The 72,089-nt window shown below is 35.0% G+C and overlaps 1 long non-coding RNA gene and 1 pseudogene across 1 annotated transcript; both read right to left on the reverse strand.

Annotated features, from left to right (window-relative positions):
* Positions 1 to 25,197: 25,197 nt before the first annotated feature.
* Positions 25,198 to 51,187, reverse strand: LOC141520031 (uncharacterized). Its single transcript, XR_012477515.1, has 3 exons — positions 50,982 to 51,187; positions 48,378 to 48,506; positions 25,198 to 27,437 (listed from the first exon to the last, which is right to left on the reverse strand). It is a non-coding gene; the product is annotated as an uncharacterized LOC141520031 (long non-coding RNA).
* A 1,143-nt stretch (positions 51,188 to 52,330) lies between these two features.
* On the reverse strand, positions 52,331 to 52,783 carry LOC141522724 (DNA polymerase epsilon subunit 3 pseudogene; annotated as a pseudogene).
* Between the last annotated feature and the right edge of the window lie 19,306 nt (positions 52,784 to 72,089).

Genomic DNA, 72,089 nt, shown 5'->3' on the forward strand with positions numbered 1-72,089 from the left:
TTCCTCCTTAAGTCTATCATGTCTAGGTTTTCTAAAAAATCTATTTACCTCCTTAACTTCCTTCGTGTTTATTTTATAGTTAGATTTATCTAATTCTGAGAGTGGGAGGTTGAGGTCTCCTATTAGTAGAAGTTTGCTGTCTATGTCTTCCTGTAACTCTTTCAATTTCTCCTCTAAGAATTCGGATGTTATACCTTTCAGTGCATGTATATTTAGTATTGAAATTACTTTATTGTCTATGGTACCTTTTAGGAGGAGATACTTTCTATCCTTATCTGTTTTAACGCTATTTTTGCAGCTGCTTTGTCTGAGATAAGAATTGCTCACCCCCCTGTTTTTTTTTCAGTCAATTGAAGCAAAATATATTTTGCTCCAACCCTTTTACCTTTACTCTGTATCTCTCTGCTCCAAATGAGTTTCTTGTAAGCAGCATGTTGTAGGATTCTGGGTTTTAATCCACTTTCCTATTTGCTTACGTTTTAAGGAAGAGTTCATGCCATTCACATTCAAAGCTATATTTACTAACTCCTTATTGTCCTCCATGTTATCTTCCCTCTGTTTGTATTTTTTCCCTTTTTCCCCTTTATTCATATTCCTTGGTATTTTGTTTCTGAATACTACCACCTTCAGTGTGTTTGTCCTCCTATATCCCACCCTCTTCCCCTTTTTTCCCCTTTCCCTCTTCTTCCTTTCCTTCCTTCTCTTGTTTTCCCCTTTCCTTCCCTTCCCCTTTTCCCCCCATTAACACTTTAAAAGTAAGAGAGGTTTCTTAACTTAATTGAGTGTATGCATGTTAATTTTAAGCCAATCTGATGAGAGTAAAATTCAGGTGGTTCTCACCTCCTCCCTTCTTCCCCTCTATTGTAATAAGTCCTTTGTACCTCTTTTTAAATTTTTTTAATGTTTTTTTTTTTTTTTTTTGCTAGGCAATGGGGTTAAGTGGCTTGCCCAAGACCACACAGCTAGGTAATTATTAAGTTTTTGAGCTCAGATTTGAACTCAGGTACTCTTGACTTCAGGGCCAGTGCTCTATCCACTGCACCACCTAGCTGCCCCTGTACCTCTTAATGTACCCATTCCGCCTCCTCCATCCTCCCATCTCTTTCCTCTCCCCCTTTTTAAGGAAGTATTGTTTTTAAATCATTCTATCTGAATCACAGAAAGGACATGAGTACTGATCATCTCTGGTTAAGTATATTCTCTCTAATAGAATTAAAATTATTGAGAGTTATTACAGTCTTTCTCCCAGGTAAGGATATATATACAGTTTCCTCTTATTGGATAGCAGTTTCTTGAATAAGTCATGAATGGCCATCACTTCTGACTAAATCAATTCTCTCTGATTGAATTAGAATTCTTGAGAGTTATTAGAGTCTTTCTCCCATGTAGGGATATATCCAGTTTCATCTTATGGGTAGTAGTTTCTTGAAAAAGTCATGAGTGTCCATCTCTTCTTTCTAATTAAATTCTCTCTAATGGAGTTACAATTCTCTAGAGTTATTAAAGTCTTTGTCCCAGGTAGGGATATAGCCAGTTTCATCTTATTTGATATTTTTTTCTCCCCCCCCCTTTTATTTTACTTTTTCATGTATCTCTTGAGTTTCCTATTTGAAGTCCAGATTTTCCATTAAACTCCGAACTTTTCATCAGGAAAAGTTGGATGTTTCCTATTTCATTAAATGTTTACCTTTTGCCTTGACAAAGAAGGTTCAGTTTTGCCGGCAATGGACTCTTGGCTGCATTCCAAGCTCCCTTGCTTTTCAGAATATTGCATTCCAGGTCCTTCACTCCCTTAATGTTGATGCTAGCAGGTCCTTTGTAATCCTTACTATGGCTCCTTGGTATCTAAATTGTTCTTTCCTGGCTGCTTGCAGGATTTTCTCTTTTATCTGATAATTTTGTATTTGGGGTACAATATTCCATGAAGTTTTCATTTTGGCATCCCTTTCTGATAGGGATCTATGTATTCTTTTTTTTTTAATTTAATATTAATTCTCATTTTGTACAATTAATGTTATTTTTACATTAGTAAAATATTCTTATTTAAGAGTAAATGAGATACCCCCCCATAAATATAGACTTGCTTCAGCGATAAAGTAAAGGGTAGAGAAAAAATTAAAATAAAAAATAGTAATATAGGTATGGCCAGGTGGCACAATGAACGGAGTACCAGCCTGGGAACCATGAGCACCCAAGCCCACATTCGGCCCCATACCCCCAACATCACCCAGCTGTGTGACATGTAAGCCACCCGATCCCCACTGCCCTGCAGAAACAAAAAAGAAAAAGAAAAAAAGACCCAAAATAAAATAAAATAGTAATAATAGTAGGGGTGGCTGGGTGGTGGACAGAGCATTGGCCCTTGAGCCAGGAGCACCTGGGTCCAAATCCAGCCTCAGACACCCAAGGATCACCCTGCTATGCGGCCCCAGGCAGGCCACCCAATCCCATTTGCCCTGCAACCCCCTGAAAAAATAATAATAATATTAAAAAATGTGCTTCAGTCTTTGTTTTAACAACAATAAGTCTGTTGTGCGTGGATCACATTCTTTATGATTAGTCCATGGCAAAAGTTACTTCCATATTTTTCCAACATTGCCATTGCTGATCGCAACTCCCTCCTTTGATATTTCTCCACTACCATGTACTATATTTTCTCTCTCATTTCACTCTGACTCTGCTGTAGGGTAGCTGAGTGGCGCAGCAGACAGATTCCTGGCCCTGGGGCCAAGAAGCCCTGAGTCCCCATACCATCCCTTAGGCCCAGAATCCACCTGGCCCTGTGGTCCTGGACAGGCCTTCCAATCCCAGCCCCTTGCAATAAGTAAAAAAGAAAATGTGTTATATCTGAACACTCTCCCCCCATGGTCCATCCTCTCCTCCATCACTCACATCCCCCCCTTCCCCCATCACCCCCTCTCCTTACTCTGAATGCCTATACCCTACTAAGTATATATGCTGTTTCCTCTCCTAGCCACCTCTGATGAGAGCGAAGTTTCCCTCATTCCCCCTTGCCTTCCCCCCTTCCATATCCTTGCAATAGCTCATTATAATAAAGAAAAGTCTTATTATATGAAATATCTTGGACTATTCCCCCCTCTCTTTTTTCTTTCTCCCATTACATTTCCCTTTTTTTCTATTAACTCCATTTTTATACCATATTTTATCTTCGAATTCAGCTTTCTCCTGTGCTTCAACTATAAAAGCTCCTTTTACCTGCTCTATTAGCTGAGAAAGTTCATATGAGTATTATCAGTGTCATTTTTCTATGCAGGAATACTTGCAGTTCATCATCATTAAATCGCTCATATTTTCCCCCTCTCCTCCAATCTCGTTGCTTCACCTGAGTCCTGTATCTGAAGATCAAACCTTCTGTTCAGCTCTGGCCATTCCAAAAGGAACCTTTGAAATTCCCCTGGTTCATTGAAAGTCCCTCTTTTTCCCTGGAAGAGGACATTCAGCCTTGTTGGGTAGTTCATTCTCAGCTGCATTCCAAGCTCTTTTGCCTTCCGGTATATTCTATTCCAAGCCCTACGAGCTTCCAATGTAGTTGCTGCTAAGTCCTGTTTGATCCTGACTGCTGCTCCACGGTATTTGAATTGTGTCCTTCTGGCTGCTTGTAATATTTTCTCCTTGATTTGGGAGTTCTGGAACTTGGCTATGATATTCCTAGGGGTTGGTTTTTTGGGATCTTTTTCTCAGAGGGATCGGTGGATTCTCTCCATTTCTATTTTGCCCTCTGCTTCTAGGATATCAGGGCAATTTTCCTGTAGTAATTCTTTGAAAATGATATCAAGGCTCTTCTCCTGATCATGACTTTCAGATATTCCAATAATTTTTAAATTATCTTTCCTAAGTCTGTTTTCCATATCAGTTGTTTTTTTCAATGAGTTATTTCATATTTTCTTCTAATTTTTCATTTTTTTGGTTTTGAAGTATTGATTCCTGATTTCTGGCAAATTCATCAATCTCCCTGAATTCTATTCATTGTCTGAAGGATTTGTTCTCCTCAGAGTTTTCTTATCTCTTTTTCCATCTGGCCCATTCTGCTTTTTAAAGCATTCTTCTCCTCAATAACTTTTTGAACTGTTTTATCCATTTGCCCTAAGCTGGTTTTTAGCATGCTATTTTCTTCAGCATTTTTTTGGATTTCTTTGACTAAGCTGCTGACTTCATTTTCATGTTTTTCCTGCATCTCTCTCCTTTCTTTTCCCAGTTTTTCTTCTAACTACCTCATTTGATTTTCAAAGTCTTTTTTGAACTCTGTCATAGCCTGAGCCCAATTTCTGTTTTTCTTGGAGTCTTTAGATGTAGGAGCTTGTGCTTCCTCATCTTCAGACTGAGTGTTTTGATCCTTCTTGGGCTCATTTGCAAAATATTTCTCAATTGTGTTCCTCTTTTTTCTCTGCTTGCTTATTTTTCCCAGCCTGCACCTGATCTTTTGGGAAACTCCCACAAGGGTCTCAGTGTGTGAAGCTCTGTCCTCCCTCCTGTTCTGTGAATGACCATGTGCGCCCCCCTCTGTCACGGGGCTGGGGTGGGGGTGGCCCTACTGATCTTCCAGGAGGGCCTAGACTGCTATCAGGATCTGAATGGTCAGAGCCCCTGAGTCCTGTTCCTGGGGCTGAGGACAAAGCCTGGCAGTCTCTCTCTTTTCACTCCCCTCCCTAGGTTCAATGGGCTCATGCCCTGGGGGCTCCTGCTTACCAGCTCTGCCTGCTTCTGTTCCTGGATCAGGGCTGCAGAAAGACTCTGTTGCTTGCTGTGTGCCCTGAAGGCTGGGCTCCACGTGCTTGCTCTGGCAGAGGTCCCCTGCTGTTCCCCACTTTGTGCCTGGTGCTCTCCGGGGTTCAGCTCAGGAGACTCCCCCACTGTTGTGAGCCATGGCTCCCAGTGCCCTGGGGCTGCCTCTGGGAGGCTGAGGTTCTTTCGCTCCGGTGGGTCACCCCTCTGGCGGGCCACCCCTCCGACCCTGGGAAGCAGAGCCTTTCTGCTCTTTTCCAGGTTACCTTGAGTAGGAGAACTGCCTCGCTGGGTCCCTCTGTGGGTTCTGTCTCTGGAAAGTTTAGTTAGAGTCCTTAGCTTATGAGTTTTATCAGAGAGCACCTAAGACTCAATCCTTTATTGTCACCATCTTGGCTCTGCCCCCCCCCCCCATCAATGTATTCTTTCAAAAACTATTTTGTCCTCTGATTCTATGATACCAGGGCAGTTTTCCATCACTAAATACTGTAATATTGAATACAAGGTTTTTTTTTAATTCAATGTTTTCAGGAAGATTCATAATTTTTAGGTTATTTCTCCTTGATCTCTTCTAGAGGTCAGTTGTTTTGCTGATGTGGTATTTTACATTTTCTTCCATTTTTTCCCAATTTTATGCTTCTGTTTAACAAATTCTTGTTGTCTCATGAAGTTATTGGTTTCCAGAGACTCCATTCATTTTTTTTTTCAGGAGAAATTTTCTCCATTTACCTTTTGCAACTCCTTTTCCAGTTGGTCAATTCTATTTTTGTAAGAGTTTTCCATTTGACCAATTGAGGTTTTGAGAGAATTATTTTCTTTTTTCATTTGTCTAATTGTATTTTCCAAGGATTTGTTTTCTTGTTGCAAGGTGTTAACCTTCTCTTACTTTTCTTTTCCCAAATTTTCCAAATATTTCAATTGATTTTTAAACTCCTTCCTGATTTCTTTAAGGAAGTCTTTCTGTGCTGGAGACCAAATCATCTTCTCCTCAGAGGTTCTACATCTCTCTGAGTTAGGGTTTTTCCTACTAGGAATTTTTCTATGGACCCCCCCCCCCCCACCTTCAGCTGTCCTTTCTTCTTTTTTTCTAAGATCTCATGTTGGGGGAGGGGGCTGGTTCACAGAAATTTGGTGTTGGGATCTCTAGAGGCTTTACTCACTGGATTTAGTTTAGTAAGTGTATGTGGGCTGGCCAGTAGGGGTTGCTAGAGGCTTTGCTCAGTGTAATATCTCCAGCTTACCAGCAGGGAGTGCTAGAGGCTGTGCTCCCTGAGTTTTATATCTCCTCCTAGTCAGCAGGGCATGCAAGAGGCTGGAACTTACCCTCCAGCCCTTCGGGTAAGTCCCAGATTGCCATGCCTCCACTCTCTGGTTGTTTCTGGGAGTGAACACCTCCACGGATCATTTTAGGCTAGTCTAGCTCTCATCCCACCCTCACTGGCTGTTGCTGCTCTGTCTCATACCCACAATCCCTGAAGACAGACCTTGAGGTAGGTGTTGTTCTCCTAGCTTCTCTTTCTGGGTTTTGTGGACAGGACTTCCATTAAGAATTTTGTTTCTTATTATATATGAGGGAAGATCAGGAGACCTTAGCACAGGACCTGGCTTCTTGCCACCATCTTGGCCAGAAGTTGAGCAGCTGGACTTTAGAAAAGCCTGGTATGATTTACATGAATTGATGCTGAGTAAAGTAAGGAGAATCAAAAGAGTATTCTTTACATTAATAACATCGTGTGATGCTCATCAATAATGGGCTTGCTCTTCTCAGCAGTACAACAATCAAAGGCAATTCTAAAGGCCTTGTGATGGAAAATGCAATCTGCATCAAGAGAATGAATTATGGAGTCTGAATACAAACTCAAGCATGCTATTTTCAATTTTAAAAGTTTGTTTTATGTTTTTTCCTTCTTGTGATTTTTCTCCCCTTTGTTCTCATTATTCTTTCTCAACATAGTTAATATGGAAATATATTTAAAATAGTTATAAGTGAATACTCTAGATTGGATTTCTTTCTATCAAGTGGAGGGAGAATTATGTAGAACTCAAAAACCTTGCAAAAATCCAGTGGCCAATTCTATTTTTTAGATATGTTAATTATTAATGAAGAAACATGACATAGTAGATAGAATGTCTTTGGAATATGAGAATCTTGATTCAAACCAGGCTTGGGAAATTTTTTATGTGACTTTAGGCAAATGATTTCACTTTTACAGCAATGAGTTTCTCATTTGTAGAATGAGGGGGCTGGCCTAGATAACTTCTGAGGACTATTCTAAATCTATAATTTAGAAAGTTTCTCTTTATAATGAAAATCTCTGTAATTCTCTTCTTTCCCTATCCAAACAAGAATTATAATCCTAAATATAGGAATGGATGTTTGTTCTTAATTTTTAAAAAGGACAGTGATGTAATGAGTTGATATCTGTACTTGTATACAAACTGCATCCAAGTGTGGCAGAGTTTCACAAAGTTATAACCTCACTCTCTCCTCCAGAGCCACAAAAATCCAGGGGAAAGACAAAATTCAGGATAATTGTCAATGGTCCAGGATAGAGTAAGTGACCTTGGCAACCTTGATATCTGACCAAGCTCCAAGTGCTCCACAGTGCCTGCTTCATCTGCCTTCAAGGCATTGGAACAAATTGTTCTCATCCACTTATTCTACCAGGGGAAGTCACATGATTGCAAGTTTGGAGTAGAAAACTCACTAATGCACTGATGGGTTTAAGTCCTGTTGGTTGCTCTCAACCTGCTTTAAAAAATCAATTGCTGAGATAGTTTACTGGAGGACTGGCCTCTGCCCATGCTACAATTTCTTAGAGCCATAGATGAGAGTTGAGTGCCATCAAAGATAGATGAGCAGCCCTGAAAAAAACACAGTAAACCCTCACACCAGAGGAGCTAGTTCTACTTGAATATTCCATAGACCCCAGGAATACCAATAATTCAAATGCATTTATCAAGTAGGTATAATTATTAATGATAGTTGATAATAAAAGTAAGCATATATATTACTTTAAAGTTTGCAAAAACTTTACAAATATTATCTCAGTTGATCTTTAAGACTCTTCTGGGAGGAAGTTATCATTATTATTCCCATTTTACAGATGAGGAAATTGAGGCAGATGGAGATTAAATGACTTCCCAGTGTGACACACAATTAGTAAGTATTTATGGACATATTTGAATCCATGTCTTTCTGTCTCCAGGTCTAATACTCTTATCTACTGATACTCCTATCTGAAAAAGGAATAAATATTCCTATTAGTTAGCTATATCTTGTCAGCACTATTTTCTGGGCATCTATAAATCCTTTCCCTTCTCTTCACTAACAAAAGCAACATTTCATTTAGACCCTGGTCATCCCTCCCCTGTACTTTTTGGCCTATTTGATTATAATCTTTTCCCTCTCCAACCTTCCTCTAGCTAGTTGCCCAGATTTATTCCTAAGGAACTGGACTGACCATAGAATTCCTGTGCTTGAAAACAATGCCTCCTATTGCCCCTAAGATAAAATAAATGCTCCAGATTCACATTTATTAGTAAGTGGAATGTGAGAGAACATCACCAACTAATGCCATAAGGGAAGTCTTCTTGAAGGAGATGGCATTTTAGTTGAATTTTAAAGGATGAATGAAAATTCACTAGGCAAAGAAGGGAAGAAATTACAGGTACAGAAATCATAGGAACAATCATATGGAGATAAGAAATTTTTTTTAGAAATCAGAGAATATTTCTGCTTGGCTGACACATTAAAAACACGTGTGGGGAGCCGGCTGTGTGAACTGAAGCTGGAAAATTTGATGGACAACATAGTATGAATTTTATTTAATAGGAAAAGGAAGCAACTAAATCTTTTTGAGTAAAATCTGAATATATTCAAATGCAAACTTACTTTATAAAATGATACAAAAGAATGGAATATAGTGGGCAAAGATCAGAGGGAAGATCTATTAGGATGCTACTGCAATATTTTACTATTTGTTACTGGGTTACTAGGGTAAGAACTAGGCTGGGGAGAAGAGAAGAGGGATAAGTGTTAAGTACAGGTTGTGCCTGCCACATTGTAGATGCTTTACAAATATTTGGCTTATTGATTGGAATATAGACTTTTTTTCTTTTTTTATTGAGTTTTTTTCCCAAATGCATGTTATGGAAGTTTTTCAATAATCACCCATATGCCTATATATATATGTTTAAGTTACAAAATTTCCTTCCACCATCCCTTTCCACCTCCATCCCCTCAGTGGTGAACAGTCAGGTTAATATTGTACATAGACATTTGTACTAAACATGTTTACAGATTAGTCATTTTTGGTATGAGGAATTAGAATTAAGAGAAAGAAATACATAAGAGATTTAAAAAGTGGATGTAGTGTTCCTCAGATTCTGAAGGATTTTTTGTTTTGTTTTGTTTTTCTTCCTCTGGATGAGGATAGCATTGTCCATAGTGAGCTAGGACAACCCTAAACTGAAGAGAGCAGCTACAGTCATCACTTTGTTGTTGTTAATGTGTACATTGTTCTCTTGGTTTTGCTCCCTTCACTCAGCATCTGATCCATAAGTCATTCCATGCTTCTCTAGAGTCTGATCATTTGTGGTTTCCTATAGAACAATAGTATTCCATAATATTCATGTATCATATCTTGTTCAACCATGTCCAATTGATGGGCATCCCCTCAATTTCCAATTTTTTTCCACTACAAAAAGTGCTAATATTTTGGAACATGTGGGACTTTTCCCATTTTTTTATGATTTCTTCTAGATATAGGCATATAATTGGAATTGCTGGATTAGAATATAGACTTTAAGTAGTAAGGGAAATAAGACTCAAAGACAACACTAAAAACTAAAGTATGGCAGACTGGATGAACCATAGAATCATTGTAGAAACATTTAAGTCAGAAAGTTTAGGAGGTGGATCAAAAAGTGAAAGTAACAGGGATAGCACCTAGAGATATAAGGACAGAATGTAGTAATTCAATCGAACTAAGAATGCCTCTTGAGTGGGTTGTCTACTCATATTTAAGTAGAGTATCAACTTTTCAGAAATGTTGAGAGGACATTAGGTGGGTTTATAACTGGGTGACTCTTAAGGTCCCTTGCACTTCTAAGATTCTATGATTATTTCATGAATCAAAATAAACTTTCCCACCACTGTTCTTGCTATTATTACCAACACCTTATCCCACTGATCACCTTTATTGGTTGTGGCTTGCTCCTTGAAACTTACAACTATTTGATCTGTTTTGGGGGGTGGAGAATGTATATGGAGATTAATAGAGCAAAAGGTGGTAGACAGAATAAGGGAACACTGGGTTGTGGAGACTTCAAACTGAGTAAAAGAAAGGAGGGGTGGTGACTTGAGATGAAGAAGATAAGTGAATATCTGGGGAAGAAGAAAAATTGATATTTCTATTCCTGTTTATAGGATTTACACTGAATGAAAATTCATTATCTAAATTATTACACTCACTCTTGTTACTAAATACTGAGTTCTGAATTCACTCAAGATTAGGCAAGTCAATTCTCTTCAAGATGTAAGTCGATTATTATTCCCTTTCTACTTTGAGTTAATTACCCTTCCTGTTTTACATTCTAGTTTCTCAGTCAGCTGGCACCAAACTCTTTACTACCTTTGATAGGCATGGTGGTATGTGCATTCCTCACATATGGTTGTACTAGTTAAGGGGACGATAATGAAACAAACCATTGCTAATCACCTTTATGTAGCACCCCCCCCAAGCCCTCAAAAACCCTTACACAAAAATTCAAAACAAGAACACAATAAAATTCAGTTATTGGATTCCATTATTTTCCTTCTTTTTAATAAGAGCTTGGAAATGTCAGCGTCAGTGATTATGTCAGCTGGTGCCCAGACTTCAAAGTGGGCACCTGTCACCAGAAAGATAATTGACTTTATTCAACCAATTGTTTCCCTGTTGTAATCAAGCCATTTCACTCAAATAGATTTTTCAAACTGTTCTCCTAAGTGGGAGGTGGAGGGGGGGAAGGGGAAGTCTAGCCGAGGGGAGAGCATTGGTAATGGCATTGAAATTACCTTTGAGAATGAGAGTGGGAAGATTGAGCTGGGAAACACAGGTAGTGAGAGAGGAGCTGTCACTTAGTTTGAAGCCAGTCTCTAGCTCAGCAAAGGATTTGTAGGTGGAATAACCAAACAGTGATTAGGAAGAGGGGGAGAAAAAAAATCTACACTTTCTTTTCTGATTCAAGTGCATGTTTATTTATTTTGCCTTTTGGCTATAAACATACACTCTTCAGCCTACACAATGTTTTCTAAAGCAATAGGCCTGAAGGGACAGAGGCTGAGTGAATCTATTAGTACATAAAACATTCATTTTCCACCTGTGTAGACTAAAGTTTAAAGCAAACTTGGAAGGGGTATCAGGGATGTGAATGGCTGAGGGGTGGAGGGTCCTAACCTTTCAAAAGGGGGAAATTTCTTATTAACAAAAAAGGTCTCTCTTGAAATTGGCAGTCACATGTTTGAACTATTTGGGAGGCCTAAGCAGTGATGAAACTGTGAGGAGAGTTTCAAGTCAACACAGTGTAAAGTGAATGCAGACCTGCTTTATAAATGAATGAAAGTCCTACCAACTAGTAGTCCTTTGGAATGAAATGATTTCTAATAGGCTATTTGAGAAGAGCAATTGTTGAGTTCATCCCTGAATCCCCAGTGCAGGGAAACAGTTTTGTGTGTTTGTGTTTATATGTATGCATTTTTTCAATATTTGGGTTGATGTAGTTTTATGGGTTGAAGGATTAAGTACCAAACAAATCTTGATTTTAAAAAGTTTTGATCTCAGGATTACTCAAATGAAAATAGATTAGGAAGAATGAGTTTTGGCTGTCTCATGTATCATCCATTTTATGTTAGGCAAGTCTCTTTTTTTTCTATCAGTTTTCTAATCTAGAAAAAGAAGGGACTGGATTAGTTAATCTCAAAGATCCCTTTCAGCTCTGTTATGCTGTAATTTTTATGAAGAACAATTTCCAAAATAAAAAATTCAGAAATCTACTAATACTTTTTTACTTTCTTCCTCAAAAGAGTAAAGTCATAATGAATTTAATGTAGCTGTCAATCTGTGACAGTATTAACTATGTGTGAGCTGCAACAATTCAAGATCTGTGAAATTCAAGTTTGCTTGTGGAAAAACAAAGATGTTACCTTTATTAAAAAGAGTTAAAGACTGGTGAAGAAAGATCTTAGAGAAAATAAATGTAATTAGTATCTTTAATAGAAAAATTGGTTTATAAATGACATTTCCAAACTCCAAGAAAAGCTAGAGAGTTCTAAGATGATCTGTCTAGAAATGTGTTTATTACACAATGTGGGACACTATATGTAGTCTGAAAAGACATTAAAAAGCTATTCAAATATGTTTGATTCTGGAAACAGATTCAGCAGCACTTTAGAATGGGGGCAGGGAATACCAAGGGATGCAAAAGGCTTAGATTGGTTATAAGCTCTATGCATACAGTGCTAGCTGACCATGAAGTAAGGAACATAGAAAGTTAAATATACATAATTATCCAATCCACAGAGTTGCCCATAAAGTTTTATATACCAGATTATTGGTCCACTCTAAAGTATGAAGTGTAGAAGCTTATAAATGAAATGGAAAAAACCCCAGTGTATAGAATCTTTCTTCTTGATTGTATGACAACTGAAGAATTTGTCCTCTTCAGAAGATCTGGAATGACAGATATACTAGTGGCAGTTTTATTGTGTGAAGTATGGGGTGGGTCACCTAAGAAAGATGAGCAAGAGACAAACTGACTGGCTCAAAGATGAAATCTCACAGGACCTCAAATGACTGTCTCATTATCCTATCAGGTTCTTGGCCTTCCTGTATCTATTTTCTCAGACAGAAATATAAATACTGAGCATTTAATATTAATTACTGCATTTAGTAACTCTGGACTTCCATTGTGATAAAAATGGCAGATACTAATGAATGAATAAATAAATCAAAATGCCCCAGAAGGATTCTTATTAGTAGATCTAATGATTATTCTTTTTCTACTGAAGCGATCAGCATCAAATGCGATTATTTATAGCATATTTAATGTTTCAGCTTATTTCAGCAGTAAATTGTATTGTGAGTAAATAGTACAAGAAATTGGAAAATGCTCAATGTAAATGTTTGTCAGGTTGCAAGTTTATTGAGGGCAGGGACCATCTGACACATACTAGTTGTTTAATAAATATGTATAAAGTTATTTATTGCAAATAACAGTATGCGTCCACCAGAAGGGTTGATGAGTCTTCCATTTTGTGCTTTGAGCTCAGAAGATTCTGACTTTTGAGGTGTTGTCACTGTTTTTCTTGTGTTTTTTGTCTTTCCATGTATCCATAGCAATTGGTACAATGACCATCATAAATTAGATCCTAATAAATGATTGTTACCCTGATTTGACTTGGTACTTTTCATTTTATCCACTTGAGTGCAATGTGACTAAGATTCCTTTCCTGAAAGTGGATGTGTCAGAGCTCTACTGGGACCAGGTGGCTAGAAGACAGTTAAGCCCTGGGAGACCCAGGTCAAATGAAACCAATTAAAGTAGACTATTTGGACAACTAAGCAACATAAGTGAATAGAGTGCTGGGCCTGGAGTCAAGAAGATCTGAGTTCAAATTTGGCCTCAAACACTGACTAGCTGTGTATCCCTGAGAAAGTCATTTAACCCTGTTTGCCTCAGTTTCCTCATCTGTGAAATGAGTTGGAGAAACAACTATCAAATCACTTCAATATCTTTGCTAAAAATACCTAAATGGAGTCCCGAAGAGTCCAACATGACTGAAAAAATGACTGAACAACAGACAAGTTACAGATGTGGTAGAGTACTGGATTAGTGCTGGACATGTGAAGGAGTTACTTATCTGTTGGTAGTAAAAGAGATTAGATTAATTACAGGTTACACAATGAAACTGAGTGCCAAAGCAAGGAATATAAGAAAGTCTAGAATCAAAGATATCTTAATGAAATATTAATCAAACTGAAAGACAGAGGGGGAAAATGTAAAACCCATTGAAGTTAGGCTTATAGTGGAGCTAGATGGTGGTTTTGATGTTGGTCATTTTAAAAGTACTTTACTTATTGATGACTAGCATAGGTTCCTTGCCTCCTTTTGGCGAAGTATGGTGGCATGATTTTCATATCTCTTCCCAAGTCCTAAAGGATTCAAAGACTAGTTGCCTGGAGTTATGACAGAATGGGTGAGGAAAAGATAGGAATATTGTATTTTGCTTTCCTTTGTATATAAAATATAAAGTGGTACAATGATGTGAAATCGGAGACCAGGTTGAATCTGGATTTTGCCACATGCCATCTATACAATATGGGGCAGGTCATTTCAACTTTCTGGGTTTTAATTCATCTTTATGAATTTTTCCAACTTCACATTTTTGATATTTTAAATCAAAACAACAAATTTTATATTACTCTTTCCCTAAAGACTTGAAGTTATTTCCTTTTGTTTTAAGTATTTAGCATAGTGCTTTGCTTATAGGATGTTATCAAATGCTTATGAAAGGAAGGAAGGGAGGGATCAAGAGTTTGAAGAAGAAAGGAGCAGAAGAGAAAATGTAGAAAGCAGAGAAGGAAGGAGGTGGGAAGGAGGGAAAAAAGAAGAATGGAAAGTAGAAGCAAAGTAAAGGGACAAAGAAGGAAAGAAGGAAAGTAGAAAGGAAAAGAATAAGTATTTTTATAGGTCTTAGGATAAGAAGGAAGAAAAGGAGGGAGTGAATGAATCAAGAAAGACACAGACAAGTAAGATAATAGGCATGAAAAAAATTATTTTTAAAATACCTAGTCATAAAATAGCCCACAGATGTTTTTAGTGCCTGAAGAGATCAGATGTGGGTGAGACAATCCAACCTCAGACAGTTACTAATTGTGTGACCTGGGCAAGTTACTTAACTCTATCTGCTTCAGTTTCCTTAGCTGTCAAATAAGCTGGAGAAGAAAATGCCAAACCCAGATTGGGTCAGGAAGAGTCAGAAACAACTGAAAATGAAAAAGAAATCCCCTCATTTTATAGATGAGTAAATTGAAGCCTAAAAAGTGAAGGAATTTATTCAAGATTACTCAGTTAATTAATGACATAGTAAAAAATGTTAATGGTCTAAATGAAGTGGTATAACGGGAAAGATGGATTTGGGAATCTTGGGCTGAAATTTTGTTTGCTATTTGCTATTTCTACAACCTTGGTAAATCAGTTTCACTTAGTTGGTCCTTATTTTTATCATTTACAGAAGGAAGACATTGGACTTAATGGTTTCTAAGTTTGATCCTATTCTAAGACTTCAGAAATCCCAGACTTGGGGTGGCTAGCTGGTGCAGTGGATAGAGCACCAGCCCTGGAGTCAGGAGGGCCTGAGTTCAAATCTGGTCTCAGACACTTAATAATTACCAAGCTGTGTGGCCTTGGGCAAGCCACTTAACCCCATTGCCTTGTAAAAAAAAAACATAAAAAAAGAAAAAAAAGAAATCCCAGACTGGTGTCTTTTAGGATGCTCCCGGGTTGCAAAGTATGTTTGATCTTCCATTACATTTCTTATTTTTTTGGAATTTTCATTTGACATCTCTGTCTCATTTCTATTTTTAAAATGTGGATATTCCCATTTCCCTCCATATTCCACAGTTCACGTGAATAGACAGCTTTGACAGTCAAGTATATTTATTAGTCCCCAGTAACCTACTTCCATAGTTGCAGAGAGATAAGATTGGCCATGTTTGTCATAAACTGAGATCAAATGAATTATCCAGTGTCAAATAATCAGTTTATACCTGTTATTGGTTTTCAGTTATGTCCAATTCCTCAGGATCCCAATTTTTTTGGGGGGGAGGGGTGGTAAGAATACTGGAGTGGATTGCCATTTCCTTCTTCAGTTTATTTTACAAATGAAGAAATTGAGGCAAACAGGATTAAGGGATTTTCCCAGGATCACACAACTAGTAACTGTCTGAGGTCAGATTTGAACTCAAGAAACTGAATCTTCCTATCTCCCAGGCACAGTGTTTTATGCACTGTACCACATAGCTGTCTTAAGATGTTACAGACGTCTAGAATTGTAACAAAGACCTTGGGAGTCACCTAACCCAATATTTTCTCTTATGCTTTAGTCCTTTCTATAGCATTCAACTTCTATAATATTTGAATGATTATCAGGGAATACATTATGACACCATGTAATATATTCCATTTACAGACAATTTTCTCTGATTTCTTTTATAATGAAGGTTTCATTCTCTTCTCCCTTTCACCTACTTCATTAAATACCAATGATCTGAGAGAGTAGTATGTCATAGTGGATAGAAACCTGGTCTCAAAATTTAAGAAGACCTGAATTCAAGTATTACCCCTCCCCCCCAAAATTGACTGTAAGATATTGGATTAAGTCTTTGGCACATATGTTAGACAATAAATTACCAGCAAAAGAGCTTCTCTATATTGATAGAGGGATTTCTTCATCAAGCATTTCTTATGCCAATAAAATTACAGATTTAGCTTAAGAAGAGACACTAAGTGGCAGCTAAGTGGTGCAGTGGATAGAGCACCAGCCCTGGAGTCAGGAGTCCCTGAATTCAAATCTGGCCTCAAACACTTAATAGTTACCTAGCTGTGTGGCCTTGGGCAAGCCTCGTTTGCCTTGCAAAAACCTAAAAAAAACAAACAAAAAAGAAGAGACACTATTCTGAATACAATTCTAAGCACTAATGAAGATTACAAATTTTAATTTTTAAGTACCTGCTAAGAGATTCTAGTTTAATAGTTTAATAATTTAAGTCATAATATAAAATGAATTATAATAAATGAGAGAACAATTAAGGTGGATTAGGAGCCCATATAACTTTGGTCAACAATAGAGCATTCTCTGAACTTCCATGAATGACAACTGAAGTTCTACCAAACATAGGGAAGGCTTCCAGATTAAGACCTAAGAGGAAAAAGTTGGATCTCGATGCAACATCAGGAGCCTTAGTTAATAGACTGCAGCTCCCATTAAGAGAAAATAAACCCCAAAGACCTTAACATCTAGAAAACATTTTATGCTTCTAGAGACATCTCATTTGGGATCAAAGGTAAACAGTAGATTTGCTGGAATTGTCAAAGAAATAGCTTTTCCCAACTCCGTTATAACTTTCTGTATATAAATTGTTCCCTTTGGGGAGAAAATAGAATTAATCAAAATGAAGTAGTATTTATTTCAATGTCTCTAGCTAGTGCCTTTTGTCATGAGCAGGGAAATAAATTAAGGGTCAATAAAGAATCAGTGTTCTGCCCAGGCAAGACAATGAAATAAACATTTTACTTGTCAACCAACAGTTATTGCAAAATACAGCATTAGGAAAAAGGGCCAAAGATTTGAAGCAACAACTCTACCATTGTTCATGAGTGAGGCCAAAAAAGGGGTTATATGGATGAAAGATCAGATAATTTAATTCATTTTGTAACCATTATTTAGGAATTTGTTTTGAAATAACAGAGATTTCCCTCCACAATGTCTCCTTCTCCAAATGCCTAAATACCTCATAGGTTTAAGAACAGTTTCTGATAAGTATTCGAAGAAATAGCTTCTCGAATTCATTCAAAGGTTAATCAAACATCTGGTGCCAAAATAGGTAGATGGGGAAGTCCCTCTAATTCATATATTAAGTAAACTGTAGAAATTAAATTTAACGAATAAAAAATTCTTCCACTTAAGTGTCAGTGCTTCAGATAAATTCCCAGCCCACAAAAAAAGTTTTATTAGCTATTTGTCAAAAGAACTTTCATTGTAGCCAAAATTGGACCAGTCTCTAATCTGTGATTGGCTAGAGATGAATATAGCAGGTCAGAGGCAGGTATGTCAGGAAGGAAATAGCAGTTTGGAAAATTGCAAAAGAAGTGTTCCTGGGAAGTGCTCATCTTGCTGGGACAAAGGCAGAGTTTAAATACATAAAAATCACAGGGGAAGGAAGGGGGAAGTGGATCACAACACAATCATTTCTAGGTTTGCTAAGAGTTTTTCATGAGAAATATGTTTAGAACATATGTTCTAAAGTCCTGTGAGAACAGATCTTAAACTGATTATCTCAAATCTTGGGGATTTTGTTTACTCAACAGAGTACAGAACCAGAGTTCTATGATGGTAACATGTTTTGCAGACTTTGATATGGTTTACTTAGCTTTCACAAACATAGGAATGCAAGAATTGTAAATGTGTCAAGAATTGATTGATTGATTACTTTAACTTGCGGTGTGTCTATGACTCCTAAACCAGAATCTACTAGAAAAACAGGAGTTCTAAAATATTTAATTGGTTATAATATAATCAATGTTCATATCATATTGATTAATATGAGAATCATAAGTCCCTTGATACTATTATAAGATACAAATTATAAGTAAGGTTCCCAAAACTCATCACTTTATAGAATCATAGATAGCTGATGAAAGCAAACCATGCTGGTCAGTTCTGTGACAGTGTCTCCCATGCTGTATAATCAATTCTAAACTTCTTCAAAGAGACCTTCAAGGTGTCTCAATATCCCTTCTGACCCTCTTTTGTGAGGGCTTGCCCTGTGTGAATATTCCATAAAAAATTTTTTTGGGGCAAGCATCTGTCTGGCATTCTAACAACATGTCCAGCCCATCATGGTTGCACTCTTTGTAGTAAGGTTGGAATGCTAGGCAGTTTAACTTGAGAAAGGACCTCAGTATCTGGTATTTCTCCTGCCAGGTGATCTTCAGAATCTTCCTAAGACAACTTAAATGGAAGTGATTCAATTTCCAGACATGAACCTGGTATACTGTTTTGGTTTCACAGGCATATAGTAATGAGATTAGAACTGGTAATCAATCTAATACCTCTTCTCTCCCATACTTTTTTTCAGGTACTAAACTACCTCTGGCAATGCAAGTGTCAACCATGTTGTCAATATATAGCTCCTTAGAAAGAACACTGCTAAGGTAATTGATTTAGTCCACAGTATTCAAAACTTCTCCATTTGTTGTAATCAATGGTACTACATTTGGATGGTGTGGTTCTGGCTAATCAAGCACCTGTGTTTTCTTGGTGTTAATTGTCAAACTAAAATTAGCACAAGCAGCAGAGAATTGATCCATACTTTGTTACATCTCAGCTTCAAAAGCTGAATGCACAATCATCTGCAAACAAAAGATCATGTACCAAAACTCATTCAATTTTGGTATTAGCTTTTCAAGTTGAAGAATTTACTATCAGTGTCTTAGCTGACCTTGAGGCCATGTTCATCTTCAGTTCATCTGATAACATGGCTCAAAACATCATGCTAAAAAGTATGGAAGCAAGGATACTTCCTAGTTTTACTCCATTGGTGATTAGGAAATCTCTAGAGTATAATCCACTATCCAGATCCTGGGCAAATATGCCATCATGAAATTGATGTACAATACTGATGAACTTCTCTGGGCAACCAAATTTTGACATAATTTTCCATAAACCCTCATGACTGATGGTATCAAAGTTTTTGGTCAGATCTATAAATCTTGGATACAGACCTCTGTTCTGTTCCTGGCATTTTTCTTGGAATTGTTGGGCAGCAACCACCATATCAACTGTTCCTCAACCCTTCCTGAAGCCACACTGGCTCTCAGGGGGATGACCAACTTCCAGGAGTAGGATCAGTCTTTTGAGTAGGATTCTAGCAAGAATCTTACCAGCAATGACTAAAAGAGAAATACTCCTGTGATTGTCATGGGACAATCTATTCCTTTTATCTTTACAGAGATGGACAATGGAAGCATTCTTGAATTCTTTGGGGATGACTGCTTCATGCCATGTAATTTGGAAATTTTCAGTTAGTTTTTGAATGAGCAATGTCCCCCCACCTTGTAGATCTCAGCTGGAATAGAATCAGCACTAGGTGCTTTGCCACTTGAAAGGAGCCTAATGGCATTCCAAACCTCTTCTTCAGTTGGAACTTCAGTTAGGGACAGATTGACTTCAACTTGAGGTAAATGGCAAATGGTTTCTGCATTGATTGATGATGTTCTGTTAAGAACACTATGGAAGTGTTCAGTTCATCTCTCTAGGAACATGTTCCTATCATTCATCAATGTGGATCCATCTGCACTGAGTAGGTGAAATACACCATAGGTCCCTTCACGACATCATAAAAGCATGTTGGTTTATTACTATTTCATAAAATTGAATTTCATTTGCCTTCTGACTAAACCAAGAGTCCTGCATCTCTCTAAACTTCAGTTGGACTTTATTTTTGATGGAATTAAATACTGCCTTCTAAGAAATGAATGAACTATCCTGTTGGTAAGCCCTATGTAGTTCTCTTTTTTCATCCAGTAGCTTCTGTATTTCCCCATAATTTTCATCAGACCAGTCTTGGTATTTGTCAGTGTTCTGACCTAGATGAGCAAATGCAGTTCTGTACACCAGATCTCTGAAAGCATGCTATTCCCTCTCAGAGAGACACTGTACTCTCTTGATGTTAATTCTTCTAGTATCCATTTTGCCTTGAGACCACCTCTTTGGTTGTATATGAATATTTAGCTTAGAGAAGATGAGTCCGTGATCAGTCTAGCACTTGTACCACACATTACCTTTGTCATTCTCACATTCTGTCTGTCTCTACAATAACAGTCTAATAAATGCCAGTATTTACTATGAGGGTACATCCAGGAAATTTTATTGTCTTTAGGTAAATGGACAGTGTTTATGATGAGAAGTCATGAGATGCATAAGTCTTGAGTAGAAGAACAGCTGTTGCTGTTTCCAAATCGATTCCTCCAAAGGACCCCTGTCATGTCTGATAATCTGAGCCTACTCTAGCATTAAAATCACCCAGAATTATAAGCTTGTCCTCTTTTGGTACATTGATGATAAGGGTCTCCAGGTTTTCATAAATGTTTTCTTTAACTTATTCAATGTTCATCATGATGGGAACATAGGCACCAGTGATGGTGGCATGGCATTTTCCTGAAAGTGGCAATCTCATTGTCATGAGCCTGTCATTCACTCCTTTTGGTTGGCATTCAAGAATGTTGACTAGATTAGTTTTGATTACAAAATCTATCCAGCATCACAGCATTCTCTTTCAGTGTAACTACTCCAGAAAAACATAAGCTGACCTTAATTTGTCAGCCTTGTTTCATTCAGGGCTACTATTTGGGTACCATGCCTGCTAATTCTTTCTCAACAAGAGCTGTTCAGGTTTATTGGATCTTGTGTTACCTATGAGTGTGCACACATTCCGCGCCCAATGGTGAGTAGAATCTTCTTTGAAGAAATTTTGGTAGATTTTTTTTTTTGGTGTCTCAACAGCACTGTGGGATTCCCCACCTGCCATGGTAATCAGACCAGGGTTGGGTAATCAGACAATTTTTAGGGTACCTTTTCTAACTCCCTTCCAGGAATCAGGATGTGATCAATGAGATACTTAAAAGAACTGCTTTGTCACCCAGGTGGCTGATAAATCCCACTGCTGCTTTCAGTGGAGAAACAAACCTTTGGCCTGGGTCACCTGTGTTTTGAGTTGAGACTATAGCTCCCAGTGTATCTGCACCTGCTGCTTCATCACTCTCTTGACACCACAGGACTTTGAGGAATGGTTATGAGTGATGTCTTTTCTTGCATGTGTAAATTGGATTTAACTGAAGTAGAGCTGCATGAAATCATCCACCTCACTCTCTCTTCCAAAATCGTTATCATCCAGCATAGCAAGTCAGAGTCAAGAAAACTGAGATTGGCTCTGGATGCAGTGGATGATCTTGGCATCTTAGATGCCTAACCAGACTCGAAGCTCTCCACAGAACCTGCTTCAGTTGCCTTCATGGCCATTGGAACAATTCTTTCTCCTATGCCCATTCCACATATGGAAATCTTCACATGCTTGGGGTAGAAACCCCCCAACTACTCAATGATGAGTTTGAGGTTCCCTCAGTAACCCTCAAACTGCTTTATCCCACCTGCCAAAACAGTTTACTGGGTTGTCCTCTGTGTATACTACAACTTCTTGGAGCCACTGGTGAGAGTTAGGGGGCTCAGGTGGACATCAAATGTGGGAGACAGTCCTGAAGAGGGCTCAGCAGCCCTCACACCAAGGTCTTCCTTGAACACACCCTACACCCTGAATTGACACAAAGTTTTGAATTTATGGATAGTATAATTATAAATGTAGAGTCTACATCAGATGATTTTCTGTCAGGACAATGGGTGAGGGAAAGAAGGGAGAAAGAAAAAATGTAAAACTCAGAGCCTTGCAAAATGATTGGATAAAACTACTATGGCAAAACTATTATTGCAAAAACTACTATTGAAAAGCAAATAAAACCTTTAAAATGAAAAAAAAATGAATACATAAAAATAAATGTAATTGTGATATTTATGTAATATTCTTTTAAAAATAAAAAGTCATGTGTGAATAACATAAAGAAAACCACATGGTTGGGTGGAGCCATGAGGTGAAAGAATGGAGTCAGTTTGTGAAAGACTTTAAAAGCTAGATAGAGAATTTTATATTTGCTCCTGATGGTAAACAGTAACTTCTAGAATTTGTTAAGTAGGGAGTTAACATAATTAGATCTGCAGTTTAGGAAATTCACTTTGGCAGTTGAATTGAGAATGGATTGGAGTAGAGAAAGAATGGAGGCAGAGAAAGCAATTAGGAGGCTATTGCCATGAATTAGGTAAAAAGTGAAGGCTTATACTGAGGTGTTGATGAGAAAACTAAGGTTTAGAAAAGTTGAGTGACTTGTCCAAGATCACAGAGAGTAAATGAGGAGCAAGGCTCGAATCTAGCTCTTCTGACTTCTCACCCAGTGTCTTTTCCACTCCTCATCCATGTTTTGTTTTTGTATTTCTAATGATTGACATGATGTAGGTTAAAGGGGACGAACCCACAGGCCATGTGGCATACTGTTGTAAAAAAAGATGTGGCCTCAGCCCAATTAAAATATAATTGGGAAATGTTTTTTTTTAAATAAATGAAAATACAATTTAACAGGTAATGCTAATTTATAGATTTCTGAGTCAATATGCTGCCTGCAGGGATTATTTTATTTGACTTTGAACACATTGATACAGAACCTTAATAAATGCTTTGTTGGATTGAATTAAAATGCCAGTCAGATATTCATTTGGATATATCTACATAGTAGCCGGGAATGTGGGTCTAGAATTTACAGAAGAAGAAGCTAGGGATGTGAGTTGAAATTTAAGGGAGGCAGGGGATAATTTGTATTTAGGGATTACTTTGGTGCCTTTTAGGAGAACTAATCCATGTTATGAGGCAGCTAGGTATCTCATTGGTGAGAGTCCTGGGTCTGGAGTCAGCAAGATCTGATTCTAAATCTAGCCTTAACACGTACTAATCATGAGACTCTGGGCAAGTCACTTAGCCTCTATTTATCTTAATTCTCTGGAAAAGGAGATGGAGAACCATTACAATCTCTTTGCCAGGAAGACTTAGACATTATGTTTTATAGGGTCATGAAGAGTCAAATACAACTGAACAACACCAACAATGCATTCTATGGGGAGAACCCTGGTCCTATCTATCACATAATGATAGTGAATGAGATTACAAAAGGAGAGTCTGTAGAAAGCAAATAGACCTGAGGATAGAATAGTTCAATATTGAACAACTTCATAAAGGGAATATTCAGAAAACTATAGAAAAAACTGAAAAATCCAGGAGAGATGATTTAAAAAAAATAGACGATAAAGTATAAAATAACTCCAGAAATGTCAAGAAGAATTAGAAAATCTTTGGTAATCTCAATGGGAAGTTAGACTCAAACCCTTTTCAAATGGCTAGCAAATAAATGGATGGTAAGGAAAGGGTGAATATAGGTTACTTTTAGAAGCATTGCATCACTGGAAAGAATAATGAGATGGAAGAGTATATTTAATAGGAAACAGAGTTGGAAGATTTTCCTTTTTTAGGATAATGGAGATGAGTAAGTTGGCTGTTTTCTGAGAAAGTATCCAGTTTCACATATTTCCTATGCCATCTTGGAAAACAAGAATTATTGTGTAGGCAATCTTTTGGAAGAAACTATTCGGAATAGAACTAAGGGATCTAGCTAAGGAAATGGATAGGGCACTGCTCAGAGTTAGAAAGACCTGACTTAAAATTCTACCTTAGACTCCAATGACCTCTGTGACTCTTAGTAAGTCACTTAACTTCTATAGGCCTCAATTTTCACTTCTGAAAAATGATGGAGTTTGTAATTGATGACCCTTTTGCTCTGAATTTATAATCCTATGAACTAAGGCACTAAATTTTTAATTTTATTTTTTGCTTACTCCATTAGTGAAATTATTTTTCAAATACGGTCAGAAAGAAACTACCATTCGTGGAAGAAAGGTGTTCTATAAATACAGGTTGCTGAAATTATTGAAATTGTATTTTTTGATCAGTCTATACACATTCATTTTAGCCAGGAATGAAAAAATGGCAGATGTGCTTTCTCTCTGCTATTCAGTTCCAATAAGGATTACATGAATTGAACTTTTTAGGAAACATTCATCAATAGTTCTTAGTAAGAATTCTAGTTCTTTGGTAATTAAATTCTCATTTCCCCACTAATTAGTATGTATCTATATAATTTCCCTTCCTTCCAACTGAAAAAATCACTCCCTATTGACAGTACTCAAACCCCTGATACCAGTGCTCTGAAATAAATATGGAACAAAGTAGAAATTGGCATGGGAATTTTTGATGAAAGGAAGTTTTTCCTCTTGATTTTCACATCTTGGCAAATGTTGGGATTATTGTAATTATCAGTTGTATTTGAAAAGGAATGTAGCAGGTTGCACAAGCACACACACATACACACATATATGTATACCATCACATATGTATGTAGATGCCTTGGGAACATATTAAAGGTCATTAAACATGTGGAGCATATCTTCCTTATCACAAAAGTTAGTCAAGGGAATTCAACTCAAATTAAAGTAAATCTGTGAAATCTATAGTAATGGAATGCACAATCAATAACCTATTTATCCTCAGACTTCAGATCCTCTCTGAAAAGATTAAATAAATTTGGGACACTAAGCAATGATTATGAATGGTAGAGCTGATAATGATCATTATGATTAACTTTTATTTAACACTTTATTGTTTATAAAATATTCTATATCCCATACCGAAATAAGGAATAGTTCAACATAAAAGGTAAAATTTTAAACTAATTAGAACAAACTGTTAGAATTATGGAAAGGGGAACAGTTTATGACTAAAGAAGAAATAGAAAACATTATAAAAAAACAAACTGGAAAATTTTGATCACATTAAATTAAAATGTTTTTGCACAAAGAAAACCATTGCAACTAAGATTAAAAGGAATATAGTAAGTTGGGAAACAATTATTATAACTACTGTTTCTGACAAAGGACTCATACATATAATATATAGAGAGAACTAAATCAGGTTTCTAATTATAACTGAACTCTCACAAATAATCCTCCCTTCAGTCTTGTAGATTCCATACTTGGTTTTATATAACACTGACTTAAAAAACAATGATTCTCCTATTGATAAATGTTCAAAGGTTATGGAAAAGCAATTCTCAGATGAAGAAGTCAATACTATCTATAGTTATATGAAAATTGCTCTAAATCATTATTGATGAGAGAAATGCAAATTAAGGCATCTTTGAGGTAGCACCTTACACCATATTGGCCAATATGATCAGAAAGGATAATGATCAATATTGGAGAGGATGTGGGAAACCTGGGATATTAATGAATTGTTGATGGAGTTGTGAACTGATGGAAGCTTTCTGGAGAGCAATTTGGAATTATGCCCAAAGGAAAATAAAAAATGTGCATACCCTTTGATCCAGCAATACTACTACTGGGTCATTATTCTGAAGAGATCATGAAAAAGGGTAAAAATCCACATTTACAAGAATATTCATAGCAATTATTTTTGTAGTGGCAAAGAATTGGAATTGAGGGCATGCCCATCAATTGGGGAATGACTGAACAAACTGTGATATATGTATATGATGGAACATTGTAGTTCTATAAGAAATCATGAGGGATGGAATTTCAGAAAAGCCTGGAAAGACTTGTATGAATTGATGTTGAGTGAGCTGAGCAGAACTAGAAGAACATTATACACATCAACAACAACATGGGATGATGATCAATTATGATGAACTTGTTAATTTCAGCAGTACAATAATCAAAGATAATTTTAAAAAGACTTGTGATGGAAAATACCTTCCATATTCAGAGAAGAAACTGTGGAGTTTAAATGAAGACCAAAGCCTATTATTTTCAGTTTGTAAAAGTTGTTTTATGTATTGTAATTTTTTCTTTCTAATGTTTTCTTTCTTCTATTTGGATCAGATACTTCTCCTATAATAGAATCAATATTGATCTATGATTAACATGATTGTTAATGTATAGCCTATATCAGATTGCTATCAGGGGAGGGGGAGGGAAAGGAAGGAGGGAGAAAAATTGTAAAACTCAATCTTGAAAAAAATGGTAAAAACTTGCATAGGGTTGGAAAAACAAAATGTTTAAAAAATCTCTCTGTATTTTTTTTTATCTAATTTGATAAACAAAAACAGAATTTTATAATCATAGAACTAGAGCTGGAAGGACCTCAGAAGTCATATAATTCTATCTGAACCCAAACAATACTTCTCACTACAACATCTCTTAGAAGTACATCTAGTTTCCATTTGAAGATTTTCAGTGATGGGGATCCCACTTTCCAAAGAGGTTGCTTATTTCATTATTATATAGCCCTTATTATTAAGAAATATTTCCCTGAAATGAGGGATCAAATGCAAAAATTAAGATTAGGGTTGTGGAAGAATGTAATATATTTCTGAAATATCTCAGAATCTCAAATACAGATGTGCATTCTGTTTAAATTCTTGGTATTTGAATCAGTTGGTTCTTATCTGTTCCTTAGAGATTTTTCCATCTTGACCTCTTAAGATGTTTAGTTGCTCACTTAATGAAGACAAATTTCCCTACTCCATGTTTGATTTATGTTTGTCTCATAGGCTTATTTTAGCAGTAGAGACTATGATAATGTGCAGACATTAATGGAAAAGGGAAATAGTTAATTGCATGTGCTATCAAAAGAAGCCTACAAGACCCTAGAGGGGAAAATGTATCTGTAAATCTCAGTGTTATATAACACCAAGAATGGAATATAAAAGAATGAAGGGAGGATTATTTATGAGAGTTCAATTATAATTAGAAAAACTAGAGCACACAGCCCTGAAAGCTCAAACTTTGATCCCCTCTTCCCAATATCGTTACCTTTGTATATGACCTTTGAAAAACAGCTGGCAACTGGAAGCACACATTGTATATTACAAATGGCAGGGGAAAAATGTTCATCATTTTCAAAGTCCCTCTGAGGCTATTTGACAGACACAAAGGATATTAGATCTGGAATGGACTTTATATATAATATCATTTAGTCAAATACCTTTATTTTACAGATAAGGAAAAAGAGCCAAAAAGGAAAAGCAGATTTAGGTAAATTCACAAAGCTAGCAAGTGGCAGAATCAGGTTTAATCCAGGTCTTCTAGATCCAAACTGATTCTTTTCACTGTTCCATGCCTCTTCTCCAAACAATCTGTTGGGAATTGAACGGAGTTAACTTCTTGGAAGGCAAAAGAAGCACAGCACCACTGGTAGCAACTGAAAGAGAAACGATCAGATGAAGCCACTGTCTCCACGCCCATAGCATCCTCATTCATTTCTTTTCCCCCAGGTGCCATTCCTTATCCTCCACTTAGAGAACGTACTTTGCTTTACTTCGTTATATTCTAATCAAAATTTGTTCTCACTAGGGTTTAAATTGCAAACCAATTGAAGTCTTACCCCTATTGTGTATTTTTTATTTTTACAGGGATCAGAGTCTTAAATAGACATTTGTAGAGTGGCATTGTGTGTTTTCTGATGTTTCTGTGTTTCATTCCTGATGCCCTTGGGAAAATAGACATTGCAGAGGATCTGATGGTATGTTTAGTGATCTAGTTAACATCAAGAAGCAATGCTTAGCCAAACAGTACTAGTAGAAATGTCCAGAACAGCTTGGTAAAAAAATAATAACAAATTTGCCTTAAAATTCTAGAAATGCTTGCATATAGTCAGCATATTTTCCATTTGAAGAATGAAATAAATTTTCTGTTACATAATATACTCTCTTAGTATCAAACTAGCTAAACAAATAGTTTTTTTGACAAAGTGAATGCATTTGGAAATGGTGAAAATGAAGCAGATGATTCACTAGAAACTTGAGCACAGACAATAACACCAGTGAAAGAAAAAACCAAACTCCTTATCATTCTTAAAATGCACTTATGCAATGAGATAAACTTCATGGACTTCACTCGACCCCTTGGCTCAGGAGGTGAAGATGATCTTGTTATGCATGTCATCAGACACCCTCTTAATCTAGACACTGATATCACTGGGATACTTTGCCTGTTCATGAAAATGTGATGACCTGTTCCACAATTAACCTGAAAGGTCTAGCTAGACTGGTTTTTTTCTCTAGCACATCAGTATGTGGCTACCCATACATTCATGTATGTACAAACATACAAGTCTATTGTTTATTTTTGAAAGATATTGGACAGAGTACAATATGTATGTGTATGTATACATACACATATATGTGTGTGTGTGACACAAATATGTATAGGTATATCTATATCTATATCTATATCTATATCTATATCTATATCTATATCTATATGTGCATATATGGTAGCTTGGTGGCACAGTGGATAGAGTGCCAGGCCTAGAATCAGGAAGACACATCTTCCAGAGTTCAAATCTGGCCTCAAATACTTAATAGTTATGAGATCTTTGGTAAGTCACTTAAGTTTGCTTCAGTTTCCTCATTTGTAAAAAGAGCTAAAAATGGAAATGACAAATCACTCCAGAGTTTTTGCAAAGAAAATGCCAAATGAGGTCATGAGACATCAGAAACCACTGAAATAACTGAACAACAGTAACTAATACACATTTATACATGTTTGGTATTCGTGTGTATGCATGTATGTAGACCTAGACCCTTAGTATGTTGAGTGGATGCCTTTGATGGGATTTATGTAAATAAATAAATAAAAATTCTGCAAATAAATAAATTAAATCAATAAATAAATAGAAGTTGCGTAAGATGAAAGGTATATATAGGATGTTCTTTGCATCACCAAGGGAATATGTGCATGGGCAAACTTAGGTACTCACTGAAAAAATTCAATGTATAATTGAATGACTTGTCATTTTTAGTCTGATTTCAAATAGAGACAAATTTTACTATTTTCCATTCATGTAATTTTAGGCATTTTAATCCTTTGTAAAATTAAGTGAAATATCGATCATTTAATATTTCTTCCTAAAGTAGTTTTATGTATTTCTTTAAGATATTTACAAAGTATTAATTTTGTTCTTTAAAATAGAGTTGGGGGGGGGAAATGAAATACCAAATTTTTAATCAAGGTTGGCAAGTCTGCTTTCCTAGACCTAGATACTTAGATTATGACTCCTGTTGTTCAGGTTTTTAGTAAAAGCTTGAAATGTTACCATGTGTCCAAGGTTATGAAAGATAATTTTGTATGGGAGTTCTGGGTACCATGAGGATGGATGGGATCTAAGTCTGCTTAGTTTCTGTTATCCCACTCTACTTCCCAGAAAGAAAAGAAGATGGTTTATAAGTGGTTGAAAGACAGAATTTAAATGGAGGTTGTCTTTTTCTTCTGAGGTTCAGGTTTAAGATTTCCACATCTTTGATTCAAAGAGAAGAAGAATCAGGCAACTACTTTAGCTGCATTTCACTGTGGGCATCTCCTTTGAGTTTGTATGTGCCTATGGAATAACACTTTAACTTCAAGTGAGATAGTAAGGAGATGGCCAAGAAAGGAAGAGAAAGAAAGAAAGAAAGATATTTTGTCTGGGGGGGGGGTTCCTTTAACACATTCAGTGCTCAATGCTATGCTCTCTTTTAACTGTCTATCCTGAAAGGGATAAAACATGCCCCATTTAAAGATGTCTATACAGAAAGAAAGACATGCTTCAAAGACAGTAAAAAAGGAAAAAGAGTAGTGGGAAAGATGGTAAATGTGATTCAGGACATATATTCTTATGGAATAAAAAAATGAATATGGCATACTGTAAATGTACAGGAAGAACAAACTGGTTTAATAGAATCATAGAATAGGTGATAAGAAGTACAAGTGCAGTATGATACAGCAGATTTGATTTGAAAAACAAAGTGTAAAATTCTACTTAATTTTTCTTCCTAAAGCATTGAAATAACCTGATATATATTAGACCATAGGGTCATAAAATTATAAGGTACCTCAAGAATCATACAGTCCAAGGGTTATTAATCTATATTTCATTGAGTGCCAAAGGGGTATATGTATACATTTCAAATTCTATATTTTTTCATGAACATCTACTGAAATTTAGCATTTTCTTCAACTATGAAAAGAAAAAAAAACTATTCTTATAGCGGACCATAGATTTTACTGCCAAAGACATTCCATGCCAAGAAAATTGTCTTTGTATCCTAAGCATCTTATACTGTCTGATACAAAGCATTTGCTAGTTAAGAGCTTGTGGGTTAAAAGATTAAATGTTCTTTCTTACAAATCAATATATTCCTTGCTAAAATTATTTCAGCTATGTCAAATGTCTTCCATGATAACAGACATGACATCAAGGGAAGTTTACTGCACTGATGGCAAAGTCTTCAACTTCAAAAGGTTGCAAGCACAAGCTGAAGTGCAAGTATTGGTGCGTGATGTTTTGTTTTTCTGTTTGCAGATGACTGTGTCTTCAATGCAGCTGAGATGCAACAAAATATAGAGTGATGTTCTGCTGCTAATTTTGGTCTAACAAGTAACACCAAGAAAACGAATTTACTTCACCAATCAGAACCACACCACCCATATGTGGAATCATTGGTTACAGGAAATGGAGAAGTTTTGAATACTCTATATAACTTCATTTACTTTGCAATATACTTTCCAAGGATATACACATAGATAATGAAATGGACACACGCATTGCCAGAACTTGATCATTGTTTGGGAGTGAGGGAGAGAAGAGGTATAATTTGTCACATTCTTAGTTATTTGAAACATGTTTTTTTAATAAAGTTGTTAATCTGAGAGTTTTGATAGCTTTGAAAAAAATCTAAAATCTATTTCTTATCCATTAAGATCATATTATCAAAGTTTTTAGGGCTGCAAGGTATTTTGGTGCATATTTAGTTGCACCCACTTGTTTTACAGATAAGGAAAATGAGAAATGAAATGACATGCCCATAGCCATACAAGAGCAGAAAGTAATTGATGCCAATATGTCCTCACTTGATAGTCTTCTTATTAGATCTGCTTCGATTTTGTTTCTGTGAGAGCTTTAAATTATATTTATATGTAATATTTATATTTTGTAATTTCTGATCATTTTTATCATTTGTCAGATTAGAAATACTTCATAGAAATCTTTTCCCTGTGATTTGCTTTTCTTTAAAAAAATAAGATTAAGCAATAAACAAGAAAGAAACTATAGAGATAAAAAGATGTTAGAAAAAATATCTTTAACAGATCGGAGAAAACTGAAAAGGAACATATACATACACACACACACACACACACACACACACACACACACACACACACACACACACATATATATATATATATATATATATATATATATATATATATACATATTTCTCAACAGCACACAGCATCTCCATAAAAATTGACCATGATAGGACAAAATCAAATGAAGAAAGGAAGAAATATAAAATGTATTCTCTCTCTAGATCATAATGCAATAAAAATCACATTCAACAACGAGTAGTAGAAAGATAGATTAAAATTATTTGGAAACTAAATAATGAAAACTTAAAGAATAAGTGAGTCAAAGAATAAATCAGAGAAACAATCATTAATTTCATTAAAGAGAATGTTAACAATGAGAAAGCATACCAAAATTTATAGGATGCAGCTAAAACAGTACTTAGTGGGAAAATTCTTTCTCTGAATTCTGGAAAAAAGAACAGATCAATGAATTGGGTATACAATTTAAAAAACAAAACTAGAAAAAACAAATTAAAATTTCCTAATTAAGTACCAAATTGGAAATCCTAAAAATCAAAGGTGAGATTAACAAGATACATAGTAAAAACCAAACCAAACCAAACCATTGAGCTAATAAATAAATCTAGGAGCTAGTTCTATGAACAAAACACTAATATAGATGTCATTGGTTAATTCAATTAAAAAAAAAAAGAAAGAAGAAAACAAATACTCAGCATCAAAAAATGAAAAGGATGAAATCACCTCTAATGAAGAAGAGATTAAAACAATCATTAGGAAATATTTCATGCAGTTATATGCCAATAATTCTGACAATCAGTGACATTGATTAGCATTTATAAAAATCTAAACTACTAGATCAATAGAATGCCTAAATTACCACATTTTAGAAAAATAAATTGGACAAGCCATTAATGAACTCCCTAGGAAAAAATTCCCAGGACCAGAGAGGTTCACAAATGAATTCTATCAGATATATAAAGAACAATTAATTCCAATACTATATAAACTATCTGGAAGCATAGGTGAAGAAGAAGTTCTCCCAAACTCCTTTTATGACACAAATATTGTGCTGACACCTAAATAAGGAAGGGCTAAAACAGAGAAAGAAAATTACAGATCAATTTCCCTAATGAATATCGATGTAACAATTTTGAACAAATACTAGCAACGCCATTATAGCAATATCACAAGTGTTAAACACTATGAATACGTGAAATTTATACCAAATACTTCTTTTTTTAAAATTTTTTTTTGCAAGGCAAATGGGGTTAAGTGGCTTGCCCAAGGCCATACAGCTAGGTAATTATTAAGTGTCTGAAAACGGATTTGGACCCAGGTACTCCTGACTCCAAGGCGGGTGCTTTATCCACTATGCCACTTAGCTGCCCCTATACCAAATACTTCTAAGATAGATAGAAGTCAAGATAGAAGCATGAAGCTAACATGCTCCTGGTGCTTTTCCCTACACAACACTAAATGAAGCCTCTACACAAACATTAAAGCTACAGATCCCATGCCCCCCCCCCAAAAAAAAAAAAAAAAACAAAAGAGCAGAACAAGTTCTCAGTCTAGACATTATGGCAGATCTTCAGTGGAGGTTTGTCCCTAAGGAAAAAGGGGAAGTAGAGCTTAGCTAGGCCAGAGATCAGGAAAGTCAACAGGAGACTTATAGTCATAGCACAGCCCTAGTCCCAGTAGCTAGAAAGCAGCCCAGGTCCTGACTCAGCTAGGTCATCAGAGAAGGCCCCAATCCCAGACAAAGTCTGAGCTCTGGGAACACTGGGTTAACAGATAGGACTGGGTATGGAGCAATCCACTGTATAAACAAAACCTGGATAGGAAGGAGGAAATAAATCTCTACATATGCAACACCTGGCCTGCATAACCTCGAAAATGATAAGCAAGAGACCAGATCCTGGCCCTTTCACTAAAAGGCACTATACTCCCTATACCCCAGAAAAAGAGTTCAAATATCAACATGAACAAAAAAACCCCAAAAAGTGCTAACCATAGAAAGCTACATTCAGATAGAGTGATAAAAATGTCATTTCAAAAGAAGAAAGCAGTGACAAATTACCTCCATGAGAAGTCTTAAAAGAGATTATCTATTAAACTTAAATCTAAAACCTCATGGAAGAGCTTAAAAAATTTAAAAACCAAAGAAGAGAAGAAGAAAAAAATGGAAAAAAGAGAGCCATGCAGGAAAATTATGAAAAAATGATCAAAGAAATCAACTCCTTTAAAAGTAAAAATAGGGGAGCCAAGATGGCAAGAAAGGATGAGTCTTAGGTGTTCTCTGATAAAACTCATAAGCTAAGGAATCCAACTAAACTTTTGAGAGACAGAACCATCAAAGGGACCCAGAGAGGCAGTTCTCCTACTCAAGGTAACCTGGAAAAGAGCAGAAAGGCTCTGCTCCCCGGGGTCGGAGGGGTTGCCTGCCAGAGGGACGGCCTGCCAGAGGGAAAGAACTTCAGCCTCCTGGAGGCAGCCCCAGGGCACTGGGAGCCCCAGCTCACAGCAGCGGGGGAGTCTCCTGAGCTACACCCCGGGGAGCACCGGGCACAAAGTGGGGGAACAGCAAGGGACCTCTGCCAGAGTGAGCACATGGAGCCCAGCCCCCAGAGCACACAGGGAGCAGCTTGGTCTTTCAGCAGCCCAGATCCTGGAAACAGAAGCAGGCTGAGCCCATAAGTAGGAGCCTCCAGGGAATGAGCTCATTAAGCAGAGGGAGGGGAGTGAAGAGAGACTGCCAAGCTCTGTCCTCTGCCTCTGGAACAGGACTCTGGGGTTCTGACCACATTCAGATCCTGATCGCAGTCTAGGCCCCCCATAGAAGAGCAGGCCCCTCACCTCAGTCCCATGGCAGACAGGAGCGCATATGGTTATTCACAGACCAGGAGGGAGGACAGAGCCTCACACACTGAGATCCTTGTGGGAGTACCCCAAAAGCTCAGGAAGCACCCCCAAAACAGGCTTAGGGTGGGAAAATGAGCAAGCAGAGAAAAAAGAGGAACACCATTGAGAAATATATTATCTATGATCCCAAGAAGGATGAATATACTCAGTCTGAAGATGAGGAAACACAAGCTCCTGCATCTAAAGACTTCCAGAAAAACAGAAACTGGGATCAGGCTATGACAGAGCTCAAAAAAGACTTTGAAAATCAAATGAGGGAGTTAGAAGAAAAACTGGGAAAAGAAATGAGAGAGATGCAGGAAAAACATGAAAATGAAGTCAGCAGCTTAGTCAAGGAAATCCAAAAAAATGCTGAAGAAAATAGCATGCTAAAAACCAGCTTAGGTCAAATGGATAAAACAGTTCAAAAAGTTATTGAGGAGAAGAACGCTTTAAAAAGTAAAATTGGCCAGATGGAAAAAAGAGATAAGAAAACTTTCTGAGAGCCAAGATGGTGACAAGAAGGGATTGAGTCTTAGGAGGTCTTTGATAAAATTCATCAGCTAAGGACTCTAACTAAACTTTTGAGAGACAGAACCCACAAAGGGTACCAGTGAGGCAGTTCTCCTACTCAAGGTAACCTGGAAAAGAGCAGAAAGGCTCTGCTCCCCAGGATTGGAGAGGCGGCACATCAGAGGGGTGGCCCACCAGAGCCAAAGAACCTCAGCCTCCCGGAGGCAGCCCCAGGGCGCTGGGAGTCTCAGCTCACAGCAGCGGGGGAGTCTCCTGAGCTGCACCCCGAGGAGCACCGAGCACAAAGTGGGGGAACAGCGGGGGACCTCTGCCAGAGTGAGCACGTGGAGCCGAGCCCTCAGGGCACACAGCTAGCAGCATGGTCCTTCCCCAGCCCTGATCCAGGAAACAGAAGCAGGTGGAGCTGGTAAGCAGGAGCCCCCAGGGCATGAGCCCATTGAGCTGAGGGAGGGGAATGAAGAGAGACTGCAGAGCTCTGTCCTCTGCCCCTGGAACAGGACTGTGGGACTCTGACCACATTCAGATCCTGATCGCAGTCTAGGCCCCTCATAGAACAGCAGCCCCGCCCCCCCCACCTCAGCCCCATGGCAGAGGGAGGTGCTTATGGTCATTCACAGACCAGGAGGGAGGACAGAGCCTCACACACTAAGACCTTTGTGGGAGTGTCCCAAAAGCTCAAGAAACACCACAAACCAGGCCCAGGCTGGGAAAATGAGCAAGCAGGGAAACAAAAAGAAGACTATTGAGAAATATTTTGCAAATAAGCCCAAGAAGGACCAAAATACTCAGTCTGAAGATGAGGAAGCACAAGCTTCTGCATCTAAAGACTGAAAGAAAAACAGAAATTGGGCTCAGGCTATGACAGAGCTCAAAAAAGACTTTGAAAATCAAATGAGGGAGTTGGAAGAAAAACTGGGAAAAGAAAGGAGAGAGATGCAGGAAAAACATGAAAATGAAGTCAGCAGCTTAGTCAAGGAAATCCAAAAAAATGCTGAACAAAATAGCATGCTAAAAACTAGCTTAGGGAAAATGGATAAAACAGTTCAAAAAGTTATTGAGGAGAAGAATGCTTTAAAAAGCAAAATTGGCCAGATGGAAAAAGAGATAAGAAAACTCTCTGAGGAGAACAAATCCTTCAGACAAAGAATAGAATTCAGGGAGATTGATGAATTTAACAGAAATCAGGAATCAATACTTCAAAACCAAAAACATGAAAAATTAGAAGAAAATGTGAAATATCTCATTGAAAAAAACAACTGATGTGGAAAACAGACTTAGGAAAGATAATTTAAAAATTATTGGAATACCTGAAAGTCATGATCAGGAAAGGAGCCTTGACATCATTTTCAAAGAATTACTACAAGAAAATTGCCCTGATATCCTAGAAGCAGAGGGCAAAATAGAAATGGAGAGAATCCACCGATCCCCCTGAGAAAGAGATCCCAAAAAACCAACCCCTAGGAATATCATAGCCAAGTTCCAGAACTCCCAAATCAAGGAGAAAATATTACAAGCAGCCAGAAGGACACAATTCAAATACCGTGGAGCTGCAGTCAGGATCACACAGGACTTAGCAGCAACTACATTGGAAGCTGGTAGGGCTTGGAATACAATATACCAGAAGGCAAAAGAGCTTGGAATGCAGCCGAGAATGAACTACCCAGCAAGGCTGAATATCCTCTTCCAGGGAAAAAGATGGACTTTCAATGAACCAGGGGAATTTCAAATGTTCCTTTTGGAGTGGCCAGAGCTGAACAGAAGGTTTGATCTTCAGATACAGGACTCTAGTGAAGCAACGAGATTGGAGCAGAGGGGGAAAATATGAGCGACTTAACGATGATGAACTGCATGTATTCCTGCATAGAAAAATGACACTGATAATACTCATATGAACCTTCTCAGCTAATAGAGCAAGTAAAAGGAGCTTTTATAGTTGAAGCACAGGAGAAAGCTGAATTTGAACAAAAATTATGGTGTAAAAATGGAGTCAATAGAAAAAAAGGGAAATGGAACGGGAGAAAGAAAAAGGAGAGTGGGAATAGGCCAAGATATTTCATATAATAAGGTTTTTCTTTATTACCATGAGCTATTGCAATGATATGGAAGGGGGGAGGCAAGGGGGAATGAAGGAACGTTTACTCTCATTAGAGATGGCTAGGAGAAGAAACAGCATATATACTCAATGGGGTTTAGGCATCTGGAGTAAGAAGAGGGGGGGGAGCAGGGGGAAGGGGTGGGGATGGGAATAAAGGAGGAGAGGATGGACCATGGGGGGGAGAGTGGTCAGATATAACACATTTTCTTTCTTACTTCTTTCAAGGGGCTGAGATTGGAAGGCCTGTCCAGGACCATGGGGCCAGGTGGATTCTGGGCCTAAGGGGTGGTATGGGGGCTCAGGGCCTCTTGGCCTCAGGACCAGGGATCTGTCTGCTGCGCCACTCAGCTACTCTACTGCAGAGTCAGAGTGAAAGGAGAGAGAAAATATAGTACATGCTAGTGGAGAAATATGAAAGGAGGGAGTTACGATCAGCAATGGCAATGTTGGAAAAATATGTAAGTAACTTTTGCGATGGACTTACCATAATGAATGTGATGCACCCATGACAGAGTTCTTGGTGTTGGAACAAAGACTGAAGCACATTTATTATTATTATTATTTTTTGGGGGAGGGTGCAGGGCAAATGGGGCTGGGTGGCCTGCCTGGGCCCACATAGCATGGTGGTCTTTGGGTGTCTGAGGCCTGATTTGGACCTGGGTGCTCCTGGCTCAAGAGCCAATGCTCTGTCTGCCACCCAGACACCCCTACTATTATTACTATTTTATGTCTAATTTTTTCTTCTTTTTTGTTTTTTGCAGGGCAGTGGAGATCAGGTGGCTTGGGTGTCACATGGCTGGGTGATTGTTGGGTTTACGGGGCTGGATGTGGGCTCGGGTGCTCGTGGCTCCAGGGCTGGTGCTTCATCCATTGCACCACCTAGCCATACCTACAATTATTACTATTTTTTTATTTTAATTTTTTTCTCTCCCCTTTACTTTATCACTCAGGCAAGTCTATATTCATTTTGTTTACTCTTAAACAAGAATATTTTATTAATGTAAAAAAATTTGTACAAAATAAAAGTCTGAACAAGAAAAAAAGTAAAAATAACAAAATGGAAAAAAGAATGTAACTTCAAAAATAACATTTTTCTTTCTATTCTTTTAAATTCATGTATTTATTTCTTACATATGCGCATGTATATTTTTAAGTTACAAAATTTCCTTCTACCCCCTCTTCCCACCCCCCTCCCCTCAGCAGCAGTCAGGTTAGCATTGTACATATCTATTTTCATAAACATGATTAAAACATAGTAATTTTCAGCGAGAGGAATTAAGATTAAGGGAAAGAGATGCATAAGAGATAATTTTTATAAAGAGTTCATCAGATTCAGAAGGTTTGGAGTTTTATGTTTGTGTGTGTGTGTGTGTGTGTGTGTGTGTGTGTCTTTGTCTGTGTCTGTGTGGCTTTGTTTTGTTTTGTTTTTCTTCCTCTGAATGGGGATAATATAGTCCATAGCCAGTCAAATACAGTTGTCCTAGCTCTCTGTACTGCTGAAAGGAGCTTCTTTCATCAAGGTTGTTCATCTCACAATGTTTTTGTTGATCTGTATATTGTTGTCTTGATTCTACTCCCTTTGCTTAGCATCAGATCCCATAAGTAATTCCTTGCTACTCTAGAGTCCTACCTTTTATGGTTTCTTATAGAACAATAGTATTCCATAGTATTCCATTCCTCAATTGATGTGCACCCCCTCAATTAGCAATTCTTTGTCACTACAAAAAAAACTGCTAAAAATAAATATTTTTCAAGTGAATAAGGAAAGCAACTCATTTAAAATAAAAATTAATCAACTGGAAAAAGAAACACAAAAGCTAATTGAAGAAAATAAAACCCTAAAAATTGGAATTGAACAAATAGAAACTAATGAATCTATGGGATACCAAGATTTTGTCAAACAAAATCAGAAGGTTGAAAAAATTTGAAAATGTAAAGTATCTTTTAGGAAAAATAAATAATCTAGAAAATAGTTTCAGGAGAGATAATCTAATAGTCTACCAGAAATCCTGGATTAAAAAAGAACCTGGAAAATATATTTCAGAAAATTATCATGGAAAATTGTTCCAATATTCTACATCAAGAAGATAAAATAATCTTTGAAAGAATATAAAAAATGCCTCCAGAAAGAGAACCCAGAATAAAAACTCCAAGGACCATCATCACCAAATTCCAGAATTCTCAATTAAACAAGAAAATACTGCAAGTAGCCAAAAAAGAAGCAATTAAAGTACCTATGAAGCACAATCAGAATTACACAGGACTTATCAGATATAACATTAAAAGATCAGAAGACTTGAAATTTGATATTTTGGAGGGCAAAGGACCTTGGATTACAAAGAATTTACTACCTTGAAAAAGTCAGTAGCAAAAGGTCAAAAATAATCAAGGGGACTAATGGAAAAAAAAATATAAAGGAAGGTGGCCTACGTCTACAAGATCTAATATTATACTATAAAGTAGCACTCATCAAAACTCTCTAGTATTGGTTAAGAAATAGAGTGGATTTGGGTAATTACAAAAGAACCAGTATATATGACTAGTTATCTATTATTTGACAAACCCCAAAACATTAGCTTCTGGCATAAGAACTCACTGTTTGACAAAAATTGATGGGCAAACTGGAAAATAGGTATAAAGCCACATCTCACACTCTATACCAAAAATAGGTATAGACCCACATTTCACCCACTCTACACTGAAAAAGCTCAAAAGGGGTACAAATTTAGACACAAAGTGTGATAAGGTAGATCTAATAACAAACTGAGAAAGCTCTCTGTCACGTCTATGGAATGGGAGAGATTTATGACCAAAAAAGAAATAGGATACATTATAACCTGAAAAATGAATATATTAAATTAAAAAGGTTTTGCATTAATAAAACTTCCAAGATTAGAAGGAAAACAGAAAGCTGGGAGACAATTTTCACAGCTAGTGTTTCTGATAAAGGACTCATTTCTAAAAAATATAGAGAATTGAATCAAATTTATAAGATTACAAGACTTTCCCCAATTGATAAATGGTCAAAGGCTACAAACAGACAGTTTTCAAATGAAAAAATTAAAATTATATTTTACCATATAAAATACTATTAATATTATCATTTAGAGAAATGCAAACTAAAGCAATAATGAAGTACCATCTCATACTATTAGATTGAATAAGATAATAAAAAGGGAAAATGATCAATATTGAAGAGTTGATGGAGTTGTGAACTAGTCCAATCATTCTGGAGATCAATATGGAACTATGCCCATCCAGCAATAGCAATACTAGGTTTCTATCCAAAATAAATCATAAAAAAATGGAAAAAGTCCCACATGACCAAGAATATTTATGGAAGCTCTTTTTTTTTTTAATGGCAAAGAATTGGAAATTGAGTGAATGCCCACCAATTGGGGAATGACTGAACAAGTTATGGTATATGAATGTTATGAGTACTATTGTTCTCTAATGAACTACGAATGGCCAGACTTTAGAGAAGCATGAAAAGAATTTCATGAAATGAAAGGAAGCAGAATCAAGAGAACTTTGTTAACATTAACAGCAACATTGTGAGTTGACTTAATTATAATGAATGGAGCTCCTCTCAGCAAATTCATAAATCTAGGATAACCCTGGGAGACCGGTTGTGGACAACACCGTCCATATACAAAATGAAAGGAAAAAAACCTCACAGAATCTTAATGGATGCTATTTAAAAGCATCTCTTATGTTTTTCTTTCCTATCCTATTATTTTCTTTCTTTTTCCTTAGTCTTAACTGGTCATAACGAAAATGACTAATATGTAAATATATTAAACACAAATGAACATGTACAACTTTTATTGATGGTTCATTGCTGAGGGTCTGGAACTGGGAAGGAAGGGTGGTAGAAAAATGTTTTACTTATAAATATGTAAATAGATGAATAATAAAAATTTTTACAATATGCAATGGAGAAATAAAATATCTGTAAAAAAAGACATTTTAACCAAGAATGAAGAATTGGTTCAATGTTAAGGAAATTATCAAAATAATTGAATACATCAATAGAAAAACCATAAAAAAATCATAAAATTACCTCAATAGATACTGAAATAGCTTTTGACAAAATACAGTACTAATTCCTTCTAAAAATATTAAAGAGCATAGGAATAAATGGAACATTTCTTAAAATGATTAGCAATATCTAATACCATCAATAAACATTATCTACAATTGGGATAAGCTAGGTGCCTTCCCAATAAGATCAAGGGTAAAGCAAGAATATATATGCATTTATTATCCAATATAGTACTAGAAATATTAGCTTTAATAATAAGAGAAGAAAAAGAAATGGAAGGAATTAGAATAGGCAATGAGGGTTCAAATCCGTTCTCAGACACTTAATAATTACCTAGCTATGTGGCCTTGGACACACCACTTAACCCCATTTGCATTACAAAAACCTAAAAAAAATATTTTGATAGAGCTAGAAAAAATCATAACAAATTCATCTGGAAGAAGGAAAGGTCAAGAATATCAAAGGAATTAATGGAGAAAAAAGCCACAAATGAAGATGATTTAGTAATTTCAGATCTCAAACTATTTTATAAATCAGTAATCATCAAAACTATCTGCTACTGGCTAAGAAATAGATTTAAGTAGACAAGACACAGTAATCAATGACCATAGTAAGGTGGCAGCTAGGTGGCAGCTAGGTGGTGCAGTAGATAGAACACCAGCCCTGGAGTCAGGAGGACTTGAGTTCAAATCCAGACCTCAGACACTTAATAATTACCTAGCTGTGTGGTCTTGGGCAAGTCACTTAACTCCATTGCCTTAAATAAATTTAAAAAAATCAATGACAGCTTTTGGCATAAGAATTCACTATTTGACAAAAACTACTAGGAAAAATGGAAAACAATAGGATACAAACTAGGTATAGACTAACATCTCACATCATACACCAAGACAAAGTCAAAATGAATGTATGTATGATTCAGGCATAAATTGTGACACCATTAGCAAATTAAAAGAGTGAGGGATAATCTCTCTCACAATTCTATGACTAGGGAAGAATTCATGACCAAAGATGAGAGAGCATAACAAAATATAAAATAGATAATATTGGTTATTACATTAACAAGCTTTTTTACAAACAAAAGCAATGCAACCAAGATTAGAAGGTAAAATAGAAAGCTAGGAAATAATCTTTATATCAAGTTTCTCTGATAACAGCTCATTTCTCAAATATTTAAGGAACTGAGGCAAATTTATAAGAATACAGGTCATTCTCCAATTGAAAAATTATCAAAGGATATGACCAAGCAGTCTTAAGATAAGAATTAAGCTTAAAGCAACTCTTAAGTACCACCTCACACTATCAGATTAGCTGAAAATGACAAAAAAGTAAAATGATAAAAATTGGAAAAGGTGTGGGGAAAATTGGGACACTAATCAGTTGTGAACTGATCCAACCATTCTGGAGAAAAATTTGGAATTATTCCCAAAGCACAACAAGACTATCTACATGTGTAAGTCTTTTCATGGTGGCAAAATATTGGAAATCAAGGGAAAGCCCATCAATTGAATAATGACTGAACAAGTTGTGCTACATGAATATAAAGAAATACTAATATGCAATAAGAACTGATATAAAAGTAAATTCCAAAAAACCTGGACTTATACATGGCTGATTTAAAGTGAAATGAACAGAACCAGGACAACACTGTACAAAGTTTCAGCAGCTGTGATGATCAACTGTGAATGACTCAATTCTCATCACAGTGATTCAAGAATAGTGCAAAGGACTCACAAAGGAAAATGTTATATTCTTCCAGATAAAGTACTGATAGACTCTGAATGCAGATCAAAACAAATTTTTAAAATTTATTTTTAATATTTTTCTTTTGATCTACTTCTTTCAAACTGTGACTAATATGGAAATATGTTTCACATGCTAGCTCATATATAATACATATAAAATTGCCTGTCATTTTCAGAAAAAAGGGAGGCAAAGGAGAGAGGGAGAAATTTTGGAACTTAAAATCTTGTGAAAAATTAAACTTAAAATTATTTTAACTTCTAATTAGGGAAAAATAAAATATTTTAAAAGATATAACCTTTAAATTGATCATGCATCTGTTTGTAGTTTATTGCAAGTATCTTTATTATGATGTAAAATTTATAGAATCAAGTGTTTATTTATAGTGCAATATGTTGATCTAAACTTAATTTTTATCAAACTGCTTTTTAATTTTATTCAATTCTTCCTAAAATGACCTTTATGAAATTAATTTACATACTTGGGTTTGTCAACATTGGATCTATTCATATATATATATATATATATACATATATACATATATATATGTGTGTGTGTGTGTGTGTGTGTGTGTGTGTGTGTGTGTGTGTGTGTGTGTATTTGAAAACCGGAACTGGCATTCTCATAATGTCACCAGAAAGAAAAACAGGCCCTCTGAACATTTATGAGCCATCTAATCAGTCTTAAAGATTTTACCAAGAATTACCCATGATGCACAGAAATAGAAGTGCTGAATTCTATACTGTTGGAGGGAACATTCACACCAATGAAATCTGAATAGATTAAATGTTCAAATATTTGATTTATTATTTGCTAAAGATTTGATAGAAATTATTTTTAAAATCCATGCAGCTCATGGTGCCCACTCCCATTTCCTAATTTGGCAGATTGCAGTTTGCTTGATTCCTTTTCCTGAGAATAGATGTTTAAAATCTTTATTTTGTTGTCAATTTGCTATGCTTTTGTGGATATACATATTTTTTTTTATCAAATTCATAGTCTTATTTGCATACAATTGTATATAATAGTCCTCATAATTCCCTTTATTACCACTCAATTGTGAATCTACTTTGTCCTTTTTTTTGACTGAGGTAGGGAGATTTAATTTCCCTTTTTTCCCTTTAAAAAAATTAAGCAACAATCTGTTAATTTTGTTCATCTTTTGAAAAGCAGATCTTTGTCTAGTTTATTAGTTCTGTTTTTAAATTTGACTTTTACCTCTTTCAATATTTAGGTTTTCTTATTTTGGATTTGTCTTTACTTTTGTTTTTTTTTCTAGTGCCTTAAATTGCACAATCATTTCCTTGATATTCTATTTTTCTAATTTATAATTGTAAGTTTTCAGAGATGCAAACTTTCTTCTGAAGCTTTTTGTAGCTTAGGTAGCATCAAAATCATTAGATTTGATGTAAAAAGTAAAAAAGTTAAAAAAAGTGAAACTACTTTTAAAGAAATTCCCTAAATATTTTCTTTAATATGGAAAATAATTTTAATAATTTGTATTTTGTTATATTTTATTTTAATGAATAACTGAAATATTTGATTATATAAAAATTTTGCCTTTAAAAATTTCACAGAAAGACTTTTAGGCAAATGAACATTGTTTAGTCAAAACAAGGACTACATTACATCACATTACAATGTCAGTATTAAATGTGTAGCAATCAATTTTTCTCTTCTAGTTTTTTCATAGCTTAGAAAAGAAAGAAATGCTTTTCTGTTTTTTCCTATTTCAAAATCATTTTAAAATTTGGAATGAATTAATCTAAAGAGAAGGTGTTTCTTCTAAAATTACTAAAAAAAGGCTCTGCAATGTTCAGCAGATCAGTGGTGTTTGATAATTCCTGTTGTTTTTGTCCTCCAATTCTCATGTTTTACTTGCTTGCATATGTTATCTAAAACTGATATCAATTTATTATGTATGGTACCTTTAAGAATAAGGCAATTTCTAAGTGAATGTCCTTTGACTGGGGAATTGCTTAACAAATTGTGGTATATGTATGTGATGGAACACTATTGTTGTATCAGAAACCAGGAGGGATGGGAATTCAGGGAAGCCTGGAGGGATTTGCATGAACTGATACTGAGTGAGATGAGCAGGACCAGAAGAACATTGTATACCCTAACAACAACACAGGGTGATGATCAACCTTTTTTTTTTTTGTTTTTTTTGCAAGGCAAATGGGGTTAAGTGACTTGCCCAAGGCCACACAGCTAGGTAATTATTAAGTGTCTGAGACGATTTGAACCCAGGTACTCCTGACTCCAAGGCCGGTGCTTTATCCACTATGCCACCTAGCCACCCCTGTGATGATCAAACTTAATGGACCTGCTCATTCCATCAGTACAACAATCGAGCACAATTTTGGGGTATCTGTGATGGAGAATACCATCTGTATCCAGAGAAAGAATTGTGGAGTTTGAACAAAGACCAAAGACTATTACCTTTAATTAAAAAAAAACACATTATGTTATTATGTAATTTTAGTATCTCCTATACTTTATTTTTCTTCCTTAAGGGTATGATTTCTCTCCCACCACATCCCACTTAGATCTGTGTATACCATGGAAACAATGTAAAGACTAACAGAGTGCCTTCTGTGGGGGGTGGGGGGAGGGAAGAAGATGAGGGGAAAATTGTAAATAAATAAATAAATAAAATCTTTCTAAAAAACAAAAAGAATAATGCAATTTTCCTGCTTCTCTCTTTTTTCCCTCTCTGAAATTGTTTTTTTGAGTTCTGTTGAAGCAAAATACATTTATTCCAGTCCCTTATTTTAACTCTATGTGAATCTTTGTTTTTCAAGACTATTTCTTTTCTCCTGGGCTATTTTTAAAAACCTCCAACTCATTTTCCTGACTCTAGCATATTTCTTCTCTGAGTAATCTTCTACATTGCTGGCTGAATAATCTTCCTAGTACACTATCATAACAATCCTAGATTTTCTCACACCTGATTGTATTTGCTTCTTATTGAAGACATCATGAATCATTGAAGTACCATTGAAGGCACTAATCATCTCTAATATTCCTGCCCAGTTTAATATAATTCTATAGATTTAAAAATTATTTACTTTCTGAGTAAACTATACTACTCTTAGATCCTTATTCTTTTACTCTCATCTTTAACCTCTTCAAGTTTCTAATTAGCTATGCCTGGAATAGATTTCAATAATTGTTCAAGTATAACTTCCATTTATGTAAAAGTTTTTTCCTGCTGTCAAAGTTCAACTCAGCTGCAAACTCAGTTAGGAAGCCTTCCTTGAAACCCCTCAGATGAATGTGACCTCTTTAAATTTCTCTTAACACTTCAGATCTCTCTTTTGTTCTTATCTCATTTAGAATTTTTTATTACGTGTTGATCATGTATTTGTCCTTCCATCAAATTGTAATTCTAAGAGAAGGAATTTCAAATATAGTTTCAGACATTGATAAACTCTATGACTCTGGCAAGTTATTTATTTAACCTTTTTTGTGTCAGTTTCCTCCTGATAACATTTTTTTCCCCTAGGATAGTAGGGGCAGATTTGTGGCACAATGAATAGAACCCTGAACCTGGTATCTAGAAGACTTCTCTTTCTGAGTTCAAAATCAATCTCAGAAACTTTCTAGCTATGTGATCCTGGCCATGACATTTAATACTGTTTGCCTCTTGTATAAAATAAGCTAGGGAAGGAAATGGCAAACCACTTTAATAGTTGAGCCAAGAAAACCCTAAATGGGGTTAAAAAGAGTCAGACATGACTGAGAATGCCTGAACAATCCAACGTTGTTAGAGGATAAAATGGAATAATATTTTTAAAGTGATTTGCAAGTCTTAAAGTGCTATATTAATTCTAGTTATTATTACTCTTATTGTTTCATCATATTTAGTCTGAATCCTTAGCATTAGCACAGTAATATCAAATACAGGATATTTCATAAGCATTTGTTGAATTAAATTGAACAAAGAAATATAAAAAAATTACCAACTGTTCAACAAGTTTTCACAGTGCTTATTATTTGTATAACCTTAGGCTTTCAATTAGGATAATCAAACAATCAAAATCATGGGGTCAGAAGAGATTTAGTTCAATTTCCTGCCTTTCACATCTGTAGTCCTGCATCATAAGAACAGACCTTCATCAAAATGACCTACTGTAGAGGCATATGGAAAAGTCCTGAAACATTAAAGACAGTATTCACTTTGATGTTCTCAATGAATTTGTTAGATCCCATTCTGCCCTTGTGAAGGGGTGGCGCTGAAATCTCAGTCATTACAGTTGGTAGTGCAGTAGATAGAAGGCTGAGCCTGGAGTCCTCTAGACAACCTGTTTCCATTTGACCTCAGACATTTAGTAGCTGAATGACTGTAGATATGTCACTTAATCTCTATCTGCCTCAGTTTCCTCAATTATAAAATAAGGATAATGATATCATCGACCTTGTCAGGTCATTGTGACTCTCAAATGAGATCTTAGCATTTTGTTAGACAGAGTAGACATTATGTAAATGTTTATCTCCTTCCTTTTCAAGTATCACAAACTTCAGTGCCAGTAATACTACCTCTCCCTAAATTGTCATCCTTATTGTAAGATGTCCTGGACTCATTCCAATCTGGTTCACTATGACTATACATTGCTATAATATTGTTTTAGAAAGCTTTTTCACTTATTTTATTGAACTAATATTGGTGTGATTGGCAAATCATTGAATCTGTAAATTAATTTAGATAGTATAGTCATTGTATTCAGGGAAAATTATATAAAGGAAAACATCTCACATCTTGTTAGGACCTTGAAAGGGAATTGATAAACTTGTTTTTATGCTTTTGTTTATACAAAAACTGCATAGATTTTTCACAAAAAATTTTATCTGGATATTATCTTAATCATAAAATTTTATATACCCAGGATAAAATCATTATTACACAATTTAGTATTTGAGGGATTCAGCTAAATTTCTTTCTACCAGGTACACAATAAGATTAATGTCTCACTCCCATAATAAAAATACTTTATCTATTTCACTATTATGTTCATCTCAAAATACATTAAGTCATAACCGAAGCCAAGCAGACTAGAGTCAGAGTAATATATGAAAATCAGATTGCTTGAAGAAAAAAGGTTAGTAAGTTGAAAATAACATCTACAGATTTTTTTAAAAGAGGAGGTTTAGTTCTCTCTTTTTTTAGACATAAAGGAGAAATTTGATGAAATCAGTTATTTATAAAAATAATTCAGAGCATAATATAATGTCTTGCTATTTTTTATGTTTGCAATGCCTAACTGTGTTTAGTTTGCTTGGTTAGTGTGATAGAGCACAGTGTTAATGAGGTCAAGGCTATGGATAAAATCAGATAAATCTATAAAGTGCTTTATGTATCTTAAAATGATACATTTATATGTACAAACCCACACACAATATATGTATCAGCTAATATTCCTATTATTGTCAGGAACAGTATAATGGAAAGATATATTAGATTTAGAGTCAGGGGGCACAGTTTGAAAAACTTTCTGTTACCATTTCTTATCATTGTGATATTAGGTGAATGATTTAAATATTTCTGTGCCACAGTTTCTTCATTTGTAAAATAAGACCCTTCCAATTTAAATTTTTGAAGCTTGCCTTCATTGCATTTATTTTCTTCCCCATGCATAGAGAGTACCTATCCTATAAGTTAAACTAATTTTAATTGTAACCAATAAACTCACATGAGGGAATGTGAATAGATCCACACAAATCATCATTAGTACTCAAAAGCAACTCAGAGTTCCTTCCATGGTTTGATAACTGTTTGGATCTCTGGATCAGAATTCCAGTTTGAAAGAGTTAAATCATGTCTGCAAACCACAAATACAGTTGGAATATAAATTAGACAATGAAGAAATTCCTAATAGTCTATTATTCTATACAGTCTGTCAATTGAAGTGTGGTTTATTAGAATAACCAATGGGGTTTATAGGAGCCAAGATGGTGGCTGAAAGTAGGAATTCCCAGAAAAACTTCCCCAGAAAATTCCCAGAAGATCTTCCCTAAAATCATTCTAGAGTGGTAGAACCCACAGAAAGACTGAATGAAACAATTTTCCAACCCAAAACAACTTGATAGATCCATGGGAAAGGGGTGATGGGACACTGTTGAGGTCTGTCCATTATTCTTGGGAAAGGACCCGATGCTTTGTTTATATTCCAATCCTGGATGCAATCTAGGGCCCCCCTATTGCCATAGTGGAACAGGGACCCTCCTCACTGCTCCAGAGCAGAAGGAGGTTCTTGTGGTCATCTACAGACCAGAGCACAAGCTAGCATAAGAGTTAGAGCCTCTCATTAGACATTGAAGGAACTGAGTTCTTGCAGGGGAGAGGGGGATGTCCCAAAAACATTCAAAGGTTTGGGAAGCACATCAAAACAAAGTCATAGCCTAGGGAAATCAGTGACCAGAAAAAAATGAATTTGACCATAGAAAAATACTTTGATCCCATGTAATTTTATACACAATCAGAAGATGACAAAGTTAAACTTCTGTATCCAAAGTCACTAAGAAAAATAGGAACTGGTCTCAGGCCATGGAGTAGTTCAAAAAAGCTATGGAAATCAAGTAAGGGAGGTAGAGAAAAAATTGGGAACAGGAATGAGAGCAATGCAGGAAAATAATGAAAATCAAGTCAATAGCTTGGTGAAGGAGATACCAAAAAATGCCAAAGAAAACACTATATTAAAAACAGTTAAGATCAAATTGGAAAAAAGCAGTCCAAAAGATTAATGAGAAGAATGCCTTAAAAAGCAGGATTAGCCAGTTGGAAAAGGAGATTAGAAAACTATCTGAAGAAAACAACTCCATCAAATGTAGAATGGAGCTAAGGGAAGTTGATGACTTTGTGAGAAATGAAGAAATAAAAGAATGAAAAGCTAGAAGAAAATGTGAAATATCTCATTGGAAAAATAACTAACCTGGAAAACAGATCCTGAAGAGATAATTTAAAAAATAATCGGGATACCTGGAAGTCATGACCAGAAAAAAAGAGCCTTGACTTCATTTTAAAAGTATTTCTCCAGGAAAATTGTCCTGATATCCTGGAAGCATAGGGTAAATAGAAAGTGATGAAATCCATTCATAACTTCCTGAAAGAGATTCCCCCCCCACAAAAAAAACTTCCCAGGAATATTATAGCCAAATTCCAGAACTCCCATATCGATGAGAAAATAATTACAAGCAGCCAGAAAGAAACAATTCGAATATCATGGTGCTATACTCAGGATTTAGCACCATCTACATGAAGGCTCCTAGGGCTTGGAATATGATATTACAAAAGAAAAAAAGCTTGGATTTACAACCAAGAGTCAACTGCCCAGCAAAACTAAATGTCATCTTTCAGGGCAAAAGATGAATGCAGGGGAATTTCAGACTTTCCTGTTGAAATGACCAGAGGTGAACAGAAAGTTTGATCTCCAAGTACAGGTGAGTCTCAGGTAAGCAGAGAGAGAATAGACTAGAAGGACAAATTATGAAGAATTTAATGATGTTGAATTGTTTGTAATCCTACATGGGAAGATGACACTATTAATTCTTATGAAAATTCTTATATTTATAAGAGCAATCAGAAGAAGCATATAAAGATATGGCACAGGGGAGAGCTGAATATGAAGGTATACTATAGGAGAGGTGAAATGGGTTAAGATATTTTACATAAAATAGGCAAGAAAAATTATTTTGCTATGCAGTCAAAGAGGAGAAGGTGAGGGGGAAATGAATGAATCTTCATTCTCACCATAAATGGCTCAGAAACTAGGAAGAACCAAAACAGACAAAGAAAATTATAGACCAATCTCCCTAATAAATATTGATGCTAAAATATTAAATAAAATTTTAGCAATAAAACTACAGCAAATTTTTACTAGGATAATACACCATGATCAAGTAGGATTTATACCATCTATACAGGAATGATTCAATATTAGGAAAACACTCAAAATAATTAAACAAATCAATAGGAAAACCAACAGAAATCATATGATTATCTCAATAGATGCTGAAAAAAAGCCTTTGATAAAATACAACATCCATTCCTATATGTAGTGAGAATAAAATCAGGGCATTCCCAATAAAACCAGGGGTGAAACAAAGATGCCCATTATAACTATTACTATTCAAAATTGTATTAGAAATGCTAGCTATAGCAAGAAGAAAAAGAAACATAAGGAATCAGAAATGGCAATGAAGAAGCAAAAATTTCACTCTTTTTTTAGTAACACTTTTTTAGTTATTACAAATCATTACATTCCTCCCCCAAATATAAAGTAAAATGAGATTCTTACCTCATTTGTCAACAAACTTGTTCCTATAATCCATTAATGAATAAATGGTAATGGACTAGATTAGTTAACCTGTCATAATCTGGTTGGACTGGGGCCACTATTAGTATTTTATACACCAAAAAAATTAAGACTAGGGGGGAAGTTGGCAAGAGTTTTTACTCTCAATTCTCAAGGTAGTTCTTAACAGTGGGTTTGAATGTGGTCAGTGTGAGAGGCCTCCTCTAGGTGTAAACAAGATTTTTTTTTTTTTGCCAAGGGGACAAAGTTCTTCTGGGAGCTTCCAACTTTCAGAAATATTCACTTAACTTGAACACAAAGTACTTGGAAGCAAATGTAAGGGGAACCTAATAAAAAGATGCAGGTCCTATTCAAAACCAGAAGGGTGAATTACTAGAATTATAATCCTAAACATTATTAGATTTCATTAACAGCTATTCTATTAAGCTGTCTTTAAAAGACGAGAGTCAGAACTCTGGGATTGAAAGAAAAACCTTACATTTTTTAAATTAAGCTGAACTGAAGTTCATAAGTTAGGGAAGTAAAGAACAGTCTGGATAGAATGACCCTAATACCTAGAGGAAATGATTTTTGGAGCTTGACATTTGTTAAATAAAAAAGCCAAAGACTAACAAGATGAGACATTTGTGAGGTTCACTATAAAACCCAAAGTAAAGGGACTGTGTAGAAAGTCTGTTTTCAAACTTTTGCTCAGTAGGTATGGGAAGAAGAAGAGAATTTTGAGGTGAAACGCCAACTTTACATTAGACCCAATCAATATTCCACTAATATAGTGAAGTACAAACCTCAAAGTATATAAAAAGTAATAAGTAGAGTATGGCAAACTCCAAGTTCAGCAAGAGAAAATAATCTGTTATCAATTACAAAGCAGAACTTTGATGAAAATTACTTTCAAAGGGAAAAGAATTTCATTCTTTACACTGATTACTATTTCAATGTGATATAATCAATCTATCACAGGCTACTCAGGCTCAGAGTTCAAATCTCCAATTTTTAGCTGCCTCTACAGTCACTAAATAATAGATAGGATGAAATTTGGGTCACAAAACAGCAAGTGAAATATAGGAAGCTTGTACATATTTCCCCATTAAGAATCTGACTGAACGGTGATTCATTACCTACCTTGTCAAAAGATCACAATTTATGGATTATGCAAAACAAAATTGGAAAGATCTCTTTAGAGATCTGGTTTGGGGATTATTCAATAAGTTCTTAGGTCCACATATATGAGCATTCTTAGTTGAGGAAAAGGTCACAGAATTCTCTATCAAATGATACATTAGAGGCAATAGTGTCAAATCCCAAGTTTCTTCTCATCTGACTTGTACAGTTCAATTGTCAACCTCTTTTTCATCATTCTGCTCCTCCTCTTCCATTCTTTCATCATACTCATCATTATCATCTTCCCTGCCTTTGTCTTGCTCTTCAGAATCTGTTCTTTTGTCTTTATCCTTCTTCTTTTGCTCAGAAGCTTCCTTTTTACCTTTCTGTTCACACCTACATGCATCTAGTGCTTTTTTTCAAAGGGGAAATGAATCGCTGAAATTCCATCTTTTCCATTGATGTTAGTATATCACCAGCTTTTAGGGTATTCCATTTTCCTTTATTGTAAAGTTGTTTGAACAGGAGGTGGCATACAGCACGAGATGGCACTCCGGGCCCAGCGCCTCCTTGATGATCCTGGTTATGACAGCATTGGGAAGGTTCAGGTCCTCTAGCCTTTCTGCCTTGGCCACCTCACCCCTCCTCTCCCCTGGGCAAGCTGCAATAATGGCACCACCCATGGCCTCCTGGACAGGCCCCAGACTGCCGCCAGTGGCATTTCTCCCCAAACTTTCACTCTTTGCAGATATGTTGGTATACTTAGAGAACTCCAAAAGTCATCTAAAAACCTCCTTGCAACAATTAAGAAATTCAGCAAAGTATCAAGATATAAAATAAACATACATAAATCATCAACATTTCTATATATATGAATAACACAGATCAATAACAAGAGATAGAGAAATTCCATCTAAATAAGTACAGCCAACATTAAATATTTTGGGATCTGTCTTCCAAGAGAAACCCAGAAACTATATGAACACAATTATATAGCACTTCTCACCCAAATAAAGTCACACCTAAATAATTGGAAAAAATGTCAGATGCTCATGGTTAGGTCAAACTAATATAATCAAAATGACAATTCTACCCAAATAAAATGACTTATTCAGTGTCATACCAATCAAACTACCAATGAACTACTCTGCCAAGTTAGAAAAAATAGTAACAAAATTCATCTGGAGCAACAAAAGGGCAAGAATAGCAAGGGAACTGATGAAAAAAAGGTAAAGAAAGGTGAGTAGCTGTAACAGATCTAAAACTACTCTATAAAGGTGCAGTCATCAAAGCTATCTGGTAACAGTTAAGAAATAGAGTAATGAGGGCACTTAGGTGTTGCAGTGGATAGATCACCAGCCCTGGAGTCGGGAGGAACTGAATTCAAATCCTGCCTCAGACAGACACTTAATAATTACCTAGCTGTGTGACCTTTGGCAAGTCACTTAATCCCATTGCCTTGCAAAAAAAAAAAAACAAACTAAAAAAAAAGAAATAGAGTAATGGATCAGTGGATTAGGATAGGTTCAAAAGAAGTTGCAATAAATGACTGCAGCAATCTACTATTTGACAAACCCAAAGACATCAACTTCTGGGATCAGAACTCACTATTTGACAAAAAATTTTGGGAAAACTGGAAACTAGCCTGGCAAAAACTAGACACAGATCTGCATCTCAAACCTTATACCAAAAAGACATCAAAATCGGCACAGCATTTAAACATAAAGAGCGACACCATAGATAAATCAGTAGACAAAAAAGTACTCTAGCAGATCTATGGAAAGGGGATAAATGTATGACTAAACAAAAATTAGAGCATATTATAAACTGCAAAATGAATGATTTTGACTACATTAAATTAAAAAAGATTTTGCACTAATAAAATCAGTGCTGCCAAAATTAGAAGGAAACAATCTTCACAACCAGACGTTCTGATAAAGGTCTCATTTCTAAACTATATAGAGAATTGCATAAAATGTTTAAGGTCACAAGTCTTTACCTAATTGATAAATGGTCTAAGGATATGAATAGATGGTTTTCAAATGAAGAAATTAAAACTATATGTAATCATGTGAAAAAAATGCTCCAAATCATTCTTCATTAGAGAAATGCAAATTAAAACAACAATGAGGTATCATTTCCTCACACCTATAATATTGGTCAAAATGAGAAAAAGGAAAAATGATTCAAGTTGGAGAGGTTATGGGAGAATTGGGACATTGATGGAGCTCGTGGAGTTGTGAACAGATATGGAAGTATGTCCAAAGAACAATAAAGCTGTTCATACCCTTTGACCCAGAAATTCCAATTCTAGATCTATATACAGAAGAAATTATTTAAAAAGGGAAAAGTCCTATATGTTCCAAAATATTCATAGCAGCCCTTTTTGTAGTGGCAAAGAATTGGAAATTGAGGGGATACCCATCAATTGGGGAATGGCTAAACAAGTTGTTGTACACGAATACTATGAAATATTATTAACCTATAAGAAAGCATAAATGATTGGACTCTAGTAAAGCATAGAGTGACTTACAGGATATGATTCTGATTGAAGGACCTAGAAACTAAGAGAACAACATATAAATCAGCCACAACATTGTAAAATGAACAACCTTGATGGAAACAGCTCCTCTCAGCATTTCAGAGAACTAGGAAAACTTTATTAGACCAGTTATGGAAATATGTTATCCCCAACCAGAGGAAGAAAAACAAAACAAAACAAAACAAAACACACACACAGATACACACACAAACAACCCTTCAGTATCTGATGAACACTTTATCAAAATTCTCTCTTATGTATCTCTTTCCCTTAATCCTAATTCCTCAGACAGAAAATAACTAATCTGTAAACATGTTTATCAAAATATGTATGTACAATGCTATTCTGACTGCTTACTGCTGAGGGGAGGGGAGTGGGTGGAAGGAAATTTGGTAACTTAAAAATATCCATGTGCATATGGATGAAAATAAATTTAAAAAATAGGAAATAGCTCAGAGAGGAAACAACATTGACAATGAATAGAGCATAGAAATCTATCTTTCCCTAGAGGAAAAAGGAGAGGAAGGGATGGGAGATAGGCAGAGGGTAGGGTAATTGTAGGTGACAGATGTGAGGGAAGATTGTGGGAGAGGGTAGTCAGATACAGTACATTTTTTTCTTTTGCAGGATCATGGGATTGGGTGATTGTTGGGTTTCTGAGGCCAGATTTGGGCTTGGGTCCTTCTGGCTGAAGGGCCAGTGTCCTGTCTGCTGTACCACTTGGCTGCCTCACAAAGCACTTTAGGGGGGGAGGGACAACGTGAAAGGAGAGAGAGAGAGAGAGAGAGAGAGAGAGAGAGAGAGAGAGAGAGAGAGAGAGAGAGAGAGAATGGAATAAGTGGGAGTGAGGAGGAATAGAAGGAGGGAAATAAGTTTAGCAATAGCAACAGCGGGAAAATTAATATTGAAGTAGCTTCTTTGATGGACTTATGATAAAATGTGTGATCCAATCCAAAGAAAGAACCAATGATATCCAAACACAGACTGAAGCACATTTTTTTCTTTTTCTCTCACTTTATTTTTTGGGGGTTCCCCTACCTTTGGGAGGAAGCCAGGATTATGTTTACTTTTGCCAACAAGATTATTTTAATAATGTACAAACAAATAAATGAATGAATAATCAAAATAAAAATGACCTTTAAAAAATAGTCACTGAAATTTCTGACCCATAAATTTCTGGGATCCTTCCTTTCTTAAATATGGTAGGATAAATGTTTTAGTTAAATTCAATTCAATCTAACCAAGGTAGGACTTAGGAAGAGGATCCTGGGATGGAGGATAAGTGTTCCATAGAAAGAATAGAATAGATAAGGAGGAAAAAGGGAATATTTAGTGTCTTAATCCATTTACCAAGATCTGTAACTCTGAATCAAATTTTACTAGAATTCAAGACCATCTACAAAAATCCTCAATCAAAGAAAACCAAACTGATTTCCTCTTGCTTTAGAGGTCGGGCAAAAACTATTGTCAAATACCAGGGTCTATCTCTAGTTTCATAGGTTAGGAAAATTTTAGTATCATTCTCATCCCTGAATTTGATGTGTGAAACTGGACAAGTTAGCAATTCTAATAATTTCTCTGAGTCCTCATTTATAAAATGATTTTGCCTCAGCCTCAGAGATATAGAAGGGGGAAAAGAAGATGATTCTAAAGCAAACATACAGTATAGAATCAAGGTTAACTAATCATCCTATTGAATCCCCTGTTCTGATTAATTGCTTATATAATTTCAACATTGACAATTATCAGGCAACCTCCATCATTACACAAATCTAGAAAATGATATTCTCACAGAAGTTCACAGTCTTACCTAAAGCCTCACCAAAATTGATGATTTTTCCCCTGATCTCTGACATCCTGCAATTTGCATGCAGAGTTTGATGACTGAATAATGAATAATAATGGTTTTTAACTTAAAGATCTATTTTCCTCCTAAAAGCTAAAAGTGCCCGACAAGGTACTATTTAATTTCCCCCAATTTACAACAACTATATGGTTAAATATAAACTTCCTTTAGGAAAGAAGGATAGCAGAATGAGAAGTCAAGTTATTTCATGTCTATTAATGTAAGCTTAAGTGAAAAATGGAGTTTGAGCCTTGGACCAGAGGGATGATAACTGAGCTCTGTCAAATCAGGCAGGAGAGTATAATAATCAACAATCCTTGAAATCAGCAGGCCTCATTTCCTGGTAGCTTCAGTTTTTAAAGGGATAGCTACTGACAAAGAGTAGGGGAAAGTTTGAGTGGACATGTTAATGGAGCTCCATCTTGAGTGAGATGAAATAAAATGGATTATAGCAATTATGACTGTTAGCAGAATAAATTCAGATTACATAGTGGGAACTTTTTTTTTTTCATTTCACAGTATTTAGATATAATGTCTTTCCCCCTAAGATATCAAAAGAATGAATAGTCAAAAAGCATTCACAGCAATGGTCTCTAAAAATGGATTAAATCCAGAAATGCCACCTAATTTTGTGTAAAGTTTCTCTTACTGCCTTTTGTCCCCATAAAATATAATTTAATGAGGAAAAATTTAATGCTGATGTCAAAGGGAGAAGACTATAACTGCTTTCTGTATGTAGACTATTCACAAACATGCTCTCTCAGACCTTTCTATGGCATTCAGAATATTCATCTTCTCTATAGAAAGTCTGCCAGCTCAAAATGTATTTTTTAAAATAACATTTTATACTACACTCCTGTGGTAGAAAAACATGGATAACAGCAATAAAGATCACTACTAGCCTATATTTCCCTAATGCTTAGGAGCTAAGTCACTCATAGAAAGCCACTTCATAGCCCTTAACAGAGGAAAAAGGGAGGCCAAAAATTCCAGTTGCTTTTCATCTTCTCACAATTCCCTGCTGATAGCATGCAATAAATTCTCCCCTCAAAACCTTTAATTTCTATCAGATTTCATTTTTTAGTAATTTCCTCCTATGTCCATTCTCTTCTATCTAAGAGCAAGATTCATAACTTTTGCTGATGGAGCGGCAGACCATAGTAACTGGTTGTGTGTTTGTATATGAATATTTGTCTTTGTGTGTGTGTGTGTGTGTGTGTGTGTGTGTGTGTGTGTGTGTGTGTGTGCATGCACACAGGCAGGCAACATTATCTTATTTTCAGAATTTCTTTAATGGCTTTTTCCTTTAGATTATATTTGGGATTTAAGAATTTTTCCTTAAGATAGTAGATATTCATCCTTTTATCTAAGATTCCAAGGTTGAACCAGTGATTTCATTTCTTTGGTCTTTCAAGTACATTTAACATTCAACTAGTTTAAAGTTTGATACTTCTTTGCCTAGCAGATACCCATTTCACTTCTAAGCAACTTAAGGTGAAGGGACCCCATGAGAATCTTTTTTAATTATCTGGAAAAGTAATTTTTGGGACATAGAAGATTCTAGCTCTTATTTTTTTTAATTTTGCTAAAATACACTGGATATATTTTAGCCAACTTTTTACAATTTTATTAATGGCCAGAAGTTTTCTCTTGAAAATGATTCCATAATGAAATTTAAATAGTAGAGCATTAAGATTCCATGCTTATACCTCAAAATCTAAAAACTTAAGTGAAAGAGATGAGTATTTACAAAAATATAAATTTCTCAGCTGAGCACAAGTAGAAATAGAATACTTAAATAACACTCTTTTTAAAACATCAATGAGCTCCCTAAGAAAAATCCCCAGAAACAAATGGATTTAGAATTTAATTCTACTAAATGTTTAAAGGACAATTGATTCCAGAACTGTAGAAATTCTTTGGAAATTTGGGCAAAGAAGGTTACTACTGAATTCCTTTTATGACACATTTAGTTTTGGTACTTAAACCATGAAAAGTAAAAACAAAGAAAGAATACAACAGACCAATTTCTTTAAGGAATAACAGTGAAAACATTTTAAATAAAACATTGGGAAGGAGATTAATTACACAAATAAATCATCAGTATTTCTATGTATGACCAACAAAATCTAACTGCACGAGCATGAAAGAAAAATTCCATTTCAAATAACTGCAGACAATATAAAATACCTGGGAGCCTACCAGCCAAGACAAACCTAGGAATTATATGAACAGATTTACAAAACACTTTACACAAATAAAGTAAACTCTAAAATGATAATTCCACTTAAATGAATTTACTTATTCAGTGCCATGTGGTCAAACTACCCAACATTATTTTATAGATCTAGAAAAATAATAAAAAATTATCTGGAAGTACAAAAGGTCAAGAATGTCAAGGTAGTCAATGAAAAAATTTGAAGAAAGGTACAATAACAGATCTTAAACTATATTACAAAGGGGGTAATCACCAAAACAATTTGATACTGGTTAAGAAATAGTGAGGTTGATCAATTGAATAGATTAGGCATGCTATATTGTCAATGTTGTTCATATGCTGCTTCAGTTGTAGTTTTTGTGACCCCATTTGAAGTTTTCTTGACAAACATACTTGGGTGGCTTGCATTTCCTTCCTCCAGCTCATTTTATGGATAAGTAAACTGAGACAAACAGGATTAAATGACTTGCCCTGGTCCAGATTTGAATTCACATCTTCCTGAGTCTGGGAATGGTCTATTCACTTTACCATTTAGTTGCCAGCATGTAATACATAGAAATAAATGATCTTGTAATCTAGTGTTTAATAAACTCAAAGATTCAAACTTTGGGGGACAAGAACTCATTGTTTGACAAAATTTGCTGTGAAAATTAGAAGATAATATGGCAAGAACTAGGAAGGACCAAAATCTTACACCATAGACCAAGATAAAGTCAAAATAGGTATATAATTTAGATGCAAAGGAAAACATTATAAACAGATTTGAAGTTATGTAAAGGAATAGTAAATGACCAAGCAAGGGAGAGAGAGAGGTTGTTACAGGTTATAAAATGAATAATTTTCATTATATTAAATTAAAAGTTTTTGTACAAACAAAATTATATAGAAAAAATTAGAAGTAAAGCAAGACAATGAAAAAATTTAAAGTCACATTTACAAGAAAAAGAAGTAATTTTCAAATTGATAAATGGTCAAAGGAAATTTTCAGAAGAAGAAAGCAAGAAAAGGAAATATTGCAAAGGACTATTGATCAGAGAAATGCAACTTAAAACAACTCTGAGGTACAACCTCATACCTATCAAATGGGTCAATATGACAGAAAAAAGGGAAACAACAAATGTTGGAGGGGATATGAGAAAACTGGGATGCTAAAGCACTGTTGGTATGTTGTAAATTGATCAAAGCATTCTGGAAGACATTTTTGAACTATGCCCAAAGGGCTTTAAAACTGTACATACCCGAGGCAGCTAGGCTGTTCAGTGATAAAGTGTGGGCCATGGAGCCAGGAGGACCTCACTTCAAATCTGAACCCAGATATTCAATAATTGCCTAGTTGTGTGACCTTGGGCAAGTCACTTAACCACACTACCATGCAAAAACAAAACAAAACAAAAAACCCAAAACAGGAACAACAATAACAAAAAAAAACCCCTGTACATACTCTGACCCAGCAATACCAACACTAGATTAATATCCCAAAAAAGATTTTTTAAAGGGAGAAAAGACATGCATATATATATATATGTATATATATACATATATATATATATATATATATATATATATATGTATGTATAAAGATATTCAGAGTAGCTCTTGTGGGCATTTGCACCTAATAGGGAATAGCTGAATTGTGATTTATAATTGTGTTGGGAGACTATTATGCCATAAAAAATAACAAGTAGGATGGATTCAGAAAAACCTGTGAAGATTGATATGAACTGATACAAATTAAAGTGAGCAGAAGTGAGAGAACATTGTATATAGTAACAAAGATATTGTATGAAGATCAACTGTGAATGATTTAGCTTTTGTCAACAGTACAATGATCTAAGACAATTCTGAAGATTTGTAATGAAAAATATTATCTATCCAGTTCCAGAGGAAAAAAACTGATAGAATATGAATAAAAATTGAAAAATGTTTTAACTTTTATTTTTGTTGGTGTTTTGCAATGACTAATAGGGAAATCTGTTTTACATGACTGCATATGCTATATATATATATATATATATATATATATATATATATCAAATTGCTTGCCTTTTCAAGGAAGGAAGAAAGGAAGAGAGGGAGAAAATTTAATCTCAAAATTTAAAATAATGATAGTCAAACATTTTTTACATGTAATTGAGAAAAAACGACAAAAGAAAATTTTTAAAAAAGATTTCATGCTTAGAAACTAGAAACACCTTTTCTATTATTGTTTTTAGAATACAGCCTCAGTGAAACTTGAGAATCACAACAACTCTGTAAGTAGATAATTATTACTATTTGAAATTGAGGAAAGAGAGTTTCAACTATGGTAAGAAACTTGCCCCTTATCACAGTTTTTTGTTCTTTGATGTTCAGTTATTTTAGTCATGTCTGACTCTTTGTGACTCAATTTGGGTGTTTTATTGGCAGAGATATTGAAGTTTTGCCATTTCTTTGTCTAGCTAATTTTATAGATGAGAAGACTGAGGCAAACAGGGGTTGACTTGCTTAGAGTCATAAAACATAAATATTTGTCTGAGGCCAAATTTGAAATTAGGCCCTGTACACTAGCCATTGCACTACATATCTGCTCCTATCACAGGTTTATTAAGTGTTAAAGACAAATTCAAATTCTAATCCTTGAACTCTAGGTCTCAAACGTTTTACATTATATTCATTGAGAAAACTATTTTAGAAACTTAGTTGTTAACTTACTAGGTAGATTCAAAGGATTATTATTTTTTCTAAATAATTGTATCTTGGTGTAACTTTCATGTACATGTAAATACATAAATACGTATACTTTTATGTCAGCATAGCATGAAGTAGTGAATGGAGAACTGGTTTGGGAGCTACTATTAGTTTTTACATTCCAAATAGCAAAAATTATCCTCGAAAATTGCAAAAATACTGAAAATGAATTTTCTTGGCATTCCATATAGCATGATCCTATATGGTTGATTATCATCTTGATATTCCACATAATAAAATCAGGTCACAGGTGGATTGTGGTTTGTTTTAGACTCTTCAGTATATCAATGATCTCATTCCAAAAGATTTCCTAGAAAATTTTCTGAACAGTAAATTTAACATTTTGACCCAGCTATACAATGGCTATGCTGTTACTCAAAACTTCTTCAAGAAAGTTGGGAATATTCTTTATGCACAAAAATTTTCAGAGCAGATCTTTTTGGGGTAACAAAAACCCCTTAAAACTAAGGCAAAAATCTACCATTTGAGGAATGGTCAAATATGTTCTGCTAAATGAGTGTGATGGAATACTATTGTGTTGTAAAAAAATGAGGAAAGATGATTTGTGAAAGACATATGAATGAATACAAAGTAAAGTAAACAAAAAAAAATATATTATGCTATCTATATTATAATAACAGTTTTTGGACAAACTAATAGAGAAGGAAATTATCATAAGGAGAACAATTTATATGACACCAATCCTCTATTTTTTAATATTTATAAATTAATTTTTTTCAATATACATCCATTTGCAAATTTGTGAATTCTACAATTCACAAATTTTCCTACCACCACAACATTTTTCTACCACCCTCCCTTCCCTCCCCCACCATAGCAGTGAATTATCTGGTAAAAGTTGTACATGTACATTCAACAACAATCCTTTTAAAATAACTTTGAAAGCTATGAAAACTGTGATTAATATAATAATCATTCCTGAACTGAAAGGAATAATGATGAAAAATTCCATCTATTACAGAGATGTGATAGATTTAGGATGCAAAATTATCTGTCTATCTATCTATACACATATGCATCTAAACATTCAATTTTATACACACAAATGTGTGTGTATGTACAAAGCTATTGGGTGATTTGTTTTGTTTAATTATGTATTTTTGTTATAAGAAATTTACTTTTTCAGTTGAATGAGTAGAGATAAAATCCATTTCTATTCATTAAAAATAGAATTCTGGAGGTACTATAGACATGAAATATTGCATGAACCTTCAAATAAAAGTACTGTATTATTAGTTTTATTTAACTGATCTACTTCGTTACAAGACAGTTCTCTCAAATGGAGAATAATTTGAAAATATTTGTCATATTAAAATCAAAACACTAATAAAAATGAAATTGTAAAAATTATTTATCTATTCACTAGTCTATTATAGCACCAGTGCTAAGCATAGTGCTTTACACATAGTAGTTGCTTAAAAATTGCTAATTGGCTGTTGATCACATTTCTTTTCAGTGTTATAAAGTGGATAGAGTATTGGACTTGGAATTGAATCATGAGTCTTGATCTTGCACGGGCTAGTAACATAAAGTCTCAGTTTTTTAATGGGGATAACATTATTCAGACTACATGTCTTATAAAGTTCTAATAATGTAGTGTGTGGGGTCCCTATTGATGAATGTCACAATAATAACAATGTTAATAAAACCTGAAATCTCTAATGATAATCTCTAAAGTTCCCTCTATTCTAAATTCTATGGTCCTTTCATGCCCTCTCCATACATCCTAATATCTACATTTTGACAATGAACCTGAAGTGATTTCTCTCTAGTTCTTCATTGGTTTCTGGACTACTTGGAAATGACAGTGTTTTGGAGAGATATATTTCTTTCATTTGTCATTCTCTATTTGGAATCATGGTGTCTTGTAATGTCTGGTTCTCTTACTTTTAGATTTTGGCCTAAGGAAATCCATAATCCTTTCTAAGCTTGTCCTTAAAAGTGACCCATTTCTGGAGGTTGAGATTCTAAAGCATTGGCAGTTTTTCAAAAGCATTTCAGTTGTTGTACTATTATTTCAATCTTGTCCAACTCTTTGTGACTCTATTTGGGGTTTTCTTGGCAAAGATACTAGAATGGTTTTCACTTCCTTCTCCAGTTCATTTTACTTATAAAAAAATTGAGACAAACAGGGTCAAGTGACTTGCCCTTGTGCACACAGCTAGCTGAGTATCTGAGGATGGATTTGAACTCAAGACTATTCTGACTCCAGGCTTAGCACTTTATCCAGTATGCTAAATAGCTGCCACAGGAACATTTCTGAATTAGAATGAATCAAAACTCATCTAAAAAAGATCAATCATCCCATGAAAATCTTGTCAGTGTTCATCTTTAAAGTCTCCAATGAACACAAATGAAACAAAGGGTTGACAATCTGCCATTGTTCTCTATTATTTTATAACCGAGACTCTTCTTTTTTAAAATCTCTCATTTTTTTCCAGCAGTAATTGGTGAACAACCTACCACTAGAGGTATGCTGTAGTTTACTTATGACCAGCAGATGTTTCTTCACCATTTTTTGGAATCAACTGATATTTTGTTACTCTGAAGACAATGTTGTTCCAAGATTCACAGCCAAATAATATCCATGGAAGAATATGAATAGAAAACAAACAAGGATTTCTGTGTCAGGAAGCAGGTAGGAATCATTAAAACTACAACAAAATTTCCCAGGTTTAATTCAGCCTCACCCCTTTTCTTCTGGGAGATATGGTTCATTTATTTTTATGATGATTTACAGCATTATTTATTTATTTTCAACATTCATTTAAAATTTTTTTTTTACTTCTCTCCCTCCCAATCCCACCCCACCCATTGTGAAGGCAAGAAATGTGATATCAATTACACATATGAAATCATGCAAAACAGATTTCCATATTAGTCATGTTGCAAACGAAGCAAAAAAAGAATGCTAAAAAATTATTTTTCAATCTGAATTCATAATCTCCACTTCTGACATTGGTATGCAGTTTGATATAGTTTTTAAAAGTGCTATCATGTAAGACATACTTTTATGTTAGTTGTAGAAGAAGAGAAAGGTCAGAAGAAAAAAATGACAAATAATAAAATGAAAAAATTACTTTTCAACCTGCATTCAAAGTTCATCAGTTCTTTATCTGATGTGGATAGTATTTGCCTTGATATTTATATTGAATCATTGTATTACTAAGAGATGAATCATTCATTGTTGATCATAACACAATGTTGCTGGTTTTGTGTATAATGTTTTCCTGGATCTGCACATTTTACTTTTGCATTAGTTTGCACAAGTCTTTTTGGTTTTTCTAAAGTCTGCCTGTTTGTCATTTCTTATTGCAAATTTCTTATTGTACACAGTCACTATAATAGCTTTCTATAGTCAGATTCTTTTGTTTGTTTTTTTGCTCATCTTTTTTTCTACCTTTTTCCTTTCTTTTAAATTTTAACTCCGCTCTCTGGGTGGAAGGCTTCTTATGCCAGTGGCATGTTGTTTACCTGGTGTTGCCTTGATGCTACCCTGGGGTACATAGGTATCTGGTGCTATACTGAAGGGTGAGGTGTGAGTGACTGGCATTGTCAGAGACCTTAGCCATCTTGCAGCTTATCTGCTGTTGAGCTGAGGTCCTAGTGGTGGTGTCTAGCATGTTCTAAAGCTGGTGGGGGTATTTCTGGATTTACCTGGGGTTATACTGATACATTTGAAAGCTGCCTGACTACCCAGAGCCATTGAAGCAATTGAAAGTCTGGCAATTGGAAGATGCCTTTTTGCCCCAGGCTACACCGAAGCTTGTGGAGATCTCACCACTATAGGATGCCTTCCTGCCAAGGACTACAGTGAAGCATGTGGTGGTTCTCAGAGTTGTAGTCTGTTTGGTCCTTTGTCTATCCCCCCCCCATAGGGGATCCTGGTGGTGTTGGCATTTTTCTGCTTCACTACAGTGAGGCTCAGGACCTCCCAATGATTTGCTGAAGAGGTGTTTGCCACTGACATGCTGAGACACTTCTCATCCTCAATGTGCATCCCCTTTACCTGAGTGAGAAGGGTCTCTCTCTTGCCCATCTTCCAAGTTTCCTGGATAAATAGATTGCACCCCTTGCTTTTGGTGGCTCTGGTGTTCCAGAATTTGTTTTGAGGCATAATTTCATAGTTATTCAGGGTAAAGAGGGGAGAGCTACAGTAACTCGCTATTTACTTCACAATCTTGGCTCTTGGAAGTCCTCTAGAAGTTTAATTTCCCACCACTCTTTTCTTTAATCAGTTTAATTTGATGATTACTCTTTTGTAATATAACTTGAAGTTGGTGCCATTAAGATCATCTTCCTTCATATTTCTTTTCATTGATTTGTTTGATATTCTTGACCTTTTGTTCATCCAGATGAATTTTGTTATATGTAAACACATTTAGATAGAATTTCCATTTTTTATATTAGCTTGACCTGCCCATGAAAATGAGTATATCTACAATTGTTTAGATGTGACTTTGTATGAAAAGTATTTTCTAATTGTGTTCATATAATTACTAAATTTTTCTTGATTATAGTTTCCTAAGAATTTTATTTTGCCTTCAATTATTTTAAATGGAATTTCTCTTTTTTGCTCTTCTTTCTTGCTCTGTTGGTCACATATAGAAGTATTGATGATTTATGTGGGTTTATTTTACAGCCTACAACTTTACTGAAGTTGTTGTTTCAACTTGCATTTTGGGTAATTATCTAGGATTTTTAGGAATTTTGGTATCATATCATCTGCAAAGAGTGATAGTTCTCTTTTCTTATGACCTCTTTAATTTCCTACAATTTTTTTCTTCTTTTATTTCTATTGTTGGAATGTCTAGTACAATATTGAATTCTAGTGGTAATAATAGACATCTTTGCTTTACTTTTGATCTTATTGGGAAAGCAGTTAGCTTATCTTCATTGAAGAAAATGCTTGTATTTTTTCAAAAAAAATTTTCTGTGTATATTGAGATATTACTATAATTTTACTGATTTTTATTACTTATATCAATTAAGATGGCAATTTTCCTAATATTAAAATATTATCAATCATAGAAATAAATGCTAAAGTCCCTGCATTTTTTTCCTTTAACTCCCACCTTATCAGAGTGTAGGTCTCTGATATGCTGCTGTGATCTTAGCAGAATTTTGCTTAAAATTTTTGCATCAATATTCATTATAGTAATTGGTCTATAATTTTCTTTCTTTTTTTTCAAAGTTTTTGCAAGGCAATGGGGTTAAGTGGCTTGCCCAAGGCCATACAGCTAGGTAATTGGTCTATAAGTTTCTTTACCTGTCTTTGCTTCCACTGTTTTAGCTATCAATAACATTTTTATATTATAAAAGGAATGTAGGACTTCACTGCCTATTTTTCCAAATATTTTAAATCTTTGGATCTTTTGAATTAAAATGTTAGATAAAATTCACTAGTGAATCTCCAGCCTTGGAAATCTTTCCTTGGGGAATTCTTTGATGTTTTGTTCAATTTCTTTTTTTCTGAAATGGTGTTATTTTAAGTATTTTCTTTTCTCTTCTGCTAATCTTGGCAATTTGCATTTTTGTAAATGCTCATCCATTTTATTTATATTATCAGATACTTTGGTATTTAATTGGGCAAAATTCTTCAGATAACTGTTTTTATTTCATCTTCATTTGATGCTGAAATCATCCTTTTCATTTTTCATATTGGTAATTTTGTTTTCTGTCTTTTAAAATCATAAATTACTACTATAAGGATAAAAATTAATTATACAAATTAATAAATGTATTTATTTTATTATTAATAAAATAAACACCTACTTTTATTTGTTAGTCCCATTTTTTACTTTCAATTCCATTAATATCTCCTTTGATTTTATGGATTTCCAATTTCATAATTTATTGGGAAATTTTGATCTCTTCTTTTGTAGTTTTTTCTTGTTTATTGTTTTATGTTCATTTCATTGATTGGATAATTATTTCATTGACTTTGTTTTATTGTTTCTCAATTTTTTTAATTTAATTTATTAATTTCTACTTTGCCTGTTCTAATTTCTTTTTTAAATTATATAAAATTTTGTTTCCAATTATATGTAATGGTAGCTTTTACTAATCATTTTTGCAAGGTTTTGAGTTTTGTGATTTTTTCCTCCCTCCCTCCTTTCCCTCTCCACTCCCCCCCCCCCCAATAGAAGGAAATCTGATATAGGCTTTACATTTGCATCCATGATAGATCAAAATTGAACACGTTGCGAGAGAAGAATCAGACCCAAAAGGAAGAAAGAAAATATCAGAGATAACAAAATGACATGATACATAAGACAACTTTTAAAGATTGAAGATAATAAGCTTTGGTATTCGTTCAAACTCCATAGTTCCTTCTCTGGATACAGAAGGTATTCTCCATCACAGATCCCCTAAAATGTTCCCCAATTATTGCACTGATGGAATGAACAAGTCCATCAGGGTTTATTAACACCCCATGTTGTGGTTGGTATGTATACTGTTCTTCTGGTTCTGCTCATTTCACTCAATGTCAATTCATGTAAGTCTTTCCAGGTTTTTCTGAAATCTTGTCCTCATGATTTCTTATAGAACAATAGTGTTCCATCACATACATATACTACAATTTGTTCATCCATTTCCCCAACTGATTGGCATCCATTCAACTTCTAATTCTTTGCCATTTTAAAAAGAGCTGCTATGAATATTTTTGTACATGTGGGATTTTTACCCTTTCTCATAATCTTTTCAGGATACAGTTCTGGTAGTGGTATTGCTGGATCAAAGTCTATGCACATTTTTATTGCCCCTTCAATACAATTCCAAATTCATCTTCAGAAAGCTGAACTTCACCAACAATGCATTAATGTCCCCAATTTCCTACATCTTCTGCAATATTGATCATTATCCTTTCTGGTCCTATTGGCCAATTTGAAAGGTGTGAGGTGGTACCTCAGAGATGCCTTAATTTGCATTTCTCTAATAATTAATGATATAGAGCATTTTTCATATGACTATAGATAGCTTTGATTTCTTCATCTGAGAATTGCCTTTGCATATTCTTTGACCATTTGTCAATTTGGGAATGACTTGTGTTTTTTTTTTTTATTTGACTTAGTTCTCTATGTATTTTTTTAAAATGAGTACATTGTCAAAAAACACTAGTTGTAAAAATTGTTTCCCAATTTACTGCATTACTTTGGATCTTGGTTTCAAAAGTTTTGTTTGCACAAAACCTTTTTAATTTGATATAATCCAAATTATCCAGTTTGTTTTTTATAATATTCTCTATCTGTTCTTTGGTAGTAAACTGTTCCCCTTACCATAGATCTGACAGATAAATTATTCTTTTTTCTCCTAATTTGCTTATAATATTGTCTTATATGTCTAAATCCTGCATCCATTTTGACCTTATCTTGGAATAGGGTATGAGATGTTGGTCTAATCCTAATTTCTGCCATATTATCTTCTAGTTTTCCCAGCAGTTTTTATTGAAGACTGAGTTCTTATCCCAGAAGCTGAACTCTTTTGGTTTATCAAAACAGTAGATTACTATAATCATTTCATGCTGTCTCTTTTGCACCTAATCTATTCCACTGATCCACCACTCTATTCGTTAGCCAGTAACAGAAAGCTTTGTTATTTGACAATTTATAATATAATTGTAGATCTTGAAATTCTTGACCTTTTGTTCCTCCATATGAATTTAGTTGTTATTTTTTCTAGTACATTAAAGTACTTTTATGGAAGTTTGATTGGTTTAGCATTAATTAAGCAATTTAATTTAGGTATAATTGTAATTTTTCTTATATTGGCTTAGACTATCCATCAGTAATTGCTATTTGCACAGTTATGTAGATCTATTTTATTTATGAGAAAAGTGTTTTATAGTTATTTTCACAAATTTTCTGAGTCTGCCTTGGCAGGTAGATTCCCAGGTATTTTATGCTGTCTGAAGTTATTTTAAATAGGATTTCTCTTTCTTTTGCTGCTGTATCTTTATAGTACTCTATAGAAATGCTGAGGTTTTTTGTGGGTTTATTTTATGTCCTGCAACTTTGCTAAAGTTGCTAAATGCTTGCAGTAGTTTTTTAGATGATTTTCTTGGACTCTCTAGGTATACCATTATATCATTTGCAAAGAGTGAGAGTTTTGTTTCTTCAGTACCCATTCTAATTCCTTCAATTTCTTTTTCTTCTCTTATTGCTAAAGCTAATATTTCTAATATAATACTGAATAATAGTGGTGATAACGGGCATCCTTGTTTCACCCCTGATCTTATTGGGAATGTTTCTAGCTTATTCTCATTGCATATAATGCTTGTTGATTGTTTCAGATGGATACTGCTTAACATTTTAAGGAACAGTCCATTTATGCCTACACTCTCTTTTCTTTTTTAGTGGAATGGGTGCTATATTTTGTCAAAGGCTTTTTCAGCATCTATTGAAATAATCATATAATTTTTTGTTAGGTTTCTTATTGATATAGTCAATTATGATGAAGGTTTTCCTAATATTGAACAAACCCTGGTTCCTGGTAAAAATTCTACTTGATCATCCTAGTGACAACTTGCTGGAATCATTTTGCTAATATTTTATTTAAAATTTTGGCATCCATATTCACTGGGGAAATTGGTCTACAATTTTCTTTCTGTTTTGCTCTTCTGTTTTACTTATTATAATTTTCTTTGTATTTTACTTTGAGACTATATTGGTGTCATAGAAGAAATAAGACAGAATTCTGTCTTCACCTATTTTTTTTCAATCAGTTTATGTAGAATCGGAACCAATTTTTCCTTGAATGTTTGATAGAATTCATTTGTGAATCCATAAGGCCCTGGAGATATTTTTAGGGAGTTCACTGATGGTTTGTTGGATTTCTTTTTTCTGAAAAAAGCTTATTTAAACATTTAATTTCTTCTTTTTTAATCTAGGCAATTCATATTTTTGTAAATCTTTATACATTTGACTTAGATTATCAATTTGTTTGGCATACAGGTTCAAATTATTACTTTAATTTCCTCCACATTGGTGGTAAATTTACCTTTTTCACTTTTGATTCTAGTAATTTGGTTTTATTCTTTCTTTTTAAATAAAATTATCCAAAAATTATTTCTTTTTTTTTATAAAACCAACACTTGATTTCATTTATTAGCTCAACAATATTCTTGCTTTTGATTTAATTAATTTCACCTTTAATTTCAGAATTTCTAATTTGATATTTAATTGAGGCTTTTAAATTTTTTTCTTTCTCTTATTTAGTTGCATTGTAAATTCATTTCTCTCCTCTTTTTCTATTTCATTCATGTAATCATTTAGCAATATTATATTTCCCCTAACAGCAGTTTTGGTATCCCATAAGTTTTGCTATATTGTCTCATCATTGTCATTGTCTTGGATGAAATCATTAATTCTTTCTATGATTTGTTGTTTGATCCACTCATTCTTCAAAATTAGATTATTTAGTTTCCAATTAGCTTTAGGTCTATCTTTACATGACTATTTATTGCATGTGATTTTTATTGCATCATGATCTGAAAAGGATGCATTCAACATTTCCGCCTTTCTGTTTTTGATTAAGAGATTTTTATACCTTAAAACATGGTCAATTTTTGTGTAGGTGCTACCAAAAAAAGGTATATTCCTTCCTATCAGTCTTCTCCAGAGGTCTATCATATCTAAGTTTTCTAAGAATCTATTCACCTTTTTAACTTCCTTCCTGTTTATTTTAGGATTGGATTTATCTAATTCTGAGAGAGGGAGGTTGAGGTCCACCACCAGTAGAGTTTTGCTGTCTTTGTCTTCTGGTAACTCTTTCAGTTTCTTCTCTAAGAATCTGAATGCTATACTGTTTGGTGCATACATATTTACTATTAAAAATACTTCATTTTCTATGGTACCTCTTAGGAGGATATAGCTTCTTACCTTATCTCTTGTAATGAGTTCAATTTTTGCAACTGCTTTAACTGAGATAAGGATTACTATCCCTGTTTTTCCACTTCAGTTGATGTATAACACATTCTACTCCAGCCTTTTATTATTATTCTCATTGTGCCTAGCAATTAGTATTTGTCTTTAAGTCTTTAGTTGTAGCTGATTTCTCATTGTTGAGTTCTTAATTTTTGGCTTCAGCTTCCCTGCCATCCTAATAGTTTTTTTGGTCACTTTTTTTTTGTTGTTTACTCATTTTTTTCCCACTCTGTCGTTTGGCTTAAATTTCATGTTAATGTTGGTCTCTGTCTCTGGGTATGGAGAAGCATTGTCACAAGTTTCAGAATGTTTTTAGTGCTGCTGTTTTCAGAGCTTGTTTTGGGTGCCTGCAACTTTTCCTGTTTCTTTGGTGATCTGATCCAGGGAGAGGTGTAAACACTGCTAGCCTGATCTACACTTGTTGAATTTATTACCAGGCACCCCTCTCTCTTGCAGTCAAAAATGCTAGTAGGCTGAGAATTTGTTCATTTCTTATATGAACTGCTAGACTGAGTCTTAATGGAATCTAATGGAAGAGTTCTGGCATAGTCTCTGAAATTACCAAAAATCGAAAAAAAACTTTCTACTCAAACCATTTCTACCACAGTTTAAACATATGTAAATTTTTCTCCCATTAACTAGCTTCCAGCAAAGTGTACCTATAGGCAAGCAAAATTTCTGCTAATAATCACATAACTTATTAATATGC

The sequence above is a fragment of the Macrotis lagotis genome, chromosome 4 (assembly GCF_037893015.1).
Source record: "Macrotis lagotis isolate mMagLag1 chromosome 4, bilby.v1.9.chrom.fasta, whole genome shotgun sequence".
Lineage (NCBI taxonomy): Eukaryota > Metazoa > Chordata > Mammalia > Peramelemorphia > Peramelidae > Macrotis > Macrotis lagotis.